Below are 58,120 nucleotides of genomic sequence, written 5' to 3'. Positions count from 1 at the left end.
GTGGCCAAGCGTCGACAGCGCTGTCTAACTGCGGCGCCGTGCTGCTCTGTCTGTCACACGCCTCCTCGAAGGCGGTTTGCACAAACGAAATTAGTTTGCCTTCTCCGTTTTTGGTGGGTTGCTCCTCTTCTGTGATGGTCTTTTCGTTCACTCTGGACTGCATCTTTAGGAGCTCTGAAGCGGTTTTTGCCAAACGGGTGCACAACTTGAATGGCATACACCTGGAGTTTGTGGGTCGGTTCTCGAGGCGCGTCAGCTTTCTGTAGGCGTTTCTGTTCTTTTCAATCGCAAGCCCTCAAAAAATGAGTCCTGTCTGCCTCTCTGCGGAGACCGTTCGGATCATTGCCGCCATTGCAGTTGCGCTTATCTGTGTGGCTGCGTACCCATCAGATGGCGCAAAGGCAGCATTGGCGTTAGTTGAGCAAGGCCAAACCTCCGTAACAACCGTCAAAACCTGCAAGGCAGGCACACATTCCATTGAGTTGTCGCTCGAGCCCAACATGCATAGCGTTTCCTTCAAATGCGGCGACACCAACGATGGTAAGCTTGAACCCAGCACCACTGAATATTTCACGGGGGACGACGTGTCCCAACAAAAACAAAATCTAACAACCGCATTTGCGGACGCCACTCTAGATGCGGAAGGGGAAAACGGCAACAAAGCTTACAAGCTCAGCATCGGTCGTGAGACACGTACGGCCGAGAAAGACTTGTACTACACATGCACCTTCACTAATACTAATGCGGTCTTAGGAGAAAGACGAGACGGCGAAAACCCTCAAGAAACGAAGTGCAAGGTCAAAATCACCGTTAAACCTTTTCCACAAAGTCAGCAAGGAACCAATGACGAGCAAGGAGACCAACCCAATGACGAGCAAGGAGACCAACCTAATGACGAGCAACAAGCAGGGCCCATCGAATGCACAGATGCTGACACAACCAAAGAGACAAGTGCCTCCGCAGAATCTCCTCTCTCATTCAAATGTGGAGCTGGAATGTCCCTGCGCCCGACAAATTTGACAGACGTGTTTGATGACCAGGACGGGAAGTGCGCCGCTGAGGTTGCGCTGCAGACTCTCGTTGACGCCACTTTAACAAAAACTGAAACTGAAGCTACACAGAAGGGACAACCAGTATACCAGCTTGCTGTGAAGACGGCTCCTCCTGAAGACACTGCCCTCTGCTACAAGTGCGTACCTTCATCATCCAGCGACACAGAAACAGAGATACAGTCTGAAGGAGAATCTAGTGCAAAAGAATGCCTTCTGAAAATATCTGTGAAGGGAAGCGCGTCTTCCGCGTTTTCACCGACCTGGGGACCTGCCCACGGAGCCGCTGCTTTCTTTGTGGCAGCACAATTGTTGCGAGGCATGGTTGACGCGTAGATGTGTCACAGGGGTCAGTCGTTCTCTTCAGCGAGGATGGCGCGTCGTGTTTTGACTCATTTGTCGTTGTTGGTTCATTCCCACAGCCACCTGTGTCGTGCAATGAATCGTGTCATCGGGCAGATCTAAAGACATAAAACTGTTCTTTGTGGGGTAGTATTTGAGATTCAGTGTGTGGGAGGTAAATTATGGATTCTTATTGTGCTCCGGCATTTTCGAGGGCAGGCAACGAGGTCCGCAGAACCTCCACCGACTTCACTGAAGCATACGAAGGACATGAAAAGGTTGAAAGATCCTCTGTTAGAATGAATGGACCCTCCCCCCCAAAAACCACGTGATGTGGATTACGCTTCTCGCAACCCTGGCTCTATAGATTCTAGACTGGTGTTTGCTCTCCCTCTTGAACTTCTTCTCTGCTCTACCTCTCTCTCCTTTTGCATCGTTGTCGTTTCCGAGTCCTACCCGCTATTGGATCGGCAGTTACGAGCAGCAATCAGTCTTTAAAGACTACCTTGAATTACGCCTAGCGCCCTCTCCGCCACGCAATCAGGCGGTGACTGTCTCTATCGGGAGTGCAGTGCGTTGTAGACCTTTATCGAAACACCAGCCTCTCCCCTTGGCGGTCTGCGCATCAGCAGCTGTCAATCCGTTCGGCTTTGTTACCGTATAAGACAGAAGCAGGTCGAACAGGACAAAACGCAGATTCCCTCCTGTTAGCTGTTGATGTGTTCTACGAGTCTAACACCGGTAGGGAACTTCTGCGGATCTTCTTCTCGTGTGGGTCCCAGAATCCCCCACGACACGTTAGGCGCTCCCAAAAAAGGACGAAAGTTCCTCCACTGCCCATCTACCTGCACCAGATCAGTGAGGGGTCATGCGCGGCAACTCTGGGAGCTGTGAGGAGCCGTGCATATCTTCGCGCGAAATCAGTCGGGGCGGCAACGGGAAACATACTTCAGATTGCGCAGGCACCACAGAATCGGTAGGTACTGCCGAAGGAACGGCTCATCTTGTTGAGTTTTCCGTTCTAGGGATTTTTGAGATGCTGTGGCTGCAGCGCTGTTGGGTTTGAGATGGCTTTGTCGGCGGCATTGAGAGCCTTTCTTCGCATCAAGAATGGAAAGACAGCGGAGGGCTCGTGTAAGGTGGTCGAGCGATGTGACCTCGCGAAATCACGGTGAACAATGTGACATAATCAGGCTTCGGCATTTTCCTTACTGTGTGCCGCTACTCAAGAATTCCAACGATGAACTCTCCAGAGACGATTCATGCACGGCTGGCCAGGTTATCAGGCATTTGATGGTCAAAAGAAATGTACTGGGGTAAATGAGCGTACGGTGCAAGACTGCGCGGTGTCCCGGCTGCGTAGGGGGGATAAACGTCACGAATGTCACACCAAGAGAGTGAAACAATAAACGCTTTAAATCCCTCATCACACCACAGGGCTGGAGACAAGAGGGCGACGGAAATTCGACATGTCCCCATCGAGAAGACAGTCGGCAGAGAGAGCCTGGCCAACGGGCACTTGCGATCCTGGCCTGTGTGCACTGGTGCAAAGTGCAGAACGGCATAATGGTTTTTCTCGGATTTTTCTCACAACATCTCACATTACACAACGGACAGTTCACAAATAGTTCCTCCGACTGTTTCCAATAGTCTCTCTTCTGAAGGTGCGCGTGATTGCAGTGCAGCTCCGCCGATTCGCTTCGCGCCCGTGCCACGGAAGAGACCGTGGGATCCGCAAGTCCCGTTGCTGCACAGCATTTTAAGCTATTCATTTTTATTTTGATTGTGCCTGACCGCACACCGGCCGCTCCATGTGCAGAAAGCAGCTGCGTTTTTGAGGTGCTAGCATTTTTGCCAGGCCTCGCACACTTGGAGACCATCTCACTGAAGGATCTGAGGGGACGAGGCGTCCGTCCACAGACTTGCAAGGGCGGGACCTCGCCGCACAAGGCTCGGGCCCAGAAGCTGGGACTGTCACTTCGTGCGTCTTGTGGTGACGTCGATGAAGTTGGGTGCGGGAATGATAGCATTTCTCTGTTCCCCCTCCGTGAGCTGACTGAGTGTTGACTCCATGTGACTGTGTTTATTTTGATGTGTTTTTTCCCGGCTATCGTTGTTGAGGCAGGTAAACCGGCCTGCCTCGCACTTCTTCTGTCGTCGGCTACTCGTGCGGCGTTCGCTGGGACATTCCCTCGTTGCAGTGGACTTTTTGAATCGGCGTACCTCCGCCTCTTGCTTGTACTCTTCCAGTATTTTAAGCTGTCTCCGAAATGGCTCAAGGTTGCCCCCTTTCGATGGTTTCTTGTTGGCATCTAGCCTTCCTCGTGGCTGGCGTGCTTCTAGAGCCGAGTTCATCTCACGCCTCATCATCCGCTAACTCCTCGAGCACCACCGTGCGCTCTTGCGACACGGTTGAAAAGGCAGCTATCTCGCTTGAAGGGGAGCTCTTGCTGACTCTCCCGCCGGATGAGAAAAGCGTTTCGTTTAAGTGTAGTTCGAAAGCGCAAACAACACTTGAGCCGCCGGACCAAAAGAATGTCTACAATGAAGAGGACTGCTCAAACGCTGTACCCCTTCAGTCGCTGTTTGCCAGTGCCACACTAGATGAAGAAAAAAATAATCAGCACGAAGTCGACGCTCAAACACCAACATACAAGCTGACTGTCCCAAGTGAGTCACGTACGACGAACGACACAGTACTGTACTACAAATGTAAACTGCCACCGGCTTCAGGCTCTCTCCATGCCCGTGAAATCCCAGGTGTTGAAGCGGGAAAAGAGTGCAAGGTCAAAATTACCGTTGTGGGAGTACCCCCAAAAGACCAAGAAAATGAACAGATTGAAGAGCAACAAACAAGTATCATCGAATGCGCCAGTGCGAACGCCACCGAGGAGGCGAGCGTTTCCGCAGAATCTCCTCTCTCATTCAAATGTGGAGCTGGAATGTCCCTGCATCCGACAGCGTTGACAGATGTGTATAACGACCGGGACGGGAAGTGCACTCCGCAGGTTACGCTGCAGTCTCTCGTCGATGCTACACTAGAACAAGCCGGAACTGACGCCCCTGAGAACGAACAACCAGTGTACCAGCTTGCTGTGAAGACGGCTCCTTCTGAAGACACTGCCCTCTGCTACAAGTGCGTACCTTCATCATCCAGCAACGAAAAAGGCAAGACCGCCTCGGGGGAACGCTCGACAGGGGAAGCGTGCCTTCTGAAAATATCTGTGAAGGGAAGCGCGTCTTCCGCGTCGGCCAAGTGGGGAGCCCCTGAGGAGGGAGTCGCGTTCTTTGTGGGAGTGCAAATTCTGTTCGCTCTCTTCTGCATCTCGATGTGAGACAGGAGGCACTCGCTCCCCTCTCCCGCGACAGAGAGTGATTAAGAGGGGAACTGTCACCGTCGGTCAACACCCACAGGCGCCTGCGTTCGATACTTGATGATATCAACTGGACGAGTTCGACAGCGTTATAGTAGTTCTTGTGGGATGTGCTAATGAGTCTGCATATCCTATGCCGGAACCTGGACGACTGGGGATGCCCGCATTTTCTGCTTCCTCGGTTCCATGAATATGGAACGAGGTCCACGCAACAATGAACGCCACTATCAATGACTATGAAACGTGGGGACTATACAAAGTATGTTCCTGTGGATGGGTTCCCCGCGATCGCAAAAGTTCGCCCGCTATTGAATACAATACTCGCATCTCCCGATTCCGTTTTTTCTACGGAAGCGGTTCTCCCCTCTCCGCCTTTCCGTCTGTCATCGCTCTCTCTGTTCGTATTATGGCTTCCGTCTGCCCACCCCTGTTTATGCCTGAGCCGTTGCAACCAGGAGTTTATCTTCCACATTTTGCTGGGGGGTTGCCTTAAGCAGTCCTGTGGGATGGTGGGGTACAGCAATCATGAAGACCTTGGTTGTCTGTATCTCGTAACTGGGGTCATATTCAAGTCCCTAGGTACGAAAATGCCTCTGCTGATTCGATTTGAGTTATACCAATGTGAACGTGAGGTCACGGTCCACTCCCACACACACTCACGAGGTGGTTGTGTCCCTTAGAGATGAGCTGCGTTGCAAACTTCCGCCGAATAACAGAGCCTGCACATGTGTAGTTCTCTGAACAAGCGGATCTTAGATATGAATCTGTTCGGACTTGATACTATCTTCTATGGAGGCATCTCGAGCAGGAAATCGATTGCATAAACTCTGGCTCTTCGGACGAGTGCACGGAGCAGGAGTCGAAAAAAGGTAGGGAAAGTAGGGAGCGTATTCAGGAGTCGCGTCTCCGTGTGAATAGAACGGAACCTAAGAACGCGCGGACTGCTCTCAGTTTGAGAGCGTGAAACAGCGCCGGCGCCTCCACATGCACAGGCTCACTGATGCGTCACAAGCCCCATAACGTGGACTGGGTAGGAGGGAGAAATTCATAGACTAGGGAGAAGACGAAATGCGCAACCGCGGGAAGTATACTTCAGGTAACGCATACACACAAGATTTAGTTGAAATCACAGACAGAACCACCTATATTATTGTGTCTTCCGATCGCGGAAACGTTGACGGACTCTCCCTTTGCGATACTGTTGCGGATGAGAACAATTTTCGCTGGCAGTGTGCGTCTTTACAACCGCGAGAATAGTAAACAGTGTTGGGCTTGTCTGTCGTGCCGGAACACTGCGATCCTCTGAAGAAACTTGAAGATTGTGACGCACTCACTCTCGTGCCTTCACGTCACAATCTCCTGCCAGCAAAGCGCTTCGCTGGCGACCTCGTTTAGGTCCCCATTTTAAGCCCAGGGCCCGCGTTTTGTGCGTTCCAGAGAAAGAGTGGTGTAGTTAGCCGCACGGGGGAAATAAGCCGTAGAGCCTCCGGCGTGCAGGGCTCTGAGCAACGCAAACAGACTTACAAACACAGCAGGATGACGCAGTAGTCACGAGTATCCCTCGACACCAGTGACCAGGAGACACAAGGGCGGCGGTGATTTGGCATCTCCCCGCCGAGGGGACTGCCGGAAAGATCCTGGACGAGGGTTTTGGACTTTCACCCGTGTGGGGCGATGAGAGTTGAAAAAATAAGGAAGGCGTTATCCTTCACCTCTCTTCGCATTGCCTCACGAAATAAAAGCTTGACATCGACCCTTCTCCGCCAGCGGATTCGAGCAGGGCGTTTGTTGGGTGCACGAGCCTCGCGTGTGACCTTCAATATTGGCCCGGCAGGTGACGCTGGAGAGACAGTCTGGCGATGCACAATCGTGCGACCCCGACAGTAATCGCTCAAAGCTTTTTCCCTCCCTTTTTCAAACAGTTCTTTGTCTGAAAGCAGAACAGTTTTTCTTCCTCTAGGAGGCGATGTCGAGACGGAGGCCTAGCAGCTTTGCAGAGCCCTCGGCAATACCGAGTGAAATTCTTGTCGAACGATTGAGGGAACGAGAACGCCTGCCGACTCGGTAAGGGCTGACTGACCATCAGATCGCTCAGGGACATCTGCTGGGGCTGCGACACCGTGCCTCGTCCTCTTAACTGCCGTCGACTAAGTTGGATCCGCGGATTGGTATGGTTTTTCTCTTCCCTTCTTATGGTCGAGTCTTTTTTGCTCCACAATTGGTCAAGTCATTTTGCGTTTCGCTCGTTGGTGCGTGAACTGTTTAATGCAGATGAACAACTACTCGCCGCGCGTAGTGAGGATCCTCAGCTGCACCTGCGGCTTTTGCTGGTCCATTTCCTCCGTGCTGTGATCGAGGGCGTTTTTCTGCTGTTTCCAAAATGGGTCGATTTTGCCATTTCAAGAGATTTTCCCGTTGCGTTCTTGCCATTCTGTTGGCAAGCGTCCTTCTGGATCCGATATCCTCTTCCGCAACCCATCAGGACACTTCGAGCACGAACACCAACCAGCTAGAGACATGTGATGTCACAGTGCCACAACAGGGGAAACTGAAAGCACATCTTGATTTGACTCTGAAATCCGATGCCGACAGCATTTCGTTCATGTGTAGTTCGACCCAGGAAGCAACGCTTCTGCCATCGAAGGAGAAGGCCTTTAAAGACGACGAGTGCTCAACACAGGAACTGCTGAACACGATCTTTTCTGGTGCCGAGCTAAAGGAAACAGAACACAACGGAAAAAGCAAGTACGAGCTGATCATTCCAATTAACTCACGGACGGAAACTAAAACGCTTTGCTATAAATGCACCGTCACTGCTGCAGATCCCGAAATATCCTCTCGTGTCGCACAACCTCAAGCTGGAAAGGAGTGCAAGGTCAAAATCACCGTTGACAAGGTCGAGCAAACGACGCCTGAACCCGAGGAAAATGCCGAGCAACTCACAGGACCCATCGAATGCGACAGTACCGCAACTACCAAGGAGGCAAGTGTCTCCGCAGAATCTCCTCTCTCATTCAAATGTGGAGCTGGAATGTCCCTGCACCCGACAAATTTGACAGACGTGTTTGATGACCAGGACGGGAAGTGCGCCGCTGAGGTTGCCCTGCAGACTCTAGTCGACGCCACATTAACAAAAACTGAAACTGAAGCTACACAGAACGGACAACCAGTGTACCAGCTTGCTGTGAAGACGGCGCCTTCTGAAGACACTGCCATCTGCTACAAGTGTGTAACTACTTCCAGCAACCTAGAAACAAAGACCAACACCGACGAAGCATCGGCTGCGAGAGAATGCCTTCTGAAAATATCTGTTAAGGGAAGTGCAACGTCTGCAATTTTATCTGCGTGGGGTGTTGCGCAGGCAGCAGCCGCTTTCTGTGTGGCCGCACAAATGTTGCTCGGCGTGGTTGATTTGTAGACGTGAGACAAAGAGCACGTGTTTTTCTCAGTCTCAAGGGGCCGTAATTTAGAGGTCACCCGTTGTGACCGGTTCATCTCCGCATCCATTTGTGCGGGACAACTAAGAATAACAACTGGGACATCGACTGATCGAGAATTACGTATTTGCTAATATTTGGGTGTGCTTGTTGCGGTACCTGAGAGACTCGATATGTGCACTGCTTCTGCTTCTTCAGTTCCATAAACATGGAACGACTCCAACAGAACAAAAACCATCATGCTGTACGAATGACAGGGACGAGATAAAACTTCTTCTCTTTGGACGCGTCGTCCCCCACTGACGTCTGGTGTAGAATACTCTGCTCCCTGGCTTCTGCTGAATTCTCCAGTCGCTCCCGCCCTCACTTCCCGATGTTTCCTCTGCCACTGCAACTCCTCTGTCGCTTTCTGACTCTCCTTTAAAATTGTTTTCCTGTACACTGCTACAGCGCTCAATTGGTCACTCACAGTTTTTTACGCCCAGGTGTCTCTCCCACACGCGTAAACGACCAGATCGGTTGCGCATGCGGTGCGCGGCAGACTGTCGTGGAATCAAGGAGCCTCTTCACCGGGAGTTGTACCCGTCTGCATTTCTCATTCCTCCAGCTGTTAGACTTGTCAATTTTCTCATCAGAGGCAAATTGACTGGGGGAGTTCATCGCATAAACTCTGGCGTTTCGCAGAGGGAATATGAGTGGCAGACGGCAGATATGTCACTTTTAGAAGTATTTTTCTCGTGCCAAAAACAGAGCCCCGTAACAGGCAAGCTCTCCCGCAGAGCGGGCGAAAGCTCTTCATTGATGTAGGCACCGAGTCCGGGTCAGTGAGGCGAGAGGAGCAGACAAGCGGAGGCAGACAGTCGGAAGTGCCGAGATCAGGCATAGCTAGACGAAATTACATGACGAGTCCCAGGAAATGCGCACAAGAATATCATCAACGTGCACGATGGGGGCCGCCCTAGCCTGTTAGCTTCAATTTCTGTCACGTAGACATTGGGAATCGTTGAGAGTTTCCCCTCGGACTCCGTAGAGAGAAGGATACGGAATGCGGCTGCCTCGTTTGGATCGTCTCCATTGCGTGAATCTTAAGAAATGAGACTGGCGTCTCTGCGGCTCGTTATCAGTCATATTAAGGAAAGATTGTAGCGACTTTGCCCTCAATCGGTTTCCGTTCCTGTGCTGTGTAATTCGCTGCTACTAAGTCGCTCGACAGGCCAGCTCGCCTGGCAAGGCTGTCGTTGACTGTTTTTTTTCACAGGACTTTCAAGTTCAAAAAATAAGACTGGTATAAATAAACGTGAGGGGAAAGACAGATGGGCTCTCCGAAACGGGTTTTCAGGTTGTGCAATCATCATTTCAGGCACGACGTGACTGATGCAGTAGACGCAGTTACACCACCGGACACCTGAGGACTGGAGACACCAGGAGGACGATGGCCCGACATTCCCCTGCCGCGAAGACACTCGGAAGATCCTGGACGAAGGCGGCTTCTCTCTCTCACCAGAGTAAGATCCTGGCCAGAGTGAAGAAGCGACGATTGCTGTGAGAAACACGTTTCTACTCAAACTCGTTTTATATGGATTCATCGCACAAAATGCAAACAACGGTGTTTCTTCGACAACAGTCTGCAGTGGGGTTTTTTTCTCCCACGAAAATGGAGTGCAGCTAGTTTACATGCGCCGGGCAGGCACCCACCGAACGGCAGCCTGGTGATCCACGGCCAAACGATTCCCTTCCTATTCCTATTCCTGCTACGTACTTTCCACTTACTTTTTCAATTGGCTCTCGACTGAACGCTGAATGGTAGTTCATTTCGTCGAAGGCTGATATTACGATCTGGCCGTATCTAGTTTGCAGCGACCCCACAATTCCTCGTGAACATCTTCGTCGATTGAGGCAAGACAAAGGCGTCCGCTGACCGATCCAAGGCAGCCATATCGCACGGGGGCTGGGCCTCTTTTCAAGCCCGAACTGCGACTCCGGCCGTCGGCTGAAGGGTCATTGATGCCGTATTAGAACCCGGAATAGATAAGGTTTTGCTTTCGTCTCTCCAGGGTTGAGTCGGGTTTACTTCGCTCCTGTTCCACTTATTTCGTTTTTTCAGCTTTACCCCCCAATTTCCGTGCAGACGAAACCTGTCTGCCGCGGATAGTTTGGATAATCGGCCACGGCACTCGCTGATCCATTTCCCCGGCGCGGTGGGCGTTTTACTTATATACATTCGCCTCCGCGCTGTGAGTTGGGTATTTATCGTCCGCATCCGAAATGAATCGTGTATACTCTTTGGTGGAGATTTCTCCTTTCTTTCTTGCCATTTTGATGGCACTTATCCTGCTGGAGCCTTCTTCCTCTTATGCATCTCCTGTGGACGACTCGACCTCCGGCGCGCAAACCTGCGACGTGGCTACGAAAGAAGCAGGCAAGCCGGAAGCAGCGCTTGCTTTGACCCTCAACGCCGAATCCGACGCCGTTTCGTTCAAGTGTAGTTCGACTCACAAAGCAACGATTGCGCCAAGCAACGCGGATGTTTACAACGATGACAGTTGCACGTCTGTTCAAACCCTGGCCACGTTGTTCACGGATGCGGCGATGACAGGGGGAGAAGGTGATGATGAACCAAAAACGTACACGCTGACCATCCCAAAAAATTCGCGTAAGGCAACGGAGACATTACTGTGTTACAAATGTATTCTGGATGCTCAAGTACTGAGCAGAGAGTTACCCGAGTTGCCACAAGCGGAAGGAAACGTGTGCAAGGTCAAAATTACCGTTGCGGCAGTCCCAAAAAAAGAGCCTGAAGCCGATAAAAATGACGATCAACCGGAGGGCGTCTTCCAGTGTGCCAGTGAAGACGGCACTAAGGAGGCCAGCGTATCGGCAGAATCTCCACTCCTATTCAAATGCGGAAGTGGACTGTCCCTGCAGCCAACAAATTTGGAAAACGTTTTTGATGACCAGGACGGGACGTGCGCCGACGAAGTTGCCTTGGATACTGTAGTTGATGCGACATTAACTCAAGCGGAAACTAATACAAACGATCCAGAACAGACAGGCGCTGTATACCAGCTTGTCGTGAAAACGGCACCGTCAGAGGATACAGCCCTTTGCTACAAATGTGTCCCTGCATCGGCCGCCCCAGAAAACAGGGACACACCGGGAGAAGGCTCTACTTTGAAAGAGTGCCTTCTCAAGATCTTTGTGAAAGGGAATGCAACTTCGGCGTCTGAAAGGACGTGGGGAGCTTCGCTGTGGGCCGTGTCTTTCCCGGTGGCAGTACAAACGCTGGTCGGAGTCCTGTACGTCTCAGAGTGAGCCAGTTACCGGTTACGGTTCTCCATCTTCTCGGAGGGGGACGATTCCTCCCTCGGAGGGCATGATTGATGCAACTTGTCGACTATCTCTGTGTACAGGCCACGATTTTTTGTCGCACGGCCGCCCCAATGAATGCGAATTCGGTTGCCAAGTGACGTGTGATTCAGTTTATACCTAGATTCGGGTGCAATGATGTTACTACTAGAATTCCCCGAGTCCTCAGTCTAAAAGCAAGCGACGATGTCCGCATCCTTTGCAGGTTCTGCGATGACAACAAAACGTGATCAACTACCGAGTCTCTTTTATTCGATTTGCGTTACACAGCGCTGGATCGCAGCTCTTTTGTACAGAGAGTCTTTTTTTCAGAACGTGAGGCCGTCTGGGTAATGCTGAGAGTCAGGTGTCAGAGTAGCAGCGCTTGCTGATTCCTTCTCTCCCCGCCAAATTTGTCGCTGGCAACAGCCCTTTCTCTGTTCACGTTCTCACTCCCTACACTTATCTTCCTTTCATCTGCCGCTACAGCAAACTGATGCACTTCCACGATGGTGGAATTTTTCTACTACGGGTTCCGCACATCTCTTCTTCGCCTGTGCTGCGTCAGGTCTCGCCAAATTCTCAAGCAACACGAGACCACACAGAGAGTGGCGCATTTATTGTCTCCATCTACCCGTGTGTCCATTCTGAGAGGGGAATCGAAACAGATTGGGCGCTCTCCAGGCATTTCTGTTGGTGCGAAGTACAGCAGTGAACGACGCGCAAGTAATCCCGGCCGAGAGGGCGAAAACTTAGTCGACCAGTGCCGCTAATCATGGGTACTGAGGTGAAAGGGGCAGGAAAACCCGAACCCTCAGGTCAGAAGGGCCGCGACAGGCCTATTTTCACAGGAAGGGTTCCGATGTGCCAACTGCGATATACGGCAAAAAATACAGAAAAATGCAAGGTGACTGGAGTCGCAGCCGGGTTTCTAGTTTCGTGTGCTCCCCGTTTTGGTATTTCTTCAGGGAATGACCCTTTGAGCCATTGGCAGACCCCTTAGCCTGCTCCGATTGGTGAACAGTAAACTGTCGGATGTCGCCTCCTCGGTACGCTATTAATCAGGTTCAAGGAAAATCTGATACGCATGTTCACCCAAATGCTACTGTACCTGCGCTGCGTAATGTACCTCCCACGCAGCTCTTTGCCTGCGCGCTCGCCCGGAAAAGGCCTTCGATGTCCCGGCAGGTAGAGGGACTTTTAGAGACGAGAGTGAAGAAATGGTGTCGTCAACCGTAAGACAAGGAAAACCTGGGTGAGATCCCCGTCGCACAGGGACGTAACAGCAGGGCTCCAGGCATCTCACACACCATTCCAAATGCAATGGAGCTGAAGCAATACACTCAGTTATTTTACAACCCCAGACGACGCGAGACGCCAGGGGCGACTGTATCGGACATCTCCCTTGGAGACAGCACAACTGTGAGGAAGATCCTGGATAACGGGAGCTTTTAATATTTGGATCGCCAGTGTGTGGTGGTGAGGATGCAGCAAGCCCGATTTTCTCTTCTGCTATTGTCATGACATCGTTCAGTAACACAAAAGCAAACAACGATGCTTCTGCGCCGACAGTTTGACGCAGCGTTTTCTAGAGTGCGCAATGTCGGAGGACGGCCAGTTACCTGCGCGGGCCAGGCCCGACACACGGGAGACATACATGTAGTTGCCGGCCATATCCCCGCCAATTCCTCTAAGTATTTCCCACTTTCCTTCTGAATTCGTTCCAACGCTTGCCAAGGAGGGCTGCCTAGTGTGTGTAAGATATTTGGGGAGTTGTAAGTGTGGCCGCTTTGCAGTGCCTCATGCAATCCTGGGGGCTCTCGAATTGAACGATTCGAGGCGACACGGACTTCCTCCAGCGGGTATGGAGCCGACCACCCGGTCGCACGGGGGGGTTCGGCTCGCAACAGGACTACGACAACATCCGTTGTTCAGAGAAGTGCCATCAGTGACGGTGAGTACTGGAATTGATGACAGTTTCTTCTATTTTGGAATTACGTGTGACAGAATCATTCCCCAGTTACTCTTGATCTTAAGATTTGTTGGGCGTAGCCTCCTCCGTTCTGAATCGCGTGAAGCCTGTCTGCTGCGCTCAATTTCGATACGGGTTCACCCCTGCGGAGATAGTTGGTTCATTTCCTCGGTGCCGTACGGGCGCAGATTCGCCTCTAAATCGTAATCGTCGCGCCTTCCCAGCTGTTTCCAAAATGAGCCGAGTCGGTTTTATACACGGGATTTTTCGGTGCGGTCTCGCCATTTTTTTGGCTGGCGCGCTTCTGGAACCGATTTCGTCTTCTGCATCTGGAGAAGACCCCGCGACCGCCACCGTGCCAAGCTGCGACGCGACGGGAAGGGCAACGGGCCCGCTTAGAGAAGAGCTTACTCTGACTCTCACTCCTGGCGAAGACAGCGTTTCGTTCATGTGTAGCTCCAGTCAGCAAACAACTCGGCAACCAGAAGAGGGGAAAGTCTATGGCGATGATTGCTCTTCTGATGAAGACCTGACGTCAGTGTTTGAACGTGCAACGCTAGACGAAGAACACGAAACAGGCAACCAAAAGACAACCTACAAATTGACAGTCCCAAAGACTTCCCGCACGGCAAGGAAAGTTCTGTGCTATAAATGTGCCGTGAATGTGGGAAGGAAACGCGCTACAGAAAGCGAGGGGCGTCAGCCTGAAGCTGGAAACGAGTGCAAGGTCAAAATCACCGTTGAGCAGGTCGAGCAAACGACGCCTGAACCCGAGGAAAATGCCGAGCAACAAGCAGGGCCCATCGAATGCACAGGTAGTGACACAATGAAGGAGGCAAGTGTCTCCGCAGAATCTCCTCTCTCATTCAAATGTGGAGCTGGAATGTCCCTGCACCCGACAAATTTGACAGACGTGTTTGATGACCAGGACGGGAAGTGCGCCGCTGAGGTTGCGCTGCAGACTCTCGTTGACGCCACATTAACAAAAACTGACGCTGAAGCCACACATAACGAACAGCCAGTATACCGGCTTGTTGTGAAAACGGCTCCCCCTGAAGACACTGCCCTCTGCTACAAGTGCGTACCTTCATCGCCCAGCGAAACAGAAATAGAGATACAATCTGAAGGAGAATCGACAGCGAAGGAATGCCTTCTGAAAATATCTGTGAAGGGAAGCGCGTCTTCCGCGTTTTCACCGACCTGGGGACCTGCCCACGGAGCCGCTGCTTTCTTTGTGGCAGCACAATTGTTGCGAGGCATGGTTGGCGCGTAGATGTGTCACAGGGGTCAGTCGTTCTCTTCAGCGAGGATGGCGCGTCGTTTTTTGACTCATTTGTCGTTGTTGGTTCATTCCCACAGCCACCCGTGTCGTGCAATGAATCGTGTCATCGGGCAGATCTAAAAACATAAAACTGTTCTTTGTGGGGTAGTATTTGAGATTCAGTGTGTGGGAGGTAAATTATGGATTCTTATTGTGCTCCGGCTTTTCGAGGGCAGGCAACGAGGTCCGCAGAACCTCCACCGACTTCATTGATGCATACGAAGGACATGAAAAGGTTGAAAAATTCTCTGTTAGAATGAATGGACCGTCCCCCCCAAAAACCACGTGATGTGGATTACACTTCTCGCAACCCTGGCTCTATAGACTCTAGACTGGTGTTTGCTCTCCCTCTTGAACTTCTTCTCTGCTCTACCTCTCTCTCCTTTTGCATCGTTGTCGTTTCCGAGTCCTACCCGCTATTGGATCGGCAGTTACGAGCAGCAATCAGACTTTAAAGACTACCTTGAATTACGCCTAGCGCCCTCTCCGCCACGCAATCAGGCGGTGACTGTCTCCATCCAAAGTGCAGTGCGTTGTAGACCTTTATCGAAACACCAGCCTCTCCCCTTGGCGGTCTGTTCATCAGCAGCTGTCAATCCGTTCGGCTTCGTTACCGTATAAGACAGAAGCAGGTCGAACAGGACAAAACGCAGATTCCCTCCTGTTAGCTGTTGATGTGTTCTACGAGTCTAACACCGGTAGGGAACTTCTGCGGATCTTCTTCTCGTGTGGGTCCCAGAATCCCCCACGACACGTTAGGCGCTCCCAAAAAAGGACGAAAGTTCCTCCACTGCCCATCTACCTGCACCAGATCAGTGAGGGGTCATGCGCGGCAACTCTGGGAGCTGTGAGGAGCCGTGCATATCTTCGCGCGAAATCAGTCGGGGCGGCAACGGGAAACATACTTCAGATTGCGCAGGCACCACAGAATCGGTAGGTACTGCCGAAGGAACGGCTCATCTTGTTGAGTTTTCCGTTCTAGGGATTTTTGAGATGCTGTGGCTGCAGCGCTGTTGGGTTTGAGATGGCTTTGTCGGCGGCATTGAGAGCCTTTCTTCGCATCAAGAATGGAAAGACAGTGGAGGGCTCCTGTAAGGTGGTAGAGCGACGTGACCTCGCGAAATCACGGTGAACAATGTGACATAATCAGGCTTCGGCATTTTCCTTACTTTGTGCCGCCACCGAAGCATTTCAACGATGAACTCCCCAGGGACGGTTCATGCACGGCTGGCCAGGTTGTCAGGCGTTTGAAGGTCAAAAGAACTGTACTGGGGTAAATGAGCGTACGGTGCAAGACTGCGCGGTGTCCCGGCTGCGTAGAGGTATAGGCGTCGCGAACATCACACCAAGCGGTTGAAACAATAAACACTATTAAACCCTCATCACAACACAGGACTGGAGACAAGACGGTGACGGAAATTCGACATGTCCCCATCGAGAAGACAGTCGGCAGAGAGAGCCTGGCCAACGGGCACTTGCGATCCTGGCCAGTGTGCACTGGTGCAAATTGCAGAACGGCATAATGTTTTTTCTCGGATTCTTCTCACAGCGCTTCACATTACACAAGGGGCAGTTCACAAATAGTTCCTCCGACTGTTTCCACTAGTGTCTCTTCTTGAGGTGCGTGTGATTGCAGTGCAGCTCCGCCGATTCGCTTCGCGCCCGTGCCACAAAAGAGACCGTGGGGTTCCACAAGTCCCGTTGCTGCTCAGCATTTTAAGCTATTCATTTTTATTTTGATTGTGCTGACCGCACAACGGCCGCTCCATGTGCAGAACGCAGCTGCGTTTTTGAGGTGCTAGCATTTTTTTCGCCCGGCGTCGCACACGTGGAGACCATCTCACTGAAGGATTTGAGCGGACGAGGCGTCCGTCCACAGACTTGCAAGGGCGGGACCTCGCCGCACAAGGCTTGGGCCCAGAAGCCGGGACTGTCACTTTGTGCGTCTTGTGGTGATGTCGATGAAGTTGGGTGCGGGAATGATGGCATTTCTCTGTTCCACCTTCGTGAGCTGACTCAGTGTTGACTCCATGTGACTGTGCTTCTTTTGATGTGTTTTTTCCCGGCTATCGTTGTTGAGGCAGGCAAACCGGTCTGCCTCGCCATCTGTCGTCGGCTACTCGTGCGGCGTTCTCTGGGTCATTCCCTCGTCGCAGTGAACTTTTCGAATCGGCGTACCTCCGCCTCTTGCTTGTACTCTTCCAGTATTTTAAGCTGTCTCCGAAATGAGGCGACTGTTGTATTTTGAGGACGTTTTCCCTTTCTGCCTTGCCATTCTCTTGGCGGGCGGCTTCCTGGAGCCGATTTTCTCCCAAGAATCTGGGGACATCTCTTCGAGCACCGGGCAACCACAGACCTGCGACAGCCAAGAGCGGGGACCTGGCTCGCTTGCCTCAAACCTTGATTTGACTCTCAGCCCCGATTCCGACAGCATTTCGTTCAAGTGTAGTTCGACTCAAAAAACAACGATAGCACCGGAAAAAGAGCAAGTGTTCACAAATCCGGCGTGCTCACGGCCTGTAACGCTGACGTCGTTGTTTACTGGTGCTAAGTTAGCTGAAGACGGGAGTGAAGAGGGAAAGAAAACGTACACACTGACTATCCCAAATGACTCACGCAAAGCGACAGAGCAGGAACTGTTCTACAAATGTACCGTGCAGGCAGACGACAGTGACAAAAAAGTGAGTGTTTACACATCAGCTCAAGCTGGAACCGAGTGTACGGTCAAAATTACCGTTGCGGGTGTCAAAAAAGAGCCTGCACCTGAGCACGGTGACGAGCAACAAACAACTATCATCGAATGTGCCAGTACTGAGGCCACCAAGGAGGCGAGTGTATCTGCAGAATCTCCTCTCAGCTTCAGATGTGGAACGGGACTCACCCTCCAGCCGGAAGCGTTGACAAACGCCTTTGATGGACAGGACGGGGCGTGCGCCACTGAAGTTGCCCTGCAGACTCTCGTCGATGCCACATTAAAAAAGACCGAAACAAACGGCGCAGATGCCGTCAAGCCAGTGTACCAGCTTGCCGTTCAGACGACTCCATCTGTAGACACAGCTTTTTGCTACAAGTGTGCACCGGCATCTGGTAACTCCGACAGCAGGACCACATCGGCAGAAGGATCTACTGAGGGTACGTGCCTTCTTAAAGTATCTGTGAAGGGGAGCGCATCTTCTGCATCTGCAAGGCGGAAAGCTGCTCAGGGGGGAGTCGCTATGTTTGTTGCAGCACAAATATTGCTCGGTCTTCAGTTCGCCTTGGTTTGAAGCAGGTAGCAGTTGTGGTCTTTCTTTGTTTCGCGGGGTTGTGAGTCAAACTGCAGCTGTGACAATTGTGTTGGATGCAGTAGTCTGCTGGCCTTGCACGAGGGAATTTTATTGAGGACCACCGGAAGGCGATCCATTATGTTGGGTTCGGTAGTGTCAGTATGTTCGTCCCTGAATCAGCGATACATTCGGATACACATTCAAGACCCTGTTTCCTCAGTGACTAAGGCAGTCACTGAACAGAAGTCGCCGTTTCTCTGCGTGAGCTCCAATGTCGACAGAGTCCGAGACAACTTCCAACTACTCTTCTCCCTTTGCCAGAACAGAACGCGGTCTCATGTGGCCGGAGACAGAGTGAGGAAGCGGCTGTTGAGGAACGGCATGTAATGTTGCCCCTACCGCTGCCTCCGCTGCAGCTGTTGTTGTGCGTATTTTTAGCGGCACGGCACGGGAGAAATAGTGAGTCCTGTCGCATCACGTGCCTTGCAGGTACAATCCAATACAGATGGCCGTGACAACAGCCCATGCTGTCATCTCTTTTATCACTCTCCGGAACATACTGATCCATAAACCTGTCAGTTCAGCTAGTCCCTCCGCTATGCGGTCGCCATTTTGTGTGCAATACGGTTACCACTGGGTCTTCTGTGTTTTGTGGATTTCTCTGAAGCCCCACAAACAGAAACAGTCTGGCGGTGAAACACCCGCAGGACTGTACAGTGTTTGTGGACTTTTACCTAACTGGGCAACCTCCGCATTCTGCGTTCAGTACGCCCCTTCTATTTCCTTCCAGTCTCATTCTGTTCGGACTGGTCACGTCAGGAAGTTTACGTCAAATAAAGATTGTCACACCTCAACTCCGTTTTCTTGTGTGATTCTTCCACAACTGGAACAACAGAGGTGTTTTCACTTGCGGGTGCGCCTTCCTCACAAGAAGCAGGGTGCCATACCATAGCAAACTGTCCTCACCATGACGCTATATGCTACTTCTAGGCCGCAGTGCAAGGACACGCTGTGTAAGAGATGAACGCGGCGAAGTCTGGTCTTGGACTCAGAGGTGATTGGACTGGGTGTAGACACCAGATGTTGATGACAGTTCCTGCCAGAAAATTGTTTTGGCAAGATATTTTGCGAAGCATGCGGCCGACTACAGAGGCAAATACTTCCACACTTTGGCGACTTTTTCGACTCTGAGAATCTTGGAGCGGCGGTCCGTCGGATTCTGTTGCGTGTGGGAAGGATTTATCTGGCGGCCGCAGTTCTCCTAGCACTGACTGGAACCTTTTAAGACGGAGGGGGTTTCTGAAGTGGATTAGCGATGTGATGGCACAAAAACACTCGGTATCCCTTTCCCCATCCGTCGATTGCAGACCTTCGATGCGCAATCTGCACCTGACCATAGACCTCTCCACCACTTCGACTCGATGGGAAAGGACTTTGAACAAGAATGCAGAGAGATCGAAATGCGTGTGTAGGTGATTGGCCTCCACACGAGGGGTTACACGCACCCCGTACGAACCTTCAGAGGACCCAAAGATCTTTGCAGACACAGCAGCTTTGAAGGCATACGGGCACAGTGACGGCAGGGCACACTAGAAAGTAAGGGACGATGAGGCTGCAATTGCGAATCGGCATCGCCACGACTCCAGGAAAGCTTCGAAGAAAGATCCTGGACAGGGACTTTTTGATCGTCACCAGAGTGCGACGACGAAGACTGCAGTGAAAAAAGGTCTCCCCCTTCAACTTTATTCACACCGCCTCTTATACAAGAGTAGAACGAATCTTCTCTACCTAAGGCTTCCAGTCGGATCTTCTGAAGTCGCATGAGACGAGAGAGCGGCTAGTAATAGTCGTGGGGCAGGCGTCACAGGAGATATAATCTAGTGATCCCCGTTGTTATTCCCGCACCGCATTTTCCATTTCCTGCCTCAATTCGGTCCTTGACTGCACGCATAACAGCTGTATCGTCAAAAATATTCAACTCTTCTGTTGCAAAGTCAAATCCTTTTCAAGAACTCGCCCCGTGCCACCCCCCAGTCATCTGGTGATTGCCACGGACGAGTGAAGCATCGATGGACCAGGGCGACACAGTTTTTGCACGTCGACTGGGGCCCGCCGTGGGACTGCGTGGCTCCGTGCGTCATCCAGCTAAATGTCTGTGATCAAGGTGATATTTGGAATAGAAGTTCAACACTTGTTCTTCGACCTCTGACGCCGGCTTCGCTCTTCGCTTTCTTTCTAGTTTTGCGACTGATCTGCTCTTTTTTTGATACAGGCGAAGACTGTCTACCACGCATTACTTCGAAAATCGGCTGCATACACCGTGGCGAGGGTTTGTTGTCCGTTTACACGTTTCACTGTCCTGTTGTAATAGCGCGGGTGCGCCTCTGAGCTGCAGTTGTCGGGTGGTTTGTCTTGCCGAAAAAATGAGTTTACTTCGCTTTTTCATGAGTGTCTTCCTCATCTTTCTTGCCCTTTCGTTCGGAGTCCTCCCTGTTGACCGGATTTCCTGTTATTACGCTCGCGGACAAGACCCTGGCGCCGCCGAAACCGTGGAAAGCTGCGACATGCCCGGCAAGCAAACGACACATTTACCACTGCTCGAGTTGATTCTCACTCCCAATGATGAGAGTGTTTCGTTCATGTGTAGCTCCAAACAGGATGCGAAACTTACCCCGGAGGCAACAAAAGTGTATTCAGATAGCGCGTGCCACGACACGACGGAACTGAGCAGAGTGTTCGCGGGTTCTGTTCTAGATGAAAGTGTCGTGCAAAAAAAGAAAAAGTTTACCTTAAAAATCCCGAAGGAGACACGCAAAATCTCAACAGTGCTGTTCTACAAGTGCACCTTTACTGGCGTGAATGTTGGGACACCACAGCGTGAACGTCAAGACGCCGAAGAACTTCCAGCAGCACCAGCAACTGAGTGTAAGGTCAAAATCACCGTTGACCCTCTCGAGCCAACTAATCCCGAAACTGAACCCAATACCGAGCAACAAGCAGGGGTCGTCCAATGTGCGAGTGAGGACGGTACCAAGCAAGCGACTGTGTCCGCAGAATCTCCTCTCTCATTCAAATGTGGAGCTGGAATGTCCCTGCACCCGACAAATTTGACAGACGTCTTTGATGACCAGGACGGGAAGTGCGCCGCTGAGGTTGCCCTGCAGACTCTCGTTGACGCCACATTAACAAAAGCTGAAACTGACCCGCCACAGAACGACCAACAACTGTACCAGCTTGCTGTGACGACTGCTCCTTCTGGAGACACTGCCCTCTGCTACAAGTGTGTGACTCCATCCGCCAGCTCAAAAGCCGGGGAAGACCTCGAAGAAGGATCGAGTGTGAAACAGTGCCTTCTGAAAATATCCGTGAAGGGGAACGCATCTTCCGCGTCGGCAAGGTGGGGAGCAGCCGAGGGTGGCACCGCTCTGTTGGCGGCAGCGCAAATGTTGCTCGGCCTCCTGTACGTGTGATAAATAGGACAATTGCTTTTAGAACTGCTACAATGCTGGCCTGCCTCCTCTACATCGCGATGTGAGACATGCACCAGATGTTGTTATCCATCTCAAGTGCGAAAGGCTCAATTGAACTCTGACACGTTTGATTGATCTACGCTGTCTTTCCATACGGAATATATAACTTGTGCTCGGCATCGCAGACCGAAATTCATGGCTTGGGCTGTGATAAGTGCCTGTGCGTTTGCCTGAATTCGGGACAGATACATATACCAGGCGAATTCTTCGTTCCATTAGTTCGACAAACTGGACGAGGTAGGCAGACAAGTTACAGTGCCTCCACAGTAGCCGAGAAAGGCCGTGGCAAGCAACCGATCTTTTGTATTTCTTCGCTAGACCACGTCGTGGTCCGACCTGACCTGGCACACAGGACGCGCTAGAGGCAATTTCGTCTGTCAATTGATATGAATGCGCCGGACTCCGCCTCCGCTGCGGTTTGCGCCTTGGCACCATGAGCAGCAAGAATGTTGAAATTCCAGTCTGAATCCTCCCTCGCGCAGCGTGGCTCTGATTGTACAACAATAATATGCCTACGCCTCACTTCAGCTACATGGCTCTCCACTTCTCTTTCTCTCCCATCCGCGGTCAACCTTCTGTTCATTCACCTGATCGCTCGCCTAAACGTTGCTTAAAACTCACCCGTCGCTCCAGCAAGACGTTTGTGTCCTCAGCTTTGACGAATTTCGCTTGTTGGTGCTGGCACCCTGCTGTTCGCCGTTTGTCGGAGTTTGTTCACACCGGATATTCAGTTCTGCAGACCCAGCTCCAAGAAGGTCCCGCTCCCATTCTACTCGGTTTATTGGCGTGGTTGTTGTATGGTTCAAGAGAAAAGGTTACGTAAATTTTGCTGCCCACCTGCATCACCAACAGAATGCCAGGGCACGCAAACTGCGCCGAGAGGGATGACCGTTGCTCCGGGGCTCTGCGCAGAAAGCCCCAGAGACATACTTGAGTAGCGTTGGATCCGGGATCGACAAATAGAGTGCTGTGACATCTCTCGCTGAAGGACCTGGATTTCACGGGTCGCCCGATGTCTGTATTCAAAAACAGAGACTGTGGCTGCGGCAGACTCATCCACGTCTGCTGGTTTGTTGCGACCAGTCGGACCTGGCAATCGTTGAGGGACCGACTGTCCGACTCCAGTGAATGTGTGAAGGAGTACTTGGCAGCGCCATCTGGCGATTCCAACTGTGGATCACAAAATCAGTGGAGGGTGTATTTATGACGAACTAATGGAGTGATATCAAATACACACTGTAAAACAGATGCACACGCAGCCGTCGAAGCATCTTAGATCCCCAATTCTCCTCTACTCAAGCTCGCTGGCGAGCTCGGCTGGCTCTGACCCTCCAGTCCCAACGCACTTGACACCAATTTTCCAATCACAGCAGGAGAAGTGTCTTGCACAATCGCAGCTATTGTCTCCCTTGCTTCTTTACCATTTGGTTTTTTCTCTCTCCACAATTTTAACATTAGCTCATTTGTAAACTACTTTTGTGAGAAATGTGTTTACGTTTTATTGCCTTTATTTCCGATAACAGGCTACACTGAGGCTCTCAGTCGAGCAATCCTCTTTGCGTTTCAGTTTTCTGGAGCGGCATTGTCTCACCGCTGATATGTACTCGTTGGAAGGGTGTGTTGTTGTCCTGAAATGAGTCACCATTGCTTTCCTATGATGGCACTTCGAACGTTTGTCGTCATTTCGGTGGCAAGCTTCTTTCTGAAGCCGACTTCGTCCTATGCTTCTGAAGCGGGTAGCCCTGCAGCCGTCCAAGGTGTGAAGAGCTGCGACAGTGAGCCGGAAGGGGAGGCTGTATCAGAGATTCATTTGACTCTCAGTCCCGGAGTTGATAGCGTTTCGTTCATCTGTAGCGCTAAAGAGAATGCAGTGCTGAAGCCGTCAACAACAAAGGTCTTCGTAGACCAAGGGTGTGACCGTTCAGAAACACTGGATTCACTGTTTGCCGGTGCAACGCTAGAAGAAAACACAGCCGGAGACAGTAAGAAATCTTACACACTGAAAATCCCTCCGGTCACACGCCAGATTCAGAAACTCCTGTACTACAAATGCTCCTTCACTACTGCCGTTCAACCACTACTAGGGGATCAAGGGCCGTCTGTCAGCACAAAGGATTGCAAGGTCATAATCACCGTTGAAAAGGTCGAACAAACAGAGCCTCCTCCCGACTCCAATGACCAGCAACAACCGCAGACTGCTCCCGAATCCACTGACGAGCAACAAACAGACCTCGTCGAATGCGACAGTACCGCAACTACAAAGGAGGCAGGTGTCTCTGCAGAATCTCCTCACTCATTCAAATGTGGAGCTGGAATGTCCCTGCACCCGACAAATTTGACAGACGTGTTTGATGACCAGGACGGGAAGTGCGCCGCTGAGGTTGCCCTGCAGACTCTCGTTGACGCCACATTAACCAAAACTGAAACTGAAGCTACACACAACGGACAACCAGTGTACCAGCTTGCTGTGAAGACGGCGCCTTCTGAAGACACTGCCCTTTGCTACAAGTGTGTAACTACTTCCAGCAACCTAGAAACAAAGACCAACACCGACGAAGCATCGGCTGCGAAAGAATGCCTTCTGAAAATATCTGTGAAGGGAAGCGCATCGTCCGCGTTTTCGTCGACATGGGGAGCCGCGAAGACAGCAATCGCTTTCTTTGTGACAGTACCCCCGGTACTCGGCGTGGTTGACATCTAGGCGTGAGAAAAAGAGTGCTTGTTATTTTTAAACCCCCAGGATATATGCATTAGGGAGGATCTGCTGTGTTCGGGTCATCTCCGCATACGTTGTTGATGTGGACTAGGGACGTTACCTGGCTGGTCGAAAACGCGAGAACGAGCCTTTAGGGATGTGGTATGTCAGACTGAGGATCGTGGTATTGGAATCCAATGAATGACGGCCGTTTCTGTTCCGTCCGGCCCATAAACAAGGATCCTTGTCCACACAAGTAGCAAGGGGTCCGCTGATGTTTGTGAAAGACAGTAACTGGAGGAACCTTTTTCTGTCTGAATGCATGTCGGTCCCCCACGGAAGTCCACCTGATGGTGAAGACCCTCTTCAAAAACCAAATACCAGAACGGCTAGAGCGTCCTCCGCTGTCGGGCTTCCTTTCCTCAATAGCTCTAAAACCAGTTCTCCTTCTGTCTCTTATATACCCGTCAATTTATCTGTCCACAGCTACGGCCAGCAACCGCTCTTTTCCATTTTGCCAACCGTGTACTGCGCTGACTTCGCTCATGCCCCACTCCCACTCATGAGGTGACTCTTTCCCCTTTGATCGCACTCATTGGCCGAAACACGGGGCCCATGCATTGGGAGGTCTATTGGTCAGTTCCTTTCATTCCTCGATCTTATTGGTCCCCTCACTCCCTGCCACAGAACCATGTCACACATGGAATCTCATCACATCGGATCTGGCTCGTCGTAGGTGTGTTCGGTATAGGACTCAATAACAGATGAGGCACGACCATACTTCCCTCTTCTCGTGCGAAAATCAGAAAGCAAGAACACACAATCTGCTCCCACCGAGAGAGCGAACGCTCCTCCTATGCGCCAATACTTGCACCCGCACAGTGTGTGGCCACACGCGGCAACTCTGAGACAAAGGTGAAGTGAGAGGAGATGACTGAGAACTCGATCAGCGAAATCGTTGGAAATGCGCATGAGGCAGAGCAGACACAAAAGAAATGGCGGATACCGCAGACGGAACCCCGCATTGTCTTGTGCTAGTCGTTCTTGGAAAAGGTTGAGGGACTCTCTGTGCGGCGCTGTAGCGGGCGAAAAAGGGTGATTGGCATTAGCTTGTACCTCTCCCTCCTACTGGAATATTGAAGCAACAATGGTCTTCTCTGCCGCGGCAAAGAGGGTTATTTTATGCTGAAATTTTGGAATACTGCGACGCAGTCGCTACCAAACTTTTACTTTCCAATCTGCTGCTATCTTATTGCTTCGCCGGAGAGCTCACGTGGCTGGGTCACCGAGAAGCGGGCAGTTACAAGGGTGAATGTGCATGAAAGTAGTAGTGGAGTAGATAACTGGATGGCTAAAGACTCATAGGGTCTCAGGCGCAAAGGGATCCCATGGTAGGGAGCAATCTAGCAGACGCCACGGTGCCGACACATTGCAGGCGTCTACTATTCGGCATCAGACGACAGGAGCCACGAGGGCGACAGTGATTGGACATCGCCTCCCCCCTCTCCTCCCCGGAGAAGACAATGGGGAGCCATGTCAAGGGAGATCTTGTACGCGGATATTTGATATTCACCAGTGTGCCGTGTTAAGAATTGCAGAGAGCGACAGTGTTCCTTCTTCGACTTGTTTCACGCGAATCTGAAACACAAAGAACATACACAGATCCTTGTCCGACTACAGAAGACAATATTGTTTTATCTCGGGTTCATAAGATGAGAGCGCAGCTTGTTATTTTGGGTGGTGTGGTGTCTGATGAGACATTCATGCGATCCCCAGACACTTCCCTGCCTGGTCTCATAACGCATTTCCCATGTTCCTTTTACCTCCGTCCTTCGGTTCAACGCATAACTGGTGCTCATTGTTTGGTATGAACCTGTTGAAACTAGAGCCAAGCAGCTTTGCAGTGTCTAGTACAATGCCTCGTGAGCATGTTATCCAATGATTCGAGGGAACGAGAGCCCCTGACGACTGGTCTGAGGGTTGACCACCAGTCCCCCCAAATGCTAGGCCCGCTGCCTGGACTGCGGCTACGCCCGTCGTCTGGCGCAGAGACACCGATGAAGCTCGGTCGGGGATGTGAAGAGGATTTTTTGTTGCCTTCTCCTAGTTAGAGTGGATTTTGCTTCCATTCTATTCTAGATACCTTGAAGTTTTCTTGGACTTCCTATACGTTGAGGCGGGGAAACTCTTCCTGCAGCGCATTCTTTGGGAACTCGACAACACGTACCACTTTCGCTGGTCTATTCCTTCGGTCACGTCGTGTTTTTTTGCAGACGTAGAATCGCCTCAAAGCCATGACCGCCTGGGGTTTTCCAGCATTCACCGAAATGAGTCGAATTCGCCTTCTTGAGAGGATTTTTCGTTTTTTGCTCGCCATTGTGTTGGCAGGCGTCCTTCTCGAGCCGATTTCGTCTTCCGCAACTCCGGGTAACTCCTCGAGCAGCGACGTGCCGACTTGCGACAAGGCAGGGACGTCGCCGGGCGAGCTTAGAGCACAGCTTGATTTGACCCTCAGTTCCGATTCCGATAGCGTTTCGTTCAAGTGTAGTTCGGCTCAGGAAGCAACGCGCGAACCAAGCAACGGGAACGTCTATACCGATGAGAGCTGCTCACAGGACCATCCACTGGCGACGGTGTATACGAACGCCAAATTGTCGGAATCAATCGATGCAGACAAGATCAAGTACACGTTGACTATCCCGAAGGGTTCACGCACGACCGAAAAAGTGCTGTGCTACAAATGCACCTTACCCAGTACAGATCCGGAAGGGAAAAGTATCGCCACCCAAACTGAAGGCAAGGTGTGCAAGGTAAAAATTACTGTGGATGCTGTCGAACCAATTAAGCCTGAACCCGAATCCAGTGACGAACAATCAACGGGGGTCATCGAATGCACAGGTGCTGACACAACCAAAGAGGCAAGTGTCTCCGCAGAATCTCCTCTCTCATTCAAATGTGGAGCTGGAATGTCCCTGCACCCGACAAATTTGACAGACGTGTTTGATGACCAGGACGGGAAGTGCGCCGCTGAGGTTGCGCTGCAGACTCTCGTTGACGCCACATTAACAAAAACTGACGCTGAAGCCACACATAACGAACAGCCAGTATACCGGCTTGTTGTGAAGACGGCTCCTCCTGAAGACACTGCCCTCTGCTACAAGTGTGTGACTACTTCCAGCAACCTGGAAACAAAGACCAACTCCGGAGAAGAATCGGCTGCGAAAGAGTGCCTACTGAAAATATCTGTGAAGGGAAGCCCATCGTCAGCGTTTTCGCCGACATGGGGATCTCCCCAGGGAGCCCTCGTCTTCTTTGTAGCAGCACAAATGATGCTCAGCATGTCTTAGAAAAAAGCGTGGGAAAAAGAGCATTTGTTATACTCACACTGGAGGGCGCACGAATTAGGGGGATCTGTCACAGCCTGTTCATGTCCGCGTTTAGTGGTGGCGTACTATAGAGGATATGATCTTGGTGACTGAAAAAGGAAGTAAATTCTTGTTGTATTCAGTACATTTATCTCGCGCGAACATATCTGCATGGTGGCTTCTTCTCGTTCATCAGCGCTGCCAACGAGGTCCACAATCCTCTCAGTGCTTCTGTCGATGTTTCCGGAGGATCGGGACTAGATGAAGACTTTTCCTCTGAATGGACTGGCCGTTCCCTTGTACAGCTCGCCCGGCGTAGAGTACACTATCCGCGACCGTGGATCTAGAGTCGACACTGGCAGATGACAACCCTCTGCCATTTTCTGCCTGCCATAGGTCTCTCTGTTCTCTTTGGCTCTCCTGTACCCATACGTTCGTCGGTCCTCACGTAAAACTAGGCGGAGTCAGCCGACCAATTTATATCTCATTACAATAACCTCCCTCTCCCATACGCACTGGGCAGGTGACCGTTTGCCTGAGAATGAACTGCGTTGTAGATTTTTGTCGGAACATGAAGCGTCTACATCGGGAGGGACCTCTATGCCTCAGCGGCTTTCTTTCCTCAATCTGTGGTACCGTGTTACCTCCTCTCGTGTGCAGAACTAGGTCGAACAGGGCATATCACAGTATTGATTTTGGCTTTCCATAAATGTTTTCTAGGTACGACTCGACAGTAGACCAGATTCGCTAGGAGCTTTTCCGTCTCGGGCGAGAAGAACCAGAACTAAGGAACACACACGCTGCTCTCACTGCGTGACCGAAACCTCCTCCTCGCTTCCTGTACCTTGCGCTCAGAGAGACGTCCAGAGCGGCAAGTGAGAGACCAAGAGGTGGGGCCGCGCAGAAGAGGACGAAATCAATTTGTGTTGCCGCGGGAAGTGTATTCCAGGTAGAGAAGAAACCTGAGAAACGGCGGAAAATCAACGGCAAACTGCCTTGTGTGTCGTCCTGTTCCGGGAGTGAAGCGGTGAGGGCATGTCTGGGCGACGCTTTTGTAACCGGTGAAAACGGTTTTTTGCAGGTAGCGGGTGCCTTTCTTCGAATCTGAAATGGTAAAAGAGCGAAGGTCGTCTCTGCCGTGCCGAGCAGTGTGACGCCAAAAGCAAGCGGTAAAGTGTGATGGTGCTGTCGCTGTCGTTGCTTCGCTTCACAGTATGTTGCAACGAAAGTAAATATCCAGCGAGTGCGTCTAGTGTGGAGTACCGAGACTCGAGGGAGCACACACACCTTTTTCAAGTTGAGAGTGAAGGATGGGTGTATGTAACTGTACGGAGAAAGACTGTGTGAGGCCATCGCTAGGTGAAACTCCAAACATTGCAAGCTGCCTTACAGGCACCATAGGGATAAGCCATTAAACAAAGAAACACTGCCCGACACCAGAGAACAGGAGACGCCAGGGCGACGCCAATTCGGCATCTCCCCCCGACAGGCCAGGCGGAAGGAATATTCTGGACGGGCATTTTTTGACACACGCCATTTTGCGGTAGTGAGGACTGCAGGGAGCGAAAGTGTTTGTTTTTTTAATTCATATCGCATCTGAACGCCAAAGGCACACATGGATTTCTTCTCGGCTGGTAATTGGCAAAGGCGTTTTTTTTCTCGGGTGTACGTGATTGGAGGGCGGCTAGTTTCGTTCGCGGGGTAGGTGCTTCAGGAGAGACACTCTTGTGAACCGTGGTTCTAATGCGGCGACGAATTTCCTGTATTTTTCGTCAGTGGCAGAGTGCAGGACGTCTGCTCCCTTTGTATCAGGTAGGTGCTGATATGGAGATCAAGCAGCTTTCCACAGGCTCAACAATTTCTTCACGACAATCTCGACTAATTTGAGATGAGGTAACTGTCCACCGACTGGGTGTTCGGACGGGGTTGACCACCAGATGGCAAAGGGGTTGGGCACGCAGGTGGGGCTGCGACTCCCCAGCCGCCTTCTGGTGAAGGGACGCGACTGAGGATAGATCCCGAGAGATAGCGGTATTCGTTTTCTGTTCATGAACTGGGCCGGTTATGTTATCCCGTTATTTCAGCTTTTTTTCTTTGGCCTCTTCGTTGTTGAAGCAGGTGACGTCTGGTTCTCTCGCGTGTTTCCATCGACCGTCGGCTACACCTGTTACGTTCACTGGTCCATTCCCTCGTTGACGATGATTTTTGTTTTGGCGTAGATCCGCTTCGTTGTTGTAATCGTCCGCTGGTTTTTCTCTCTCACCAATATGAGTCGATTTTGCCTTTGTGAAAGGGTTTCTCACTGCTGTCTCGCCATTTTACTGGCAGGCGTCCTTCTGAAGCCGGTTTCCTTTGCTGTTTCACCGCCTCCCACTCAGGAGCCCTCACCAGTGCCGACCTGCGACAAGACACACAGTGAAAGGGCCACGCTTGAAACCGAGCTTTCGTTGACTGTCGGTCCCGAACAGGACAGCGTTTCGTTCAAGTGTAGTTCGACCGCGAACGCACAGCGTGAGCCAGACAAGGATAATGTCTATACGGATGAGGAATGCAAAAATGCTGTACCCCTGACTGGTGTGTTTGAAAATGCCGTGCTAGAAGAAAGTGTATCTCAAGACAACACTAAGACAACGTACAAGCTGACAATCCCAAGGGCATCACGCAAGACTGAAAAAGAAATACTGTACTACAAATGTACCCTGGACACTACAGACGGTCAAGCACATGATGCTCAAACTTTAGCTGAAGCCGGAAGAGAGTGCAAAGTCAAAATCACCGTCGACGAAGTAACAAAACCAGACCCCGAACATGAACAGAATGGCGAGCAACAAGCAAGCATCATCGAATGTGGCGATCCTACGGCTACCAAGCAAGCGACTGTGTCCGCAGAATCTCCTCTCTCATTCAAATGTGGAGCTGGAATGTCCCTGCACCCGACAAATTTGACAGACGTGTTTGATGACCAGGACGGGAAGTGCGCCGCTGAGGTTGCCCTGCAGACTCTCGTTGACGCCACATTAACAAAAGCTGAAACTGACCCACCACAGAACGAACAACCAGTCTACCAGCTTGTTGTGAAAACGGCGCCTTCTGGAGACACTGCCCTCTGCTACAAGTGTGTGACTACTTCCAGCAACCTAGAAACAAAGACCAACTCCGAAGAAGAATCGGCTGCGAAAGAGTGCCTTCTGAAAATATCCGTGAAGGGGAGCGCAACCTCCGCGTCTGCAAAGCGGGCAAGCGCCCCTAGCGTAGTCGCTTTCTTTGTGGCAGCACAAATGTCGCTCGGCCTTGTTTACATGTGGATTTGAGACGGGGGGGGAGTTGTTATTTTCAAACACGAGGGTGGTTGACTTATTTGGCCCTGGTGTGACCGGTTTATGTCTGTAGCCACCAGTGTTGCGCAATGAAGCGTATCATGTGGAAGGTCGACAGGGAGATATTGGTTATATCGGACGTGGAATTTAAGTTTCAGTGGTACCTGGTAGATGAAGATAACGTGCGGTCCATTCCGCTTCGGCAGATCCAATGACAGGCAACGAAGCCCGCAGATCTACCTATGACTCCATCGGTGTTCACGAATTGCAGGCACGAGACGAATAGTCATCTCGATAAATAACCTTTCTGCCGCCTCCCCCCCTCCACAGTGACCTCCTGATGTGAGACACACTACTCTCCATTACGGTTCTGGATTCTGCTCTGCCGCTGTCCTACCTCTTTCATTTCTGCTTTCCCGTGGCTCTCTCTCTGTTCACCTTCTGGCTCTCCCGTAGCCACTCACTTGGCGGCCTGCCGGTACAGCAGTCAGTGTGTTATTTATTTGGTGTGTTTGACAGTTAAACTCAGAGGCTACTGATTGGTTTGGCGGGGTCTGCCTCTTGGTAGGGGCCATCTTTGTAGCACCAGCTATAAGAAAAGGCGCCATTTAAAATATTCATCTTGTTCGAAAACCAGAATGCGGTAACACCGAAAGAGTGGAATATATAGCTAGACGGCAACATAACGACAGGATATTCCGCTACACAAGGCTCCCAGCATCGCAAACGCCGTACCAGACACTGTAGGGCTGAAGCACGAAAAAAAGTTACTCCTCGACACCAGTGGTCAGGAGAGACACGACGGCACCGGTGACTCGTGATCGAACCCGCCGGGAGGCCACAGACGAAAGGAAGCCCCTGGACGGGGACTTCGGACCCTTTCCAGTGTGGGATGGTGAGGATCGCAGAGAGCGAAAGTTTTCCTTCTTCAACTAGTTTCATGGCACATCCTAGCACAAATGCCTACCACGGTCCTTCTCCTATCACGGATTGAAATAACGTTTTTGCCGGGTGCACGGGAGTGAGGCGCGAGGGGCAATGTGTGCGGGGCCAGCGGCACCCAACAGACAATCTTGACATCACTGGTCCTGGTCCCGAAATACCACTTATCGCTTTTCCTCTCTTCCTTCTCAAGCCGTTCCTTTTCTGAAAACAGAGCATCCCTTCTTGTCTAGAAGGCGCTTCGGAGATGGCAACCTAACAGCATCGCAGAGCCGTCGACACTACTGCGTGAAATTCCTGGAGGAATCGAGGCAACGAGGACACTCGCCGACTGGTCCGAGGGCTGACCACCAGATCGCACCAGGACGGGGCCCGACGTCGGGACTGCGACTCCGTCCGTCCTTGGGTGGACTGCCGACGATGATGAAGCTGTTCCGGGAAGTGATAAAGTTTTTCTCTTACCTTCTCATGAGTGGAGTGAGTTCAGTTTTCACATTATTCTACTTAGTTCGATTTTCGAGGGGCTGCGCTTTTTTCAGGCAGGTGAAATCTGTCTGCCTCACATATTTTCGACATTCGGCTACACCTGCTACGTTCGCTGGCCCATTTCTTGTGTTGCCGTGGTTTGTTTTTTCTGTTTTTACGGCCACAGATTTACCCTTGTGTTCTCGTCGAGCGTTTTCGAGGTGTCTCCAAAATGAATCGAGACTGCTCCCTCGTGAATGCTTTCTGTTTGGTGTTTGCCATTTTCGTTTCATGCATTCTTTTCGACCCCAACTTATCTTCCGCATCTCCAGTGGTGTCCCCGAGTTCTAAGGAGCCGCAGACATGCGACACGGTTGGCCGTTCAAGGGGCACGGCAGCACAGCTCGAATTGTCTCTTTCTTCCGAAGAAGCAAGCGTTTCGTTCAAGTGTAGTTCGAGTCAGAATGCAACTCTTGAGCCAGTTCTCGAAAATAAGCAAGCTTATAAAGATGAAAATTGCAAGAGCGCTGTAGCCCTGTCGACGTTGTTTCCTGATTCTGATGCCCAGCTAACGGAACAAGGAGATGAGTCAAACAAAAAAACATACACCTTTGCAGTCCAAAAGACGGCACGCAAGCAGACAAAAACGCTGTATTATAAATGTACCCTAGATGCGCCGGATCTCGTACAACTTAACGTTAACTCACAACCTGCAGCTGGAAAAAGTGTGTGTAAGGTCAAAATCACCGTTGAAAAGGTCGAACAAACAGAGCTTCCCCCCGAATCCAATGACCAGCAACAACCGCAGTCTGCTCCCGAATCCACTGACGAGCAACAAACAGACCTCGTCGAATGTTCCAGTACTGACAGTACCAAGGAGGCAGGTGTCTCCGCAGAAGCTCCGCTCTCATTCAAATGCGGAACGGGAATGTCCCTGCACCCGACAAATTTGACAGACGTGTTTGATGACCAGGACGGGAAGTGCGCCGCTGAGGTTGCCCTGCAGACTCTCGTTGACGCCACATTAACAAAAACTGACGCTGAAGCCACACATAACGAACAACCAGTGTACCAGCTTGCTGTGAAGACGGCCCCTTCTGAAGACACTGCCCTTTGCTACAAGTGCGTACCTTCATCGTCCAGCGACACAAAAAGAGAGATACAGTCGGGTGGAGAATCTAGTGCAAAAGAATGCCTTCTGAAAATATCTGTGAAGGGAAGCGCATCGTCAGCGTTTTCGTCGACATGGGGACTTCCCCAGGGAGCCCTCGTGTTCTTTGGGGCAGCACAAATGATGCTCAACATGTCATAGAAAAAAAGCGTGGGAAAAAGAGCATTTGTTATACTCACACTGGAGGGCGCACGAATTAGGGGGATCTGTCACAGCCTGTTCATCTCCGCGTTTAGTGGTGGCGTACTATAGAGGATATGATCTTGGTGACTGAAAAAGGAAAGTCAATTCCTGTTGTATTCAGTACATTTATGTCGGTACAGCGAACATATCTCCATGGTGGCTTCTTCTCGTTCATCAGCGCCAAAAACTGCCAACGAGGTCCACGATCCTCTCAGTGCGTCTGTCGATGTTTCCGGAGGATAGGGACTAGATGAAGGCTTTTCCTCTGAATGGACTGGCCGTTCCCTTGTACAGCTCGCCCGGCGTACAGGATACTACCGCGACGTGGATCTAGCGTCGACACTGGCAGCTGACAACCCTCTGCCATTTTCTGCCTGTCATAGCTCTCTCTGTTCCTCTTCAGGCTGTCCTGTACCCATATGTTTGTCGGTCCTCACGTACTAGGCGGAGTCAGTCGACAGATTTATACCTCATTACAATAACCTCCCTCTACCATACGCACTCGGCAGGTGACTGTTGGCCTGAGAAACGAACTGCGTTGTAGATTTCTATCGAAACATGAAGCGTCTATACTGGGAGGGAGCTCTATGCCTCAGCGGTTCTCTTTCCTCAATCCGTGTTATCGTGTTACCTCCTCTCGCGTGCAGAACTAGGTCGAACAGGGCATATCACAGTATTGATTTTGGCTTTCCATAAATGTTTTCTAGGTACGAGTCGAAACTGGATCAGATTCGCTGCGAGCTTTTCTTCTTTGGGCGAGAAGAACCAGAACTAAGGAACACACACGCTGCTATCACTGCGTGACCGAAACCTCCTCCTCGCTTCCTCTGCCTTGCGCCCAGAGAGACGTCCATAGCGTCAAGTGAGAGACAAAGAGATGGGGCCGCGCAGAAGAGGACGAAACCAATTTGTGTTGCCGCGGGAAGTGCATTCCAGGTAGAGAACAGACTTGCGAAGTGGCGGAAAATCAACGGCGAAACTGCATTTTGTCTCGTCCTGTTCCGGGAGTGAATTGGTGAGGGAATGTCTGGGCGACGCTTTTGTAACCGTTGAAAACGGTTTTTTGCAGGTAGCGGGTGCCCTTCTTCCAATCTGAAACGGTAAAAGAGCGAAGGGCGTCTCTGACCATATCGTCCGTACAAAGGCGGCATTAACAACATAAAGACCATAGCTAGGTGGCGAGCTGTGTGACTCCAAAAACAAGCGGTAAAGTGTGATGGTGCAGTCACTCTCGTGCCTTCGCTTCACATTATGTTGCAACGAAAGTAAATATCTAGCGAGTGCGCCTAGTGTGGAGTACCGAGACTCCAGCGAGCACACACACCTTTTTCAAGTCGAAAGTGAAGGATGGGTGTATGTAACTGTACGGAGAAAGCCTGAGTGAGGCCATCGCTCCGTGAGGCTCCAAACATTGCAAGCTGCCTTACAGGCACCATAGGGATAAGCCATTAAACAAAGAAACACTGCCCGACACCAGAGAACAGGAGACACCAGGGCGCCGCCAATTCGAGATCTCACCCTCACACGCCAGGCGGAAGGAATATTCTGGACGGGCTTTTTTGACACACGCCATTTTGCGGTGGTGAGAACTGCAGGGAGCGAAGGTGCTTCTTTTTTTAATTCATGTCGCATCTGAACGTCAAAGACACACATGGATTTCTTCTCGGCTGGTAATTGGCAAAGGCGTTTTTTTTCTCGGGTGTACGTGATTGGAGGGCGGCTAGTTTCGTTCGCGGGGTAGGTGCTTCAGGAGAGACACTCTTGTGAACCCTGGTTCTAATGCGGCGACGCATTTCCTGTATTTTTCGTCAGTGGCAGAGTGCAGGACATCTGCTCCTTTTGTATCAGGTAGGTGTTGATATGGAGATCGAGTAGCTTTCCACAGGTCAAAAATTTCTTCACGACAATCTCGACTAATTTGAGATGAGGTAACTGTCCACCGACTGGGTGTTCGGACGGGGTTGACCACCAGATCGCACGAGGGTTGAGTACGCAGGTGGGGCTGCGACTCCCCAGCCGCCTTCTGGTGAAGGGACGCGACTGAGGATAGATCCCGAGAGATAACGGTATTCGTTTTCTGTTCATGAACTGGGCCGGTTATGTTATCCCGTTATTTCAGCTTTTTTTCTTTGGCCTCTTCGTTGTTGAAGCAGGTGACGTCTGGTTCTCTCGCGTGTTTCCATCGACCGTCGGCTACACCTGTTACGTTCACTGGTCCATTCCCTCGTTGACGATGATTTTTGTTTTGGCGTAGATCCGCTTCGTTGTTGTAATCGTCCGCTGGTTTTTCTCTCTCACCAATATGAGTCGATTTTGCCTTTGTGAAAGGGTTTCTCACTGCTGTCTCGCCATTTTACTGGCAGGCGTCCTTCTGAAGCCGGTTTCCTTTGCTGTTTCACCGCCTCCCACTCAGGAGCCCTCACCAGTGCCGACCTGCGACAAGACACACAGTGAAAGGGCCACGCTTGAAACCGAGCTTTCGTTGACTGTCGGTCCCGAACAGGACAGCGTTTCGTTCAAGTGTAGTTCGACCGCGAACGCACAGCGTGAGCCAGAAAAGGAGAATGTCTATACAGATGCCAATTGCTCACAAACGACGCAGTTGACGACTCTGTTTAGCGGCGCCGATCTGCAGGAAGTAGGAGATAACGGGCAAAAAACGTACACGCTCAACATCCCGAAGAACTCACGCAAGGCGACGCAGCAAGAACTGTACTACAAATGCACCCTGGAGAAAGAACTGCACCACAAAAATGGGAATGCGGTGTCAGAAACGGAAGGACAAGTGTGCAAGGTCAAAATTACCGTTGAGGCTGTCAATAAAGATGAGCCTGACCCGGAGCAGAATGACGAGCAACCAGCAGGGCCCATCGAATGCACAGGTAGTGACACAATGAAGGAGGCAAGTGTCTCCGCAGAATCTCCTCTCTCATTCAAATGTGGAGCTGGAATGTCCCTGCACCCGACAAATTTGACAGACGTGTTTGATGACCAGGACGGGAAGTGCGCCGCTGAGGTTGCCCTGCAGACTCTCGTTGACGCCACATTAACAAAAACTGACGCTGAAGCCACACATAACGAACAGCCAGTGTACCAGCTTGCTGTGAAGACGGCCCCTTCTGAAGACACTGCCCTTTGCTACAAGTGCGTACCTTCATCGTCCAGCGACACAAAAAGAGAGATACAGTCGGGTGGAGAATCTAGTGCAAAAGAATGCCTTCTGAAAATATTTGTGAAGGGAAGCGCGTCTTCCGCGTTTTCGGCGACATGGGGAGCCGCCCAGACAGCAGTCGCCTTTTTTGTCGCAGCACAATTGTTGCCAGGCATGGTTGACGCGTAGATGTGTCACAGGGGTCAGTCGTTCTCCTACGCTAAAATAGCGCGTCGTTTTTTTGGTCATTTGTCGTTGTTGGTTCATTCCCACAGCCACCTGTGTCGTGCAATGAATCGTGTCATCGGGCAGATCTAAAGACATAAAACTGTTCTTTGTGGGGTAGTATTTGAGATTCAGTGTGTGGGAGGTAAATTATGGATTCTTATTGTGCTCCGGCATTTTCGAGGGCAGTCAACGAGGTCCGCAGTCCCTCCACCGACTTCATTGATGCATACGAAGGACAAGAAAGAGTTGAAAAATCCTCTGTTAGAATGAATGGACCCTCTCCAAGGAAATCCCCGTGATGTGGACTACACTTCTCGCAACCCTGGCTCTGTAGATTCTGGACTGGTGTTTGCTCTCCCTCTTGAATCTCTTCTTCTGCTCAACCTCTCTCTCCTTTTTCACCGTTGTCGTTTCCGTGTGCCTACCCGCGATTGGATCTGCAGTTACCAGAAGCAATCAGTCTTCAAAGACTTTCGTGAATTACGCCTAGCGCGCTCTCCCCCACGCACTCAGGCGGTGACTGTCTCCATCCAAAGTGCAGTGCGTTGTAGACCTTTATCGAAACACCAGCCTCTCCCCTTGGCGGTCTGTTCATCAGCAGCTGTCAATCCGTTCGGCTTCGTTACCGTATAAGACAGAAGCAGGTCGAACAGGACAAAACGCAGATTCCCTCCTGTTAGCTGTTGATGTGTTCTACGAGTCTAACACCGGTAGGGAACTTCTGCGGATCTTCTTCTCGTGTGGGTCCCAGAATCCCCCACGACACGTTAGGCGCTCCCAAAAAAGGACGAAAGTTCCTCCACTGCCCATCTACCTGCACCAGATCAGTGAGGGGTCATGCGCGGCAACTCTGGGAGCTGTGAGGAGCCGTGCATATCTTCGCGCGAAATCAGTCGGGGCGGCAACGGGAAACATACTTCAGATTGCGCAGGCACCACAGAATCGGTAGGTACTGCCGAAGGAACGGCTCATCTTGTTGAGTTTTCCGTTCTAGGGATTTTTGAGATGCTGTGGCTGCAGCGCTGTTGGGTTTGAGATGGCTTTGTCGGCGGCATTGAGAGCCTTTCTTCGCATCAAGAATGGAAAGACAGTGTAGGGCTCCTGTAAGGTGGTAGAGCGACGTGACCTCGCGAAATCACGGTGAACAATGTGACATAATCAGGCTTCGGCATTTTCCTTACTTTGTGCCGCTACCCAAGCATTTCAACGATGAACTTCCCAGAGACGATTCATGCACGGCTGGCCAGGTTATCAGGCATTTGATGGTCAAAAGAAATGTACTGCGGTAAATGAGGGTACGGTGCAAGACTGCGCGGTGTCCCGGCTGCGTAGAGGTATAAGCGTCGCGAACATCACACCAAGCGGTTGAAACAATAAACACTATTAAACCCTCATCACAACACAGGACTGGAGACAAGACGGTGACGGAAATTCGACATGTCCCCATCGAGAAGACAGTCGGCAGAGAGAGCCTGGCCAACGGGCACTTGCGATCCTGGCCAGTGTGCACTGGTGCAAAGTGCAGAGCGGCATAATCGTTTTTCTCGGATTCTTCTCACAGCGCTTCACATTACACAAGGGACAGTTCACAAATAGTTCCTCCGACTGTTTCCAATAGTGTCTCTTCTTAAGGTGCGTGTGATTGCAGTGCAGCTCCGCCGATTCGCTTCGCGCCCGTGCCACAAAAGAGACCGTGGGGTTCCACGAGTCCCGTTGCTGCGCAGCATTTTAAGCTATTCATTTTTATTTTGATTGTGCCTGACCGCACACCGTCCGCTCCATGTGCAGAAAGCAGCTGCGTTTTTGAGGTGCTAGCATTTTTGCCAGGCCTCGCACACGTGGAGACCATCTCACTGAAGGATTTGAGGGGACGAGGCGTCCGTCCACAGACTTGCAAGGGCGGGACCTCGCCGCACGAGGTTTGGGCCCAGAAGCCGGGACTGTCACTTTGTGCGTCTTGTGGTGATGTGGATGACGTTCCACCTTCGTGAGCAGACTGGTTTTGTTGACTCCATGTTACTGTGTTTCTTTTGATGTGTCATCTTCCCGACCATCTTTGTTGAGCCAGGTAAACCGGTCTGCCTCTCATTTTTTTTCTCGTTGGCCACTTCTGCGGCGTGCGCCGGGTCATTCCCTCGTTTCAGTGCACTTTTTGAATCGGCGTGCCTCCGCCTCTTGCTTGTACTCTTCCAGTATTTTAAGCTGTATCCAAAATGAGGCGACTGTTGTATTTTGAGGGCGTTTTCCCTTGCTGCCTTGCCATTCTCGTGGCGGGCGCCTTCCTGGAACCGATTTCCTCCCAAGAACTGGGGCACAACCCTTCGAGGGACGGGCAACCCCAGACCTGCGACAGTCAAGAGCGGGCAGCTGGGTCGCTTGTGTCAAGCGTTGATTTGACTCTCAGACCCGATTCCGACAGCATTTCGTTCAAGTGCAGTTCAACTTTAAAAGCTACGAGAACACCAGGAAAGGAGCAAGTGTTCGCAGAACCGGCGTGCTCGCTGCCTGTAACGCTGACGTCGTTGTTTACTGGTGCTACGTTAGCTGAAGACGAGAGTGAAGAGGGAAAGAAAACGTACACACTGACTATCCCAAATGACTCACGCAAAGCGACAGAGCAGGCACTGTACTACAAATGCACCCTGGAGAAAGAACTGCACCACAAAAATGGGAATGCGGTGTCAGAAACGGAAGGACAAGTGTGCAAGGTCAAAATTACCGTTGAGGCTGTCAATAAAGATGAGCCTGACCCGGAACAAAATGGAGAACCACAAACGAGCATCATCGAATGTAGCAATACTACGTCTACCGAGGAGGCGAGCATTTCCGCAGAAGCTCCGCTCTCATTCAAATGCGGAACGGGAATGTCCCTGCACCCGACAAATTTGACAGACGTGTTTGATGACCAGGACGGGAAGTGCGCCGCTGAGGTTGGCCTGCAGACTCTCGTTGACGCCACATTAACAAAAGCTGAAACTGAAGCTACACAGAACGGACAACCAGTGTACCAGCTTGCTGTGAAGACGGCGCCTTCTGAAGACACTGCCCTTTGCTACAAGTGTGTAACTACTTCCAGCAACCTAGAAACAAAGACCAACTCCGAAGAATCGGCTGCGAAAGAATGCCTTCTGAAAATATCTGTGAAGGGAAGCGCATCGTCCGCGTTTTCGTCGACATGGGGAGCCGCGAAGACAGCAATCGCTTTCTTTGTGACAGTACCCCCGTTACTCGGCGTGGTTGACATCTAGGCGTGAGAAAAAGAGTGCTTGTTATTTTTAAACCCCCAGGATATATGCATTAGGGAGGATCTGCTGTGTTCGGGTCATCTCCGCATTCATTGCTGATGTGGACTAGGGCCGTCACCTCGCTGGTCGAAAACGCGAGAACGATCCTTTAGGGATGTGGTATGTCAGACTGAGGATCGTGGCATCGGAAACCAATGAATGACGCCCGTTTCTGGATCGTCCGGTCCATGAACAAGGATCCATGTCCACACAAGTAGCAAGGTGTCCGCTGATGTTTGTGAAAGACAGGAACGAGAGGAACCTTTTTCTGTCTGAATGCATGTCGGTCCCCCACGGAAGTCCACCTGATGGTGAAGACCCTCTTCAAAAACCAAATACCAGAACGGCTAGAGCGTCCGCCGCTGTCGGGCTTCCTGTCCTCAATAGCTCTAAAACCAGTTCGCCTTCTGTCTCTTATATACCCGTCAATTTATCTGTCCACAGCTACGGCCAGCAACCGCTCTTTTCCATTTTGCCAACCGTGTACTGCGCTGACTCCGCTCAGGCCCCACTCCCACTCATGAGGTGACTCTTTCCCCTTTGATCGCACTCATTAGCCGAAACATGGGGCCCATGCATTGGGAGGGCTATTGGTCAGTTCCTTTCATTCCTCGATCTTATTGGTCCCCTCACTCCCTGCCACAGAACCATGTCACACATGGAATCTCATCACATCGGATCTGGCTCGTCGTAGGTGTGTTCGGTATAGGACTCAATAACAGATGAGGCACGACCATACTTCCCTCTTCTCGTGCGAAAATCAGAAAGCAAGAACACACAATCTGCTCCCACCGAGAGAGCGAACGCTCCTCCTATGCGCCAATACTTGCACCCGCACAGTGTGTGGCCACACGCGGCAACTCTGAGACAAAGGCGAAGTGAGAGGAGATGACTGAGAACTCGATCAGCGAAATCGTTGGAAACGTACATGAGCCAGAGCAGATATAAAAGAAAAGGCGGATACCGCAGACGGAACCACGCATTGTCTTGTGCTAGTCGTTCTTTGAAAAGGTTGAGGGACTCTCTGTGCGGCGCTGTAGCGGGCGAAAAAAGGTGATTGGCATTAGCTTGTGCCTCTCCCTTCTACTAGAATATTAAGCAGCAATGGTCTTCTCTGATGCGGCAAAGAGAGTTATTTTATGCTGAAATTATGGAATAATCCGACGCAGTCGCTACCGAACTTTTGCTTTCCAATCTGCTGCTATCTTATTGCCTCGCCGGAGAGCTCACGCGGCAGGGTCCCCGAGAAGCGGGCAGTTACAAGAGTGAATGTGCATGAAAGTACTGGTGGAGTAGATAACTGGATGGCTAAAGACTCATAGGGTCTCAGGCGCGAAGGGATCCCATGGTAGGGAGCAATCTAGCAGACGCCACGGCGCGGACGCATTGCAGGCGTCTACCATTCGGCATCAGACGACAGGAGCCATGAGGGCGACAGCGATTGGACATCGCCTCCCCCGCTCCCCTCCCCGGAGAAGACAACGGGAAGCCATGTCAAGGGAGTTCTTGTACGTGGACATCCGATATTCACCAGTGTGCCGTGTTAAGAATTGCAGAGAGCGACGGTGTTCCTTCTTCAACTCATTTCACGCCAACCTGAAACACAAAGAACATACACAGATCCTTGTCTGACTACAGGTCACGATATTGTTTTATCTCGGGTTCATAAGATGAGAGCGCATCTTGTTGTTTTGGGTGGTGTGGTGTCTGATGAGACATTGATGCGATCCCCAAACACATCGCTGCCTGGTCTCATAACGCATTTCCCATGTTCCTTTTACCTCCGTTCTTCGGTTCAACGTAGAACTGGTGCTCATTGGGTGGGATGCACCTGTTGAAACAAGAGCCAAGCAGCTTTGCAGTGTCTAGTACAATGCCTCGTGAGCATGTTATCCAATGATTCGAGGGAACGAGAGCCCCCGACGACTGGTCTGAGGGTTGACCACCAGTCCCCCCCAAAGCTAGTCCTGCTGCCTGGACTGCAGCTTCGTCCGTCGTCTGGCGAAGGGACATCGATGAAGCTCGGTCGGGGATGTGAAGAGGGTTTTTTGGTCCCTTCTCCTAGTTAGAGTAGGTTTTGTTCCCAAATTATTCTCGATAATTTAAAGTTTTCTTTCACTTCCTAAACGTTGAGGCGGGGAAACTCTTTCTGCAGCGCATTCTTTGGGAATTCGGCTACACCTACGGCATTCGCTGGTCTAGTCCCTCGGTCACGTCGTGTTTTTTGCAGACGTAGAATCGCCTCAAAACCATGACCACCTGGTGTTTTCCAGCAACCACCGAAATGAGTCGAATTCGCCTTCTTGAGAGGATTTTTCGTTTTTTGCTCGCCATTGTGTTGGCAGGTGTCCTTCTCGAGCCGATTTCGTCTTCCGCATCTCCGGGTAACTCCTCGAACAGCGACGTGCCGACTTGCGACAAGGCACAGACGCCGCTGGGGCAGCTCAGAGCACAGCTTGATTTGACCCTCAGTTCCGATTCCGACAGCGTTTCGTTCAAGTGTAGTTCGACTCAGGAAGCAACGCGCGAACCAAGCAACGGGAACGTCTATACCGATGAGAGCTGCTCAGAGGCACACCCACTGACGGCGGTGTATTCGAACGCCAACTTGTCGGAATCGAACGATGCAGACAAGATCAAGTACACGCTGACTATCCCAAAGGGTTCACGCGCGATCGAAAAAGTGCTGTGCTACAAATGTACCTTACCCAGTGCAGACCTTGAAGATAAAAGTATCGCCAACAAAAATGAAGGCAAGGTGTGCAAGGTAAAAATTACTGTGGATGCTGTCGAACCAATTAAGCCTGAACCCGAATCCAGTGACGAACAATCAACGGAATTCATCAAATGTGCAGGCACTGACACAATCAACGAAGCGACTGCGTCCTCAGAATCTCCTCTCTCATTCAAATGTGGAACGGGAATGTCCCTGCACCCGACAAATTTGACACACGTGTTTGATGACCAGGACGGGAAGTGCGCCGCTGAGGTTGCCCTGCAGACTCTCGTTGACGCCACATTAACAAAAACCGAAACTAACCCACCACAGAACGAACAACCAGTCTACCAGCTTGTTGTGAAAACGGCGCCTTCTGGAGACACTGCCCTCTGCTACAAGTGCGTACCATCATCATCCAGCAACGAAAAAGGCAACACCACCTCGGGGGAAGCCTCGACAGAGCAAGCGTGCCTTCTGAAAATATCCGTGAAGGGGAGCTCAACCCCCGCGTCTGCAAAGCGGGCAGGCGCACCTAGCGTAGTCGCTTTCTTTGTGGCAGCACAAATGTTACTCGGCCTTGTTTACATGTGGATTTGAGACGGGGGAGAGTTGTTATTCTCAAACACGAGGGTGGTTGATTTATTGGGCTCTGTTGTGGCCGGTTCATATCTGTAGCCACCAGTGTTGCGCAATGAAGCGTATCATGCGGAAGGTCGACAGGGAGATATTGGTTATATCGGACGTGGAATTTAAGTTTCAGTGGTACCTGGTAGATGAAGATAACGTGCGGTCCATTCCGCTTCGGCAGATCCAATGACAGGCAACGAAGCCCGCAGATCTACCTATGACTCCATCGGTGTTCACGAATTGCAGGCACGAGACGAATAGTCATCTCGATAAATAACCTTTCTGCCGCCTCCCCCCCTCCACAGTGACCTCCTGATGTGAGACACACTACTCTCCATTACGGTTCTGGATTCTGCTCTGCCGTTGCCCTACCTCTTTCATTTCTGCTTTCCCGTGGCTCTCTCTCTCTCTGTTCACTTTCTGGCTCTCCCGTAGCCACTCACTTGGCGGCCTGCCGGTACAGCAGTCAGTGTGTTATTTATTTGGTATGTTTGACAGTTAAACTCAGAGGCTACTGATCGGTTTGGCGGAGTCTGCCTCTTGGTAGGTGCCATCTTCGTAGCACCAGCTATAAGATAAGGCACCACTGAAAATATTCATCTCATTCGAAACCAGAATGCGATAACACCGAAAGAGTGGAATATATAGCTAGACGGCAACATAACGACAGGATAATTCGCTACACAAGGCTCTCAGAATCGCAAACACCGTACCAGACACTGTAGGACTCAAGCACGAAAAGAGTTACCCCTCGCCACCAGTGGTCAGGAGAGACACGACGGCACCGGTGACTCGTGATCGAACCCGCCGGGAGGCCCCAGACGAAAGGAAGCCCCAGGACGGGGACTTCGGACCCTTTCCAGTGTGTGATGGTGAGGATCGCAGAGAGCGAAAGTTTTCCTTCTTCAACTAGTTTCATGGCACATCCTAGCACAAATGCCTACCACGGTCCTTCTCCTGCCACGGATTGAAATAACGTTTTTGCTGGGTGCACGGGAGTGAGGCGCGAGGGGCAATGTGTGCGGGGCCAGCGGCACCCAACAGACAATCTTGACATCACCGGTCCTGGTCCCGAAAAGCCACTTATCGCTTTTTCTCCCTTCCTTCTCAAGCCGTTGCTTGTCTGAAAGCAGAGCATCCCTTCTTGTCTAGAAGGCGCTTCGGAGATGGCAACCTAACAGCATCGCAGAGCCGTCGACACTACTGCGTGAAATTCCTGGAGGAATCGAGGCAACGAGGACACTCGCCGACTGGTCCGAGGCCTGACCACCAGATCGCACCAGGACAGGGCCCGACGTCGGGACTGCGACTCCGTCCGTCCTTGGGTGGACTGCCGACGATGATGAAGCTGTTCCGGGAAGTGATAAAGTTTTTCTCTTACCTTCTCATGAGTGGAGTGAGTTCAGTTTTCACAGTTTTCTAATTAGTTCGATTTTCGAGGGGCTGCACTTTTTTGAGGCAGGTGAAATCTGTCTGCCTCACATACTTTCGACATTCGGCTACACCTGCCACGTTCGCTGGCCCATTTCTTGTGTTGCCGTGGTTTGTTTTTTTTTGTTTTTACGGCCACAGATTCGCCTTTTTATTCTCATCGAACGTTTTCGAGGTGTCTCCAAAATGAGTCGAGACTGGTCTCTCGTGAATGCTTTCTGCTTGGCGTTCGCGATGTTCTTGGCATGCATTCTTCTGGATCCCAGCTTATCTTACGCATCTCCAGTGCTGCCCCCGAGTTCTAAGGAGCCGCAGACATGCGACACCGGTGGTAGTTCAGGGGTCACGCTTGCAGCACAGCTCGAATTGTCTCTTTCTTCTGAAGAAGCAAGCGTTTCGTTCAAGTGTAGTTCGAGTGAAAAGACAACGCTTGAGCCACAGAGCGACCAAGCCTATACAACGGAGCAGTGCGCATCCCCCGAAGCACTGTCGACGTTGTTTCCTGGTTCTGGTGCCCGGCTAATGGAACAAGGAGCAGCACACATGAAAACCTACACACTCACTGTTCCAATAACGGCACGCAAGGAAACAAAGAAACTCTGTTATAAATGTGCCCTAGAAACTGCGGAGGAACTCAACCAATTTAATGCTAACCCACAAAATCAGGGGAACGTGTGCATGGTCAAAATCACCGTTAACCAGGTCGAACAACAGGAGCCCGACACTGAACACACTGAACCGAATAACGAGCAACAAACAGACGCAATTCAGTGTGCAACTCCAGGTGGCACAAGACAGGCGAGTATCTCTTCAGAATCTCCTCTCTCATTCAAATGTGGTGCTGGAATGTCCCTGCACCCGACAAATTTGACAGACGTGTTTGATGACCAGGACGGGAAGTGCGCCGCTGAGGTTGGCCTGCAGACTCTCGTTGACGCCACATTAACAAAAGCTGAAACTGACCCGCCGCAGAACGAACAGCCAGTGTACCAGCTTGCTGTGAAAACGGCGCCTTCTGGAGACACTGCCCTCTGCTACAAGTGTGTAACTACTTCCAGCAACCTAGAAACAAAGACCAACACCGACGAAGCATCGGCTGCGAAAGAATGCCTTCTGAAAATATCTGTTAAGGGAAGTGCAACGTCTGCATGTTCATCTGCGTGGGGTGTTGCGCAGACAGCAGCCGCTTTCTTTGTGGCAGCACACACGCAGCTTGGCCTGTTCTAGATCTGGTTTGTGCCTTGAGCGGTCTTACGCTTCAATACAAAATTGGGAGAATCCGTTACCGGGTGCCTCCGGAAGAAGGAGAATTGAAACAAACGAGACGGCGCAGTTCGTCGCGAGAGTGACTCCCCCTTTCTCAGGGACGCTCTCTCAATTGTGCAACCCTATTTTTCTCGGTTGGAAAAACAGACATAACTTAGACTCGAATGAAGAAAGTGTCGAAAAAAACAGAAGCCTCAATTTTCTTTCTGGTCACATGAGGCGCCGTCATTCGCTCTCAGACAGAGAACACGGTAGCCGTGGTTGAGCCGGCGATCTAGATGAAGGCGTCCCCGCGTGATGCCGCCGTGAACTTTGTTGTCGTGAGCAAAAACGAGCAACTTGATGCGAGAGTGAATAAGTGCCATGGCACACAGAACGCACGGTTCATGTGAGCAGTACACTACACATCCTTGACAGTAGTAGTTCCCGTCGCTCACTTCCTTGATCCATCGCGTTGTTTCCGTTCCCTCCGGTGCCCCTGAGCCTCCTTCCGGCTCTCGTACTATTTCGGATTCTCTATGACTAGCAGCCTCTGTGTCGGGTTCTTCGAAAATTCGTCGAAGTTTCTCTCCCACACAGCCTATTGCTCGCATAGTTGCGTGCAGCAGGGGCGCTCGCGGTCCACTGTCATCGACGCACGCGGCTACAACGTTGGGAGCCTTGCATGTTTTCCACTCAGGCACATTCTGATCGGACTCGCCGACGCGACTACGCATGCAGGTTTTAAATGCATCTGCCACAGCTCGTTCAACCTGGCAGGAATCTCTATCTGAAGACAAGCCTAATCGGCCGGTACCAAAATGCGCCTCGCACCCATTTGTGACGCTTCTATGGCCTGAGGTGGGAACTCGACACGGTGTAGCTACAGCGGAGACAGAGGCCCGACAGCTCCGGCCCCATGCTTTTGCGGAGGAAACAGTTAAAGTTCCGGTGTTTTCTCCACCGTTTCTCTCCACTGTCGCGTGTCCAGGTGCGCAGCACGCATCTCTATCTGTGTCAGTGTCGGTTTCACTCTCGGTACGCGCACGCTGCCGCTTCCTCGAGGGTGGAAGCGGACTTTTCCTGGTGGGTGTCTCGTCAGCCTCAGGGGTGTAGGTAATGATGCATGTGCTACGGCCCTCTTGCCTGCTAACTGGAACACAACAGGAAAACAACAGAAACAGAAAAGATACTGTGCCCAACCCGTCGAACACCTTCATGCAGTAGCGCTGACGCAAAACCCTGCAATGACCAGAAGAGCCAAGGCCAAAGGGTACCCCTACACAAATGCATGCAAGACGTTTTTCTGAACAGAAAGGAACAGACGCACTAGATGCGTGTATCTACGCGGATGAGCCGATACTCGCTCTTTACATCCGCCACCCGCCCAGGCAAAAGAATAGACACTCAAACGGCACACTCAGCACCATTTACACAGCCACCACCGCGGACCCAGTTTTGCGCCTATGAAAGTTACCTTTAGCTAGAGCGAGGCGTATCCGCACTGCTGTACTACCACGGTTTTCCTTTCCAATTCAGAGGTTTTTCTTCCGAATTGCACTCACTTTCCACGGCCGCATTGAGGAAAAACAGGTGCGTGGCTTTCTCCTCTTCAGAAAGCTCCAGGGGGGTCAACAGTTCCTGGCGAATGCTGGCACTCGCGCTGACTTCTTTCTCGCCTTCGCCCTCTCCAGCCTCCACGGTCCCCTCGCCTTCGCCCTTTCCTCCGCCAGCGTCTCCCTTTGGGCCGCTAGGCTTCGTTTTGTTCAAGTAGCACGGCCAGACCTCGCCCCACAGTCTCTGCTGCTCAGTTGTCACGGGCGGGACGGAAGGCACGGCGACATGCACGAAGAAAGACGCAGCGGAAGCAGGCGCTGGAGCTTCGGCCTCCTGAGGAGGCGAGCAGGAAGAGAAAGAAGAGGAACCAGCATTGGCAGACAGGCCCTGGGGAGGCGACGACGTTGCGTTTTGTAAGGGAGACGAGCAGTGGCACGCAGAAACGGGCACTGCGCACGCAGGCGGAAGCGCAGGCGGAGAACAGGTGCGAAGACACTCGAGGACCTCTACATGCAGATTCTGCAAAAAACACAAAAAACACGAGAAAAAAACACACGAGAGATGTAGCTACACAGGACTGCACACCGTCGCAGACTGGGTCAAACGCAGATGCTGGATCCGCTGGTGCAAAATTTTGGCTCTGCTAACACAATAAAAGTTAGATCCGGTCAACAGAGCCATTCACGATCTAATCCGGACACGTTCCTAGACGAGACTGCCGCGCGAACTGCTGCAGCCAAGATGCAGTTTCTGTACAAACAAGGAATCCAAAGGCTCCAAAATACAGGAGGAAGGACGCAACCACAAACGAAATGGATCGTGCGCAATCTCAATGCGCTTCGCCCAGAGGAATTATGAGCAACAGACAACCAGAGACACATTGTTACACAAAGTTCAACACTCACACACACAGCGACCAACACGCGAAACGTACGCGTGCAAACGCAAGCTTGTGCAGACGTGTCTACACACACATACACGTGACCATTAATATATCAAGATATGCGTGAATATAAATGCTGGGGCCTTTAGGAATCAGTGCAGATTACGTGGTGCCTGAGTTCCACGAAAAGACTCTTTTCCAGAGAAAGGAAACGCGGTTTTGTTTTCACGAAGCGACAGCGACTGAGGCAGAGCGAGAGACATGCGAAGGCGAGTCACGACCCTAAAAACCACGACACTCCCTTCTCCGCACCCGCGGGAAACCGGAGGCACGCGAGAGTCGGCATCATGCTGATTGGAAATGTTCTGTATCTTTCCCTCGCCTCCCGTGCACGCGCAGGTTGTCGCCTGCGACGCTGCATGCTTCCAAAAGCCCACGAAGGACACCTGTCCGGCTCTGTACCTCTGGGGCTGTGCCGAGAAGCAGAAGAACAGGGCCGTTTTTCTCTGTCTTTTTGCACCTCTTCAGGAAATGGAGAGCGATCCGTCGTCCTTTTCTTTTCCACCAGGGGACGAAGACGCACACATCTTCCGTTTCGTCTCCGCCCTTGAGTCCTGCCTCGGTCGCTGCATCTCTCTCCTCTGTTTCGGTCTCGCTCGCCGCCGACACGTCGCCCGCTTGGGTCTCTTCGCTTCCTTCTCGCTGGCCGCCCTGGGGAGTTGTCTCTGCGAACTGAAGAGGGTGGTGCTTTTGCAGCAGCTGCAGGAGTGTGCTACAGAGCCGCGGCGGCGCAGCCAGCGCATGCAGCGAGATGAGAGGCGGCGCATGCAACTGGAAAATCTCGTCGACAACTTCTTCGAGGTGCGGGCGCGACGGCCCCGGTTGCGCTTGCAGCGCGTCGAAGGAGCGCACCAGAGCTCGCGAGAGACAGGGGCACGCAGGAGAGGATGACAAAGCGCTTTCGGAGAGACGACGCGAGCGGGAGACAGAGCTCTCGGAGACTGTGGGGTGGCAGGAAGAGACAGGAGTGTCTTCAGCCGAGCGTGCCATCGGGGACGTCGAGGAGAGAGCGCGGACGGATGCTGATAAGAGGACGCGGGAGAGGGGAATTCGCTCGCCTTTTTGTAAATTCGAAAGTTACAGGGGATAGGGTGAATGCACGGTTCCGCATGTGCTTGCGGATGAGTTATTGGTGGTTATAGAGAGAGGGAGCGGAGGACGCAACTAGGGTAGAAAGCAGAGAGAGGCATGCAGTGGCAGAGACACAGGGGAGAGGGGGGACGGAAAAAAGCATTTCTGGAGGGCTGGAAGACTCAAAGAGCTGGAGGCAAGTCAGAGTCAAGGAGAGAGGAACAGAGAGAGAAAGAGACTGGAGAAGGGGAGAGGAGAGAAACAGAGGAAGAGATTAGGGACGGAAGGGGACAGTAGAGGTCGGGCGAGAACGCGTCTAGAGAGGGGAAGACGTGCAGGACGAGGGGAGAGAATGTATTTGCCACGGATAGGCGACAGAAAGTGACTGAAGACGAAAAAGAAGAGTAGAGAGGAAAAGGAAGAAGATAACGCGAAGAAGACGAAAGCCGAAAAGTAAAAGAAGAGATGAGAATGGCGAAGGGAATCTTCGCGAGAGAACGCCGTCGAAGACAGAGGTCTAGTAAGCTATGCAGGCTTCGAAGACTGCATCTGCGAGACAGAACGTGCAGTGCGGGAAAAATAGCGTGTGAAGAGGAAGCGACTCGTTGAAATCCTAAAACTTAACGGTTTTTAATTGCGTTTTCCTCTTTGACGCCTCTCGAGTCCGTCGCGATTTTTCGTGCATGCGGTTGAAAACTTCAGACGAGGTCCGCGCATGCACGGGAAAACCACTCGGGCATCCTTTTTCTTCTTTCGCGTAGAAGAATGGCGAGACCTTTATAAACAAGGCGAAACATATTTTTAAGAACGCGTCTTTATTTCCATTGGAGGAGAGAGAAGGCATCTCCTCGTCGGCTCTTCTTCGCTGTGCGCATGTGTCCTTCGCGCAGTCCCACGCGCTGGACTCACACCGCGGACGGGCCGCGTGCGCTTTCCTTTCTCTTTCTGATTTTTTCTGAAAACTTCCCGGTTTTCTCCTTTCCTTCTCGTGGGAAAGAAACGCCTGTTTGCCTGTGTTCGTTTTTTTTATTTCAAAGCGCGACTTTGCCGCGAACGAGGAGGACCGACCCTGAAGCTTCAGCCCGCTTGCCTTCTTCTGATCTACCTTCGTGGAAACCTTGGTTCCAGTTTTCGTTTCTTCTTTCCTTTCCTTCCAATTGCTCGCATGTAGCCCTAGATGGGAGGTCTTCTGAAGCAGTCGAATTTCTCTTCGCCCTGCGAAACCATGGAGGCTTCTCGGGACTAGACGGTCAAAGACCTGGGCCAGCTTTCTTCTCCATCTGCTTGATCTCGTTCTGTTTTTCTCATTCTTCCCCTTTTTCGTTTTCTTCTTCCTGCCATCTTTGCTGAAAAGAGCGCAAAGTCACATTTCTTCCGTCTTTCTGATCTGGTGCTCTCTTTCTTTTCTCTCTCGTCTCTCTCTTTTCTCTGGTTTCTGGTCTCTCTCTTTTCTCTGGTTTCTGGTCTCTCTCTTTTCTCTGGTCTCTCTCTTTTCTCTGGTCTCTCTCTTTTCTCTGGTCTCTCTCTTTTCTCTTTTCTCTGGTCTCTCTCTCTAAAGATGATTCGACGAGGCGGACCTGCGGCGCCGCCTTCGAAGCGGATCAAGCAGCAGGCGGCTGATGGCGAGGCTTCTGCAGGCGCAGAGGCGGGGCCTCCGGGCGCACGGAATGAGGAGGCGAGCGCGATCGGTGGAGTCGGCAAGGAACTCGTGATTCAATTTTGCGACCACCAAGACAATCTCCTCGGTTCCCAGATGGCAGTTCCTCTGAGGTACGGCCCTTTTTTGACAGGAAATCGCGAAAGTTTCGTCTGCTTCTCCCTGAGACTCGCTGCCGGATTCGAGGCCTTCTCTGTCGACGCACGCAACGTTGTCTCTCCTTACCAATCCCTCTGCGTCTCAGGCGCCTTGCTTGTATCGCGTCCCTCTCCGGTCCGGCGCTTTAACCTCTTGCGGGTCTGTCTTGCTTCTGTGCTTCTTTCTGCGGCGTTTGTCGTCATTTTTTTTCTCTTCGCCTCTCTCTCGTCCTTCGCGGTTCTCTCCCCTTTCCGCGTCCTTGGGTCCATCCTCACCACTGCACTTTTCTTTCTCTTCTACGGCGTCTCTGCCTCGTCGCTTTCCTGTCTCTTCTTTCTCTTCTCCTCCGTCGCCTTGTGATTTGCTTCTGGTTCTTCGGCACCGCCGCGTCGTTTCCTCCCGCTGGGAAGGCTCTGCTGGTCGCTGCGCTCTCGCTCGCCTACCCCGGAAGGAGGCAGCTTCTTTCTGTCCTTGTCTCCGCTCTCGTGTTTTCCTGCTTTGCGTGGTCTCCCCTGTGGACACGCACGCGTCATCTCCCAGCTTAATCTTGTATGTTGATATGTTGGTGAAAAACGTCTCACCGTTATCGATATTTCGTCGACGCGTTGACGGCGTAGCAGAAAAAAACTTGGATCCGGTAAACAAAGTCACTCGGTATTCATACCACCCTCGTCCAACTCGTGGTGTCTACTCCCCAGAGAAAGTGCATCAACCGTCATGCCTCAGAGATTATCCTTTCACGTGCGCTTTCTCACTTTCCCCCTTTTTCCTCTGCTTGCTTCCGCTGCCGCCCGCGCAGCATACACCGAGTGCAACTCGAAGATTTGGTGAACAAGTTGCTGCTGGAGGAACCTTCTGAGGAAGACGAAGACGAAAGGAAGATTCGCAAGGAGTTCTCGTTGACGATCGACAACAACCGGATCGAGATCACAGGTTCCCTCCAGGAAGCCTTCGACGCCACGACAGACCCGACAACCGAACGCGTCCTCCAGATCCGCTTCGCGCCTCTCGCCGCCTTCAAGGTCCGACCTCTCACGAGATGCTCGACTTCTCTGGAAGGTGAGAACACAGATGCCTCTCCGCCCAGTCCCGAACCTCTCCTCGACAACTGAACGCCGGAATTTGGAGGCACGTGTTTTCCTGTTCTTTCAAACAGGTAACCTCAAAGATACGTACACACGTGCATAGCGTCTTGGTAGAAAACAGACACAGTCGTACATAGATACATACCTGAATGTGCACCATATCTCAATATATATGTATATATATATATATATATATATAGATGCATATAAGCGCGCATGTATCTCTGCAGGTGTAGGCTCTCGTCTGCTTTGGGGAGGTGTCGTCGCCTCGCTGCGCTTTTGAATCGGCATCGAGTAGCGGATGCTTCTTCTTGTGTGTAAGGATGTGAGAAAGCTGCGCGAAAGCCAGCGTTTGCAAGTTTCAAGTTCCTTTTTGTCTCGCTTCGCAAAACTTCCTCGAGAGAATCGAAACGCTGTCTTGCGCTGTGGCACGAACCCAAGTCGCGTTTCAAAACAACAAGAGGCAGGCCGATTCAGGCACGCATGCACAACGAGTGCTGGCTCTCCTCCTATGCGCTTTCTCCTCTCCTCTCTCTCTTTCTCTTCTTTGCTTCTCTCTCTTTCTCGTCTCCCCTTGTCTCTTTCTCTCTTTCTCTTTCTTTCTCTTCATCCCTCCTCTCCTTCTCCCGTTTTCTCCTCTTCTCTCTCTCTTTCTCTCTCCTCTCTCCTTCCCTTTTTCTCTTCTCTCTTTCTTTCTTCTCCATGTCTCTCTTCGGCCTCACTTTTGCTCTCTCTTCCTTTTCTTCTCTTCTCCCTTTTTCTCTTCTCTCTTCTTCCCTTCCCTCTTCTTCCCTGCTCTCTTTCTCCCTTTCTCGCTTCCTCTTCTCCTCTTTTTCTCTCTTCTCCATTTCTCTTCGCGCCCTCACGTTTGCTCTCTCTCTTTCTCTGGTGATGGGGCGTCTCCTTTCAGGACACACCGAAGCCGTTCTCTGCGTCGCGTTCAGCCCAGACGGCACTCAGCTCGCGTCGGGAAGTGGAGACATGACCGTGCGGTTGTGGTGTCTGAGCACCGAAACGCCTTTGCGAACCATGAAGGGACACACCAGCTGGGTGCTGTGCCTCGCCTGGGCCCCTGACGGCCAATTGCTCGCTTCTGCTGGGATGGTAGGTTCACGACTCTCCCCTCTTGTGTCTCTCCATTCACCTCACCGACATTTCTTATTCGCGGCCTCTTCCCTCCCCCTCTCAGGTCGTCCTTTCTCCTTGTTTTCCGTCTCCTCCTTGTTTTCTGTCTCCTTGTTTTCTCTCTCCCCCCTGTTTTCTGTTTCCTTGTTTTCTGTCTCTTCCGTGCTCGTTCTCTCTGCTTTCCTCCTTGTCCATGCGCCTTCGCGCGCCGTGACTGCCCTCTTCTGTGGTTCTCACGCGTTCGTTTTTCTCCCCGTCGCTTCTTCCGTTCTGCCGGTGCTCTTTTTGGTTTCCTTCCAAATAACTTGCCGCACCGCTTTGAGACGTCTTTCTGCCCCGCGCTTCACTGCTTCTTTTCTGTGTCTCTTTGCTGCTTAGGACGGGGCTGTTCGGCTGTGGAAAGGCGAGTCTGGCGACGCAGCAGGCGCACCTTTGAAAGGCCACACAAAGCCCGTCACAGCGCTCGCGTGGCAACCGCTCCACCTCGCGCCTTCAGACGGCGGAAACGCGACTTCTGAGGAGAAACCTCGCTTCCCGTCGCTCTTGCTCGCCAGCGCCAGCAAGGTACACACCGGAGAGCGAGAAACGCGAGGAAGCAACTCTTTTTAAGTGCTCAACGCTGAGACTGCAGGGGGATCTCCCCACTGCATCGCTCCCAATCAACCCCTCAGTCTCTCGACTCCTCAAAGAAAAAAACCGAACTGGGCATGCATCCGAACGACAACACACATGCACATGCACACACAATACACAGATGTACACGTGCGCGCATATAAACAATCTATCTATTTATATATATATATATATATATATGAAGAGGGTGAGCAGTGGCCGTATCGGTCATTGTCCTGTCTTTCTTTTTTTGAAATTTCTTTTTTCTTCTTGCGAGTTGCGAGCGCATTTTGCTTGCATCACTACCTCGCTGACCAGCCGCATTTCCCTCGCGTTTTCCGGCTTCTCTGTTCCTTTCGGTGTCGTGCTCTGGCGCACTCGCGTTCTGCTGCGCCGTTCGGTGTCGCTGGTACCTTCGCGTGTTTTGCCTTCTCGAGAACGATTCGGTGGGGCTCTGTTTTCCGGTTCAAGTTGCGGGCTGCGCTCGCTTGAGGGCGCGCCTGTTTTCTCCCTTTTCCGAGTTAGTTCCCCAGTCCTCATGGACATCGTTTTCGTGTTGTTTTCTCTGAGCAGGATAGCACCGTGCGTCTTTGGAACACAGCCACCCACCAATGCCTGCGCGTGCTGTCTGGACACCGCGAAAGCATCACGCAAGTGAAGTGGTCGGGCGAGAAGGAAGGTCAGTTCAGTTGCTTCGTCGTGTCAGAGAAGAATGCATGCGTTTCCAGAAACACGAACGTCTTTGCGAGTCAACCATGGCAGTGCACCCTCCACAGCATGTCTCCACCGTCATCCGTAGATGTTCGTTTTCCTCTTTCTATCTCGTGTTCGGGTTCTCCCTCTGTTGTTCTGACGTTCGAGACCTCTCTCGCCATCGACCAGCCCATCTGTCCTTCTCTCGCTCTCGCTGTATGCGTATCTATCTGACACACACACACACACACTCGCCGTCCACTTCCGTTTAGGTCCGGGGCTCTATATTTCTCTCTCCCTCTCGCTCTCTCTGTGTCTCGTTGTCGATTTAGCTGCCTCAACACTTCTTTCGAATTCTCGAGGGACTGCTTCGGACTCTTCATGAAGACGCACCTCATAGTTGCTGCCGTCTTGTTTTGTTCTGAAGAGACGCAGTCGTGCTCTCTTCTTCTCTCTTCTTCTCACTCTTCTCCTTCTCCTTCTTCTTCTTCTTCTTCCTCTTCTTCTTCTCTTTCTTCTCCTTCTCTGTGTCTTCTCTTCGTCTATCGGTTCCTCTTCGGCTCTGTGTCTTTTGTTCCTTTCTTTTGCTTCTTCCTTTTACTTTCTTCTCTCTCCTTCCGTTTCGCGCTCAGGCTATTTGTACACTGCATCCAGAGACACCACGCTGAAGGTCTGGGACTGCGTTTCCGGTCGACTCGTCTCCGACTTGAAGGGACATGGCCACTGGGTGAATTCCCTGGCGCTTAACACGGATTACGTCATTCGATCGGGCCCGTTCGGAGAAAAAGGTGCTCAGAGCTTCGCCTCGTTCCAAGGTAAAGCACACGAACATGACTCTTCGGTCTCGTAGCGCCTCTCCAAACCTTTCCCTCCAGATTTACAAGGCGACCGCAAAGCGGCCGAGGCACGTGCGTGAAGCTGTTCCGCAGTTGAACCTTTCCGCCTCAATGATACAAGCAGATATCCACACGTAGATGTACACGCGCATGTATTCTTAGAGAGAGAGATAAATATATACCTACGTGTTCAAGTAGGGATATCTATGTATCTATGTATCTATGTATGTATGTATGTATGTATGTATCTATCTATCTATCTATATGTATATATGTAGTGATATGTATGTCTGTGTGGTATAAACATTTTCACACATCATGATATGTAGACGCACGCGTGTGTTTTTGTATATGCTTGTTTATGTGAATGTCCACTCTTGCATGCCCATCATGGGACAGCATTCCACTTGTGCATGCGACATGGTGTCGCACAGCGGCGCCCTCCGTGGTCCACAAAAAGCACAGAACTTCTCGTACGTGCGCATGCGCCCTGGCACTATCCACATTCACGCGTATGCATATTTTTCTTTGTTTTTTCTTCTGCGTGTAGTAGCTCCACAGAGTCCCAGTTGTCGTGTGACTGGTTCTCGGGAGTCGTCGCGCGTTTCCGCCGTTTCTCTCTCTGTCCGGCGTGCGTCTCTGTCGCAGATTGTTTTCGTTCGTGACAAAAACTGGACAGTTTATACAGCCCTTCTTTTTCGCCATCAAGACTCTCCGTCTGTGCGTCTCGTTGCCTTCATGCGAGCGGCAACTGCGCGTTCGCCACTCACGAAGCCTCTTCTTGAGATCCTTCTTTCGCTCCGTTCTGCGCCTTCCGTTTTCTCAGAAATGCAAGAGGCTGCGAGGAAACGCTACCAGGCATGCGTAAAAAACGTAAGTTCTGGCTCTGTTTAGGGACGGGGAAAAAGCCCTCGCGCGAGAAAACTGACTCAAGCACGAAAAACGAGACCGCAAGACAGTATTCCGACCTACAAGACCGACCGTGCGAGACCTTGACCACAAAGCGAGGGACAGGCGGAAAACGCGGGGCGACTCTCACCTCGTGCTGTAGCTTCGTTTTCTCGCCCCAGCGTGTCTCTTCGCCATGTGGATAAGGCGAACACTCGAGCGACACGGCGCGCCTGTGTGTGAATCTCCAGTGTCTCTGCCTTTTCGCGTCTCTGCCTTTTCGCGACTCTTGCTTTCCTGCGCTTATGGTCTTCGCAGAGTGGCGGCGAAAAGGTTCTTTCCGGCTCAGACGATTCGACGCTGATTCTCTGGAAGCACGTCGGAGAGCCCCGGGGCCTCGCACAAGTCTGCCGCATGACCGGTCACCAGAAACTCGTCAACCACGTAAGCAGAACCTGTTCAAAGCATCTTGAACCTTTCAGCGAACAGCTGTCCAGATCCACACTCGCGCGCCCGGCGACGCGCGTCGCAGTGCGGATCGAGAGCGCCGGCTTTTCGCGCTTGTTTTCCAGGAGCGCACATCTGCGTGAAGGCGTGCAAGTCTGTCTGCAACGACGCGCTTGCATCCAAGTGGGCCTTTCGCGGAAACCCTTGACTGGCTCGGCTGTGCGGACGAGAGTCTCAATCGCTCTCTGCCCGCGTCCGCGAAAGAGGAAGGCAGAAGCAACAAACGGCGTTTCTTCAGTTACCAGTTGTCTCTCCACACTTAGGTTTACATATGTATATATATATATATATATATATATATATATATGTTATATATATGTGTGCGTGCTTATTCATACACATGCATATATATATATATATATATATATGTATAGGGAGATAAGGACATCTCTGAATACTTAGATATCTACATGTAGAAGTCGTTAAATAGGTAGATTTCGATGCCTGTCTGTCCGCATACTGGTCTACATGAATTGATATCGAGGTGAGCATGTGTATAAGTGTATATATATAAATATATGGGCAGAGAGATGGCGACTCGACGCCAAA

General features: G+C 51.5%; 17 protein-coding genes across 17 annotated transcripts in view; 16 read left to right on the top strand and 1 right to left on the bottom strand.

The window, feature by feature from the left end:
- Window positions 1-302: 302 nt before the first annotated feature.
- Window positions 303-1,385, top strand: NCLIV_052761 (SRS domain-containing protein; the record flags this gene model as incomplete). The annotated part of the gene is made up of 1 exon (XM_003884830.1): window positions 303-1,385. The coding sequence occupies one exon, from the start codon at window positions 303-305 to the stop codon at window positions 1,383-1,385; it is 1,083 nt and encodes a 360-aa protein (XP_003884879.1).
- Window positions 1,386-3,661: 2,276 nt separating this feature from the next.
- On the top strand, window positions 3,662-4,726 carry NCLIV_052760 (SRS domain-containing protein; the record flags this gene model as incomplete). The annotated part of the gene is made up of 1 exon (XM_003884829.1): window positions 3,662-4,726. The coding sequence occupies one exon, from the start codon at window positions 3,662-3,664 to the stop codon at window positions 4,724-4,726; it is 1,065 nt and encodes a 354-aa protein (XP_003884878.1).
- Window positions 4,727-7,145: 2,419 nt separating this feature from the next.
- Window positions 7,146-8,183, top strand: NCLIV_052750 (SRS domain-containing protein; the record flags this gene model as incomplete). The annotated part of the gene is made up of 1 exon (XM_003884828.1): window positions 7,146-8,183. The coding sequence occupies one exon, from the start codon at window positions 7,146-7,148 to the stop codon at window positions 8,181-8,183; it is 1,038 nt and encodes a 345-aa protein (XP_003884877.1).
- Window positions 8,184-10,521: 2,338 nt separating this feature from the next.
- NCLIV_052740 (SRS domain-containing protein) lies at window positions 10,522-11,514 on the top strand (the record flags this gene model as incomplete). Its single annotated transcript, XM_003884827.1, has 1 exon — window positions 10,522-11,514. The coding sequence occupies one exon, from the start codon at window positions 10,522-10,524 to the stop codon at window positions 11,512-11,514; it is 993 nt and encodes a 330-aa protein (XP_003884876.1).
- A 2,240-nt stretch (window positions 11,515-13,754) lies between these two features.
- On the top strand, window positions 13,755-14,792 carry NCLIV_052730 (SRS domain-containing protein; the record flags this gene model as incomplete). The annotated part of the gene is made up of 1 exon (XM_003884826.1): window positions 13,755-14,792. The coding sequence occupies one exon, from the start codon at window positions 13,755-13,757 to the stop codon at window positions 14,790-14,792; it is 1,038 nt and encodes a 345-aa protein (XP_003884875.1).
- A 2,273-nt stretch (window positions 14,793-17,065) lies between these two features.
- Window positions 17,066-18,106, top strand: NCLIV_052720 (SRS domain-containing protein; the record flags this gene model as incomplete). The annotated part of the gene is made up of 1 exon (XM_003884825.1): window positions 17,066-18,106. The coding sequence occupies one exon, from the start codon at window positions 17,066-17,068 to the stop codon at window positions 18,104-18,106; it is 1,041 nt and encodes a 346-aa protein (XP_003884874.1).
- A 2,423-nt stretch (window positions 18,107-20,529) lies between these two features.
- Window positions 20,530-21,576, top strand: NCLIV_052710 (SRS domain-containing protein; the record flags this gene model as incomplete). The annotated part of the gene is made up of 1 exon (XM_003884824.1): window positions 20,530-21,576. The coding sequence occupies one exon, from the start codon at window positions 20,530-20,532 to the stop codon at window positions 21,574-21,576; it is 1,047 nt and encodes a 348-aa protein (XP_003884873.1).
- Window positions 21,577-23,293: 1,717 nt separating this feature from the next.
- NCLIV_052700 (SRS domain-containing protein) lies at window positions 23,294-24,337 on the top strand (the record flags this gene model as incomplete). Its single annotated transcript, XM_003884823.1, has 1 exon — window positions 23,294-24,337. One exon carries the CDS (start codon window positions 23,294-23,296, stop codon window positions 24,335-24,337), a length of 1,044 nt encoding a protein of 347 aa, XP_003884872.1.
- A 2,288-nt stretch (window positions 24,338-26,625) lies between these two features.
- Window positions 26,626-27,678, top strand: NCLIV_052690 (SRS domain-containing protein; the record flags this gene model as incomplete). Its single annotated transcript, XM_003884822.1, has 1 exon — window positions 26,626-27,678. The coding sequence occupies one exon, from the start codon at window positions 26,626-26,628 to the stop codon at window positions 27,676-27,678; it is 1,053 nt and encodes a 350-aa protein (XP_003884871.1).
- Window positions 27,679-29,963: 2,285 nt separating this feature from the next.
- On the top strand, window positions 29,964-31,007 carry NCLIV_052680 (SRS domain-containing protein; the record flags this gene model as incomplete). The annotated part of the gene is made up of 1 exon (XM_003884821.1): window positions 29,964-31,007. One exon carries the CDS (start codon window positions 29,964-29,966, stop codon window positions 31,005-31,007), a length of 1,044 nt encoding a protein of 347 aa, XP_003884870.1.
- Window positions 31,008-32,652: 1,645 nt separating this feature from the next.
- NCLIV_052670 (SRS domain-containing protein) lies at window positions 32,653-33,732 on the top strand (the record flags this gene model as incomplete). The annotated part of the gene is made up of 1 exon (XM_003884820.1): window positions 32,653-33,732. The coding sequence occupies one exon, from the start codon at window positions 32,653-32,655 to the stop codon at window positions 33,730-33,732; it is 1,080 nt and encodes a 359-aa protein (XP_003884869.1).
- A 2,344-nt stretch (window positions 33,733-36,076) lies between these two features.
- On the top strand, window positions 36,077-37,114 carry NCLIV_052660 (SRS domain-containing protein; the record flags this gene model as incomplete). The annotated part of the gene is made up of 1 exon (XM_003884819.1): window positions 36,077-37,114. The coding sequence occupies one exon, from the start codon at window positions 36,077-36,079 to the stop codon at window positions 37,112-37,114; it is 1,038 nt and encodes a 345-aa protein (XP_003884868.1).
- Window positions 37,115-39,366: 2,252 nt separating this feature from the next.
- Window positions 39,367-40,401, top strand: NCLIV_052650 (SRS domain-containing protein; the record flags this gene model as incomplete). The annotated part of the gene is made up of 1 exon (XM_003884818.1): window positions 39,367-40,401. The coding sequence occupies one exon, from the start codon at window positions 39,367-39,369 to the stop codon at window positions 40,399-40,401; it is 1,035 nt and encodes a 344-aa protein (XP_003884867.1).
- A 2,320-nt stretch (window positions 40,402-42,721) lies between these two features.
- On the top strand, window positions 42,722-43,753 carry NCLIV_052640 (SRS domain-containing protein; the record flags this gene model as incomplete). The annotated part of the gene is made up of 1 exon (XM_003884817.1): window positions 42,722-43,753. The coding sequence occupies one exon, from the start codon at window positions 42,722-42,724 to the stop codon at window positions 43,751-43,753; it is 1,032 nt and encodes a 343-aa protein (XP_003884866.1).
- Window positions 43,754-45,400: 1,647 nt separating this feature from the next.
- Window positions 45,401-46,441, top strand: NCLIV_052630 (SRS domain-containing protein; the record flags this gene model as incomplete). Its single annotated transcript, XM_003884816.1, has 1 exon — window positions 45,401-46,441. The coding sequence occupies one exon, from the start codon at window positions 45,401-45,403 to the stop codon at window positions 46,439-46,441; it is 1,041 nt and encodes a 346-aa protein (XP_003884865.1).
- A 233-nt stretch (window positions 46,442-46,674) lies between these two features.
- On the bottom strand, window positions 46,675-49,949 carry NCLIV_052620 (putative cytidine and deoxycytidylate deaminase zinc-binding region domain-containing protein; the record flags this gene model as incomplete). Its single annotated transcript, XM_003884815.1, has 3 exons — window positions 46,675-47,608; window positions 47,976-48,535; window positions 49,362-49,949. The coding sequence occupies 3 exons, from the start codon at window positions 49,947-49,949 to the stop codon at window positions 46,675-46,677; spliced, it is 2,082 nt and encodes a 693-aa protein (XP_003884864.1).
- Window positions 49,950-51,588: 1,639 nt separating this feature from the next.
- The window catches only part of NCLIV_052610 (conserved hypothetical protein), a gene marked incomplete at both ends in the record, with an annotated part of 8,154 nt that continues 1,622 nt past the window's right edge, over window positions 51,589-58,120 (top strand). Inside the window, 8 exons of the mRNA XM_003884814.1 lie at window positions 51,589-51,800; window positions 52,625-52,884; window positions 53,821-54,014; window positions 54,414-54,599; window positions 55,221-55,326; window positions 55,973-56,155; window positions 57,003-57,049; window positions 57,383-57,508. Of these exons, the coding sequence (XP_003884863.1) occupies window positions 51,589-51,800; window positions 52,625-52,884; window positions 53,821-54,014; window positions 54,414-54,599; window positions 55,221-55,326; window positions 55,973-56,155; window positions 57,003-57,049; window positions 57,383-57,508 (1,314 nt within the window). The remainder of the gene's footprint in view (window positions 51,801-52,624; window positions 52,885-53,820; window positions 54,015-54,413; window positions 54,600-55,220; window positions 55,327-55,972; window positions 56,156-57,002; window positions 57,050-57,382; window positions 57,509-58,120) is intronic.

Source organism: Neospora caninum, chromosome X (assembly GCF_000208865.1).
Source record: "Neospora caninum Liverpool complete genome, chromosome X".
Taxonomy (NCBI): Eukaryota; Apicomplexa; class Conoidasida; order Eucoccidiorida; family Sarcocystidae; genus Neospora; species Neospora caninum.
Note: the sequence above shows the minus strand (reverse complement) of the source record. Positions and strands in the feature narration are given on the sequence as shown.